The 72089-nt window shown below is 46.0% G+C and overlaps 1 protein-coding gene across 1 annotated transcript; it reads right to left on the bottom strand.

The window, feature by feature from the left end:
- Positions 1-40267: 40267 nt before the first annotated feature.
- Positions 40268-48961, bottom strand: LOC125536583 (protein DETOXIFICATION 12-like). The gene is made up of 7 exons (XM_048699823.1): positions 48404-48961; positions 46000-46544; positions 43005-43091; positions 42867-42923; positions 42542-42780; positions 41353-41558; positions 40268-40683 (listed from the first exon to the last, which is right to left on the bottom strand). Exons 1-7 carry the CDS (start codon positions 48677-48679, stop codon positions 40633-40635), a joined length of 1461 nt encoding a protein of 486 aa, XP_048555780.1. The 5' UTR covers positions 48680-48961; the 3' UTR covers positions 40268-40632.
- Positions 48962-72089: the final 23128 nt, after the last annotated feature.

Below are 72089 nucleotides of genomic sequence, written 5' to 3'. Positions count from 1 at the left end.
TATTGCTTTGCATGATCGTAAGATAGCTAGCATGATGTTTTCATGGCTTGTCCGTTTTTTGGTGTCATTGCTATGCTAGATCATTGCACATCCCGGTACACCGCCGGAGGCATTCATATAGAGTCATATCTTTATTCTAGATATTGAGTTGTAATATTGAGTTGTAAGTAAATAAAAGTGTGAAGATCATCATTATTAGAACATTGCCCCAGTGAGGAAAGGATGATGGAGACTATGATTCCCCCACAAGTCGGGATGAGACTCCGGACGAAAAAAAAAGAATGGAAAAAAAGAGAAAGGCCAAAAAAATAAGAAGGCCCCCCAAAAAATAAGAAAATAAAAAATGAGAGAAAAAGAGAGAAGGGGCAATGTTACTATCCTTTTACCACACTTGTGCTTCAGAGTAGCACCATGTTCTTCATATAGAGAGACTCTTGAGTTATCACTTTCATATACTAGTGGGAATTTTCATTATAGAACTTGGCTTGTATATTCCGATGATGGGCTTCCTCAAACGCCCAAGGTCTTCATGAGCAAGCAAGTTGGATGCACACCCACTTAGTTTTCAGTCTGAGCTTTCATACACTTATAGCTCTTAGTGCATCCGTTGCATGGCAATCCCTACTCACTCACATTGATATCTATTGATGGGTTACGGTGGGAGGTCGGGGGGCGAGCGATGTGCGTTTCTCTCGTACACGTACGTGCGTGTGTGTGAGGCATTGGCTCTAACTGAACCTGAGCGAGGCATTGGGCTCTAACTGAACCCGAGTGATTGCACTGCAGGCTACGCGTTACTGAACCCGAGCGATCGATCAATGGCTGTTAACTAAACCCGATCGAGCGATTCCTTCGCTACTGTTGCTAACTGAAGCCGATCGATGCTGCCTCTGGGATGAACAGTGAGCATTGCGGGGGGGTTGGATGAACAGTGAGCGGTGGCATTGCCTCTGGATGAACAGGACCCCGTGGTATGGAGGGCTGGATGAACAGTAGACGGTGGAGGGGTGCCCGTGGAGGACTGGTTGAACAGGACCCCGTGGTGTGGAGGGCTGGATGAACAGTAGACGGTGGAGGGGTGGTTGAACAGTAGCCGGTGGAGTAGCGCGCGGTGGAGGCTGGATGAACAGGAGCCCGTGGAGGCTGGAGGAGGTTGATGGTAGCCCGTGGAGGCTGGAGGAGGCCGACGGTGGAGATGAACAGTATCCCGTGGAGTCCCGTTTTGTGGTACGCCACACCCCTCCCGATTAACAGGACCCCCGTTTCGACCGTAGGAGGTCTGTTTCGTTCGTTTTGCGGTACGCCACACCCCCCCGATGAACAGGACCCCCGTTTCCACCGTAGGAGGTCCGTTTCGTCCGTTTTGCGGTACGCCACACCCGATCAACAGGACCCCCGTTTCGAACTTGGCCGGTCGAACACAAGGCCGTTTCCTCCGTTCTACGGTACGCTAGGCCTCGTTTCCATCGCCTGGTCCGTCCAAGCTCTCCCGATGAACACGACCACGCATTCCGTTCCGACCCAGCCGGTTGGCTCCCACGCGTTTCGTTGCCTCCCGATGAACACGACGCATTCCGTTGCCTCCCCATGAACACGACGACGACGCTGTTTCTCCGTTCCGACCTAGCAATGTCAACGATCCCTCGCCGTACGTATGCGCGAGTAGGCGTTCGAGACCCCGCCCGTATGTACACATACGTGGCCATATTTTCTTTCTTGCACCCCGGCCGCTGTACGTACGTGTACATGCTACGTGCGCGCCTCTACTATGACACGTGCATGCCTCTACATCCACCAGTATATATGTACGTAAACGTTCGCGACCAGAATGACAACGCTACGTATGCTTCAACCAGGTGGGTCCTGACTGTCAGGCACTTCCTTGCGTGCGAAGATGTAGCTGGTGGGTCCCAGCAGTCAGGGGGGCAAATCGTTTTTTCCCGGACGCACTTCCTTGTGTGCGAAGGTGTAGCTGGTGGGTCCCAGCAGTCAGGGGGAAACATTTTTTTCACGAAATACGGTGGCCCGTCTGGTGGGTCCCTGCTGTCAGGTGGAGGAATAATTATTTTGAGCGTAATAAGGAGGCACTTCCTTGCTGCGGCCGTGGACCCAGCTGTCAGCGTCTCCACGCACAGTACTCTTCCGATGGAAGTCGGTCGTTGACCACATTGACCACGCCGCGCCGAGAGCACCACGGCGGTTGACGACGGCGAGGCCTAGGAAGGGGACGACATGGAGGCAGGGAAGACTCGGCAGTTGTTTCCCACGCGGAGGGGAGTACGACTGTACGAGGGTTTACTGGTTCGTCTACCGTCGCCGGAGAATAACAATAGGTGTGGGTGAGTAGGAGGATGGCTAGGCCAGTGATGGGAGTACGGTGGGGCGGTGAGGCCTGCGTGGCAGCACAGCCAGCCGCGGGGAGGAGGGAGCAAGTAGTCCCGTCGGCGCTTGTTTGAGCGGCTGGAGCAGGAAGAGCAGAGACTGAAGAAGCACGACGGCCGTTGGATGGACATCCAATAGTCAGTGCTTGTGTGTCAACCTTTTTTTAGGAAAGCCTCAAATCTGTGGAAAACAGCGTAACAACCCATCTACCATTATTTTTAATAATTTATAGCCCATTTGCTAATTCTTAAGGTTTTTTGGAGCCCATATTCTTTTTGTTAGCATTACAGCCCATATAGTGGCCACGGTTAAAAAATTATAATTTTTTTTGCATATTTCGGTGCGGTCCGAACTGTTTTTAATCCCAAAATTTCGACTCACATTCAAACTGATTTTAAAAATAAATGTATATCAATATAAAATCCAACAAATTCTCCACGCATAAAAATTAATGTAATTTACAATCTTGAAATGAAAAAATATATATTTGAAACTAATTGCCGGTTTGATGTGTTTTTAAAATGTACAACCCATTTCTCATTATTGATGGGACATTTTCTCGGCTAGCCGAATGAAAGCTCTCCTCGTCTTGAAAGATTTGCAGCCCAACAGGCCTGACAAAGCGACTTACTTGGCAAATCACAAAAAAATTGGGTTGTGGCCGTGGACCCAGCTGTCAGGCTCTCCACGTACAGTACTCTTCTGATGGAAGTCGTTCCTTGACCAGGTTGACCACGCCGCACGGAGAGCACCATGACGGTGGATGATGGCGAGGCCTAGGAAGGGGACAACGCGGAGCCGGGGAAGATGTGGCAGTGGAAGCCCGCATGGAGAGGAGTACGAGGGTTCACTGGTTCGGCTGCGGTGTAACACTGCCGTCGCCGCAGGGCCTGGCCAGGGGTGGGAATAGTAGGGGGTAGTGAGGCCTCTGCGGCAGCACAGCCGGCCACGGGAGGCAGGAGCATGTGGCACGACCGGCGCTGCTTTGGGTGGCTGGAGCAAGAAGACCAGAGGTTGAAGAAGCACAACGGCCGTTGGATGGACATCGTACGGTCACTGGAGCTAGAATCGTTCATATTGACTAAGTTGACAAAGCCCTTCGTCCCCGTCAACTTAGTAGGCCCATAAGTCAGCCTCCCACCAAGGTGGGTCCCAGCTAGCCGGGGGAGTATTCATTTTTTTGTGCGTAATAAGGAGGCACTTCCGGTGGGTCCGAGCTGACAGCGGGGGGAACATTTTTTTCGCAAAATACGGTGGCCCGTCCGATGGGTCCCAGCAGTCAGGGGGAAACAATTTTTTTCGCAAAATACAGGTGGCCTGTCCAGTGGGTCCCCGCTGTCAGGTGGAGGAATAATTATTTTCCGCATAATAAGGAGGCACTTCCTTGCGGCTCTTGTGGACCCAGCTGTCAGCCTCTCCACATACAGTACTCTTCCGATGGAAGTCGGTCGTTGACCACATTGACCATGCCGCGCTGAGAGCACCACGGCGGTGGATGACGGCGAGGCCTAGGAAGGGGACGACGCGGAGCCGGGCAAGACACGGCACTGGATGCCCACACGGAGAGAAGTACGAGCATTCACTGGGGCTGCGGTGTGAGGCTGCCGTCACCGCAGAATAACAGGGGGTGTGGGTGAGCGGAGGGATGGCCTGGCCAGTGGTGGGAGTAGTATGGGGGCGGTGATGCCTCCGCGGTAGCACAGCCGGCCATGGGAGGTAGGAGCAGGCGGCACGACTGGCGCTGCTTTGGGCGGCTGGAGTAAGAAGACCAGAGGTTGAAGAAGCACTATGGCCGTTGGATGGACATCATACGGTCACTAGAGTATTGACTAAGTTGACAAAGCCCTCCGTCCCCGTCAACTTAGTAGGCCCACAAGTCAGCCCAACAATATGGTGGGTCCCAGCTAGCAGGGCGTATTCATTTTTTTGGGCGTAATAAGGAGGCACTTCCTTGCATGCGAAGATATAGCTGGTGGGTCCGACCTGTCAGGGGGGGAAACATTTTTTTCGCGAAATACAGAGGCCCTTCCTGTGGGTCCTAGCTGTCAGGTGGAGGAATCATTATTTTGCACATAATAAGGAGGCATTTCCTTGCGTGCGGCCGTGGATCCAGCTGTCAGCCTCTCCACATACAGTCCACTTCCGATGGATGTCATTCATTGACCACGTTGACCAGGCCGCCCCGAGAGCACCAGGGCGGTGGACGACGGCGAGGCCTAGGAAGGGAACAACACGGAGCTAGGGAATACTCGGCAGTTGTTTCCCACGCGGAGGAGTACGAGGGTTTACTTGTTCGTCTGCCGTCACTGGAGAATAACAGCATGTGTGGGTGAGTAGAGGTATGGCTAGGCCAGCGATGGGAGTACGGTGGGGCCGTGAGGCCTGCGCGGCAGCATAGCCGGCCGCGGGAGGAGGGAGCAGGCAGTCCCGCCGGCGCTTGTTTGAGCGGCTGGAGCATGAAGAGCAGAGATCGAAGAAGCACGACAGCCATTGGATGGACATCCAACAGTCACTACTCTCGTGTGTTGACTAAGTTGACAGTGTGTTGCGTGTGCGTCAACCTTTTTTTAGGAAAGCATACGCGTCAACCTGTAGTAGGCGCACAAGTCAGCCTCAAATCTGTGGAAAATAGCATACAACCCATCTGCCATTATTTCTAATAATGTACAACCCATTTGCTAATTCTTAAGATTTTTTTTGGAGCCCATCTTCTTTTTGTTAGCATTACACCCCATATTGTGGCCACGGTTAAAAAGTATACGAAATTTTGCATATTTCGGTGCAGTCAACTGTTTTTAATCTAGAAATATCGATTCACATTGAAACTATTTTGAAAAATAATTTATATAAATATAAAATCCAAATAATTGTCCATGCATAAAAATCAATGGAATTTAAGATCTTGTAATGAAAAAAATTGAAACTAATTCCCGGTTTGATGTGTTTTAAAAATGTACAGCCCATTTCTGGGCAAACCGAATGAAACTCTCCTCGTCTTGAAAGATTTGCAGCCCAGCAGGGCCGATAAAGCAAGTAGGCCATGTTTGGGTTTTTCTTTTAAAAAATAGAACTGGGCTAGCCATTTTCAGCAAGAAAAAACACAACTGGGCTCATGATGTGGTAAACATAAATAAAACCCTGGCTAGACGGGCCACAGCCCCCGCACAGCCCCGTTGTTACCCTGATCCGTCGCTAACACTAGTATAAATAACAACTGCTTGTTCCTCAAAAAAACTGCGCGACTTGCTGGGTCCCTGGTGTCAGCCGCTCGTAGTGTAATTCTCTCGTTTGTTGACTACGTTGACAATGGCGTGATCCCCAGATGTCCAACCATTAGGAGGAACCATATTTTTGGGCTTGTACTATAGAGGCACTTGCTTGCGTACTGACATGATGCTGGTGGGTCCCTACTGTCATCCTCTCCACGTAGTCATCTCCTTGTTCCTCTCGGTTGTTGACGACATTGACAACGCAAGAGGGCGGCGCACCGCGCACGGTGAGTGAACCAAGGCCGCAAGGCAGAGGACGACGGCGAGGCCTCGGACGGAACGAACAGGAGCCGTTGAAGATGCGCCGGTCCAGTCGCAGGCAGAGGGGAGTACGAGGGTTGACTGGTTCGGGCGCGGGTGCGTGTTGGGGCTGACGTCGCCGGAGAATAACATGACGTGTGGGGGAATAGAGGGAGGGACTGGCCAACGTTGGAGGGTACGTATGGTAGGTCGGCGGAGGCATAGCCAGCCATGGGAGGCGGGAGCAGGCGGAGCCGACGGGGTGGTTTGGTTTGGGCGGCTGGAGGAAGAAGAAGACAAGAGATAGAAGATACACGACAGATGTTGGATGTCAATCCAACGGCTGTTAGGCAAAATCGTTTGTTGACTGGCTAGTAAGTCGACACCACCTTGGATAGGCTATTTCCTCGTGGGACCCAAATGTAAGAATCCAAATCTATCACGGTCATGAAGCCTTTCCTATGAAAATTTACATCCCATTTGATGTGCTAGTTCGAAATAAGTTTGTGGGTGCTGGTGGGGGCTAATCACTTGGCTTCTGTAATGCACAGTGAGCTCAAGCAGCCGGCGAGAGTGATGTTATTTCCCTTGGTTGGGATTTGTGACAATATTTCACTCTAATTAAACGAATGGCAAGCCATTTGTCTTGTTTCAAAGAAAATATGACAGTCACAGCCGAGTTGAAAAGGGCAGGAACATCTAACTCTAACTTACAAACTGTACAAAAGCACGAAGGTTAATTGTTCATCGGGTTTACAAAAAAACCAGATTGAAAAGGGCAACAACATCTAACTCCAGCACTGTTTTCGGCAGTCACAGTCAAATGGATCGGTCAGGTCCATAGAATGAACATCCTGGGTCGTAAAATTTATAGGATTATGACCACAATATGTTGTAAATAGAAGCCCGGCACATTCAGAAGCTCTTTTGCCCACCTGAAACTCTTTTTTTGCTCTTCGACATACCCATCCGTCAAAACCATGCTGCTGATAAATTTAAGCCTGATGGACAATAGTAACCTCGCATTCAGCTGGAAGAATGTGACAAATCTTGTGTTTGCACGGTTGGCTACATATCGTTCTAGCGTTATTGTCTTCAATCGAATCTCATGAGAAGTGAGAAAATCCCAATGCTTACGAATCCACCGATTGGTTATAACTTTCTTACCCCGTCCTGTTGCCTAAATAGACATGAAGATTGAAAACAGTTAAGGTCTAAAGAAGAGTGTCGAAAGAGCAACAACTGAACGGTTAATTCTAGTACACTATATGCGGGCTTCCAATGTGCGTGAAATTATCACCTTTATATACAACTTCTCCAGACATGGAAAGCATTGCAGCAAGCCAATAATCTTGTTCAGATCAAAACTATTCATTTGGATATATAAGATCTTGACAGAAACCAGCACCATTGATAGGCCATCCATGGAGAAACTCTTCATTGAGCATAGAACATAATATTAGTACAACATGTGTACTCCAAGATGATATATAAATTATGCGTAGAAATTTAAAATGCAGCTTATGGTTACAAGTGTAGATGATAATATAAAGTACCTGAAGAACTGTGGAGCCAAACACCATATTGAAATGAGCACAGAGATCATGTATTACACCCAAGGTCTCCAGTTTAGGCGCAGAGAGGACGGTTATTTGCAATGGTGAATAACTAGAATCAAGGATCAACATTTGAAGTGAAGGGGCATCTTGGATGATGAGCTGCCTTCCATCAAAATAAATTCCAATTCTTACAAGGTTAGGCGACTTTATTTGGAGACAACCGATTCTAACTATGAAAACAAGCACCAAGCACTCCAGCGCAGGGCAACTGGAGTGGATGATGTTGTGTAATGAGGCCTCTGATATACGAACCCGCACAAGTGAAAGTTTTTTGAGAAATGGGAGTCGAAGGTTTAGTACCAGATTGTCTGGTAGGTAGCACAATGCAAAGGTGGCGGTGTGGAGAGAGGACAAAAACCGCGAGATGGACATCGGTGCTGAGAGCACAAGTTCATGGCGTTCGGTATGCGGTATGTGATTTCCAGGGGAATATTAGAACTCAAGCAGCTGTAGTTCTGTGAATTCAGGGGATTTCAGCCAGGCGTCCACCATGCAGGGCATGGTATGCTTGCTCAGGTAGCATGACGAGATGCAGAGGTTTTGAACGGAGCCCTGGTGGGAGGAGATGATGGCTCTGGGGATTTCACAATCATTGAAGAGAGATAGCTGACGACAGTCGAGATTAAGGGGCACGACGTGCCATATCAGGCGCCACCGAATTGAGAGGACTTGGGTGCGGCAGCAATCCTTGGTGGGGAGAAGCGAGATGATCTCCCCAAGGACGGCGTCCGGGAGATCATTGATGCGGTCCACCCGAGATTCTACGGGTTCCTGGGATCCAGTGGGGGCGGGATCGCCGCTTCTCCCCGCGCTGCCGGGTGCGGGATCTACAACAGGCGTCGCCGCTGGCGGGAGCCTCATCTTCTTGGCGCTGGGGTCAACCGACTCCATTTTCCTCGAGGGCGTCGCGTCGCGCTCACGGATTTGAGCAGAGTAACGAATGACGAGCCTAGTTGTAGTGCGAGCGAAGAAGAAGGGGAGCTGGGGGTTTTCTGTAGGAGTGAGGAAGAAGGGGAGCTGGGGTTTTCTGTAGGAGTGAGGTGAGGAATTTGGGGGTACGAGTGGAGCGAGCTGACGTGAGGTGGGTGGGAGCGAGGAGGAAGAAGACCACCCAGGTTTTGGGGGGGGGGCGGTGTGCTGGGTGTGGGTAGCGCCTCTCATTCAGTAAATATATGGGCTTTTGAATTGATTTTACTATTTACTAGTGTGGATGGGCTGTTTTGTCTTGGGCCCAGAGAAACAATTACTACTAGTATAGTGGAGACACTCTACAACTACCCAGAAAAACAATTACTACTAGTACAGTGGAGACACTCTACCGCTTCTGGCTCCTCCTAGGTCATTGAAACGTCTCCCTCTAATGAATGCCGTTATACTTTTGTTCACCGACATGCGGGCCATGCAGCGCGCGGGCCCAAATGCCACCCACCAAATTAGAAGGCAGTATGCAGGCGGAGAGTCACCCCGGTCGTAGCGCGGCAGTAACGAGCCGTCGTATCACAAAACCCCACCTCCCCGTAGTCTAAGTTTGACGGATGAAGCAACCATCATTTCACTCTTCGCTGAATCCCCTTCTCCCTCACCATCTTCAAGAAAGGCAACACTCGCATCTGCCACTGTTCTTCTCTTCGAACAAAGGGAAGGTGAGCGGATCCATGATGTTGGTATATTTTCGTTCAGAGAAAAAAAAGAACTTTTGCAAAGCAGTAACCGATCCTCACTCTCTTTTTTGTTTCATTGTCATTGCGATTGTGTTTTCCTTTCAGTGGTCTCCTAGTATTCGTCAGTTTCATGATGGACCAAGGAGAACCAGGCAAAGATCTGCCGATATTGGAGCAGACGCGGGAGGCTGATCCCCACGAGACAGAGAGCTCCAAGAAGATGGAGGCAACCACCGAGCCGACCCTAGATACGCTCACGGCCACTACTGAGATGGTCAACGCCCCGTTTGAGGTTACAGCCCCCGTGGAACTGCAGGAGCAGTTTTCCCCCTTCGAGGATGTGTCCCCCCTGCTAAGCTGCCCAAGGTGATTTCCTTCTTTGCCGATCTCGATTGTGGTTTTTCATCTAAGTATGTGGTGATTTTTTTAGAAAAGGAAGTATGTGGTGATTAATAATGCAAAATTTTATTAGCTTCGATGCCATCCTATACATAGTGGTTTAAATAACTTGTGTTTCTTATACTGAAAAGTAATTCAGAATTTGTTTCTGTTTCAATTAGAGCCCTGATGCAGACAAGGATTGTGTGGTTGTACATGTCACTCGCTATGAGGCGGACGGCCTGAATATACGCACTGGGAAAACAAAGTTCTTAGGCTGTTGGGTCCTGGAAGCCATTTGCGGTTATACCAATGAAGAGTTGTATTCCAGCCTCACCGTTGTCAGGCGTGTTGTCCAGGGTGTACTAAAGCACAAGAAGTTCAAAGCTACTCCTTCGTTTGTGAGGCATATTGTTCTTGTCAAGCTTACGCAGGAAGATGACGTGGCATGCCTCCACAAACAAGTTTATCAGTGGCAAGGCCACAAGGTTTTGTCTTCATGAAGGTTCACAGGATTGAGCTGCTGCGAGACGTCCTCGATGATGTTCATGGCAAGGTTCGTCTTGTGTCCAGCCCAAATTAGACCGAGGCATGAAATAGTTGCCCCAGCTAGTGTTTAATAGTAGTTTGGATTGTGTCTAATTATCCGAACCTTGCCTATTATCGACCCCTCTGGGGCTAGTACTCTGTTTGAATCCGTCTATGGGAACTGCTGCTACTTTGTGTGCCCGTGAATCATGTGAGAACCATCGTAATTGTTGCCAAAACAGATGCGTCCTCACTAGTTTTTTCATGAATATGGCATGGTAAGACATAAGTTGTCAAGGTTTATCATACGAGCAGTGTGTGTTTTGATGAAATAGAGCACTCGTTCGAGAACCGTGCGCCGACGTATACATAAGTACTTGTAAACATTGTTGGTGCTACCCCAGTTGTAAGTAGTTGTGCAAAACACGATACATTGGCTCAGCTCACTTCAACACTAGGCTATCGACCAGCTAACAATCAATAATCTGCTGTCTGACATATAAGCAACTATGTATCTTGTTACAGTGGTTCATGTAGTTAATTGAGGCCACAATGTAATAAATTCCAAACGTTCACATGCTAGTCCAGCGCTCATGTGGAACACTCACATTAAACCCGTCTTCATAAAAAACTTGAAAAGCATAAGTTAAGCAATTTTACACATCTCAATGATTCATAGAACATAACAAACATATACCAGTTCACAGCAAAAGACTAAGTTGTGAGAAGGTTTACAAATCAGGAAAAAACGAAGCAAGGCTTCTCTAAGCAAAGGGACTCCCGGCAGGCTTAAATTTCCTGGAGTTCACTCTGGTTTTTTCTTGTTGCCACCATCCAGGGTTAGGTTCTCTCATTCCAGAATAACCAATTATAATTGTGGTCCCAGCTGGAATGCTGAACTGAACCATGCAGTGTACTAACCAACTGAAATACTTGTGCATTCCACTAAATTTAAGCACCGCTATTTGCAGAAATAAGCAGACCACAATGCCTCTTGTCCACGCACCTGTCCAAAAAACCGCCGTGCAGCCATGCTAGCTAGTCCTCGGTCCATGGATGAACTGGTAGAAAGTGCATTCCGGACTAGGATGCAGTTGTTTTCGCTAGTCCCTGCACTGCAATCAGGAAGTAAAACATACGAATCAGCTTCTTTTAGATTGCGTTGGTAATTCTACCTTAGTTACTACCAATGTAGGGATACCTTGAAGACGGGAGGTTAGGGACGGCAATGAGGGATAGCCATCTCATTTTGCGCAGTTGTACTAAAACTGAGGTGTGTGCTTTTGATTGTGCGGATAGAAACGATACAGAGACAGACATCCCGAAACGATATGGAGACAAACATCCCTGTTTGCGTAAATACGAAATACGGTTATTTAAACAGTGACAGATATTACTACTTTCCCCCGTTTCCTCTTAGAACCAAGTCCTAGATTCATGCTACAACTTTCCCACTTTCTTCCTTGTTTGAACCAACGCTTTGAGTCGACTGTATGAACTAGCTTTACTTCTAATAATAGTAGAAGTCTAGGTGGCTTTGGAATAGCGGACGGAAGTAGAAAAGGATCCACATGAAGGGAGCTGGGCAGTAGAGCAAGGCAGGTTTCGAAGGAATATATACCCAAGGGTCGTCGGCATGTGGCAAAGACGGCGTCGGGAGGCCGCATCTTGGCCACAATACCGCAGGGAGGAAGAAGGGGTCGGAGGCCCTCCCGAGCCGGTGCTCTCTCGGAGAGAACAGCACGGCCGCCGATCGGGACGCGCGGGGAGCCGTTGGTCTCCTCCCTCGCCGCCGACGACAGCGTGAACGATGCACCTACACCCCTATCCCGGTCGAGGTTGTCCGGCCGGATTTGTGACCAGCCGTGAGCTGAGAGAGAGTGTGGCCACCTATGTGTTGCTTAGATCTGGAGAGCATGAGAGAGTGAACGAGAGGAACCCTAGTAAATCAAGCACTAAGGCTCCTGCTTTTATATATAGTGGAGTGATTTGGTTCTACCGGCTTCAAAAAAATGCGCTCCTACGTGTACCCGCGAGTGGGTGTGAGAGAACTATTGCGTGCGTGCACCGCTTCTCTTCGTGAGAGTACAATATACTATGTCCAAAGAACTTTCACCGCAAGAGTAATAGTATAAGTGTGTGACGTGTGAGCTAAAATAAAATGTGTGCGCCGCCTTGTGTTTTTTAGAAGTTCTAAGGGTAGGGTGTGAAGAGCACATATGTGCGTGACGTCTACCTGAAGATAGACGGTGGGTGCGACGTGCGAGTCTGCGAGAGGACTCGGGAGAGTCGTGACTCGTGAGGGCGCGTGTGCGTGAGAGAGAGAGGGCACGTATCAATGCAATGCATGTGTCCGTAAATCATTATCCGACAAGCGTTCGCCACAAGCCTTTTCCTGACGAACGTCGTAAGAACCGTTAGATCGGCATCCGACAGTGTCAGTTTTGCCATGTCATTTAACAGAACATCCACTCCTCCTACACACAAATCTTCCACATGAGTGTTAGCAACTGCCGTATGCTCCCTCTGTTCCGAAATGTAGTGCATATAGCTTTATTGAAAATTCGAACCTCGCAAACTTTTACCGAGTTTTCGTGTACCAAATTGCACATGTAGAATACCATGTATATATCATTTCATTCATCTTCGAGAGGTAACTATAAAGATGGGTGAGGAGTCTACAAAGAAAGACCATCGTATCACCTGCAGCAATTTCAAGCATCCTTTAGTGTCGAGGAATATCATAGGAACTCTATATGATATGATTTTTATAGGATTTTTTCCTTTAGAGCCAATTGGTTCATAGCAATAGATTCATATACTCCACATTTCAAAGGAAATAAACATGATATCATTTCTATAGCTTTAGAGCCACTTGGTTCATATGAATGGATTCCTATACTCCCTTAATTTCAAAGGAAAGTAAACATTAGCGTATAGTCAATAGAAAAGTTCCTATGATATGAACCAAATTACATCTCTTTTCTAATCCCTCCTCATAGGAGATACATGTCATCTCTAGATTCAATAGAAAAGTTCCTATGATGTGAACCAAATGACATCTCTTTTCTAATCCCTACTCATAGGAATTGAGATGCTCCATGTCATCTCTTTCCCTACAACTTCCATGTATACATCTTCTATTCCTAAATAGATAGTACAACCCACTAGTAGCTTTTTTCCAAAACATGCAACTATGGCACAAGAACTATATAGTGTGCCAATAACTTTGAAAGATGGTCGCTGGATGAAGCTAACCCGACAGTGCAGAGATAGGCAAATCCGAGCACTACTGGCCGTTGGATATCATCAACATTCCACCAGATCTGCCACATGTACAATTTAGAAGACTCCATGGTTGAACTTAAGCATAATGCACAAACCTCAAAACACAAGCACTTCTCCTTTGTTCTAGAATCTTCTGTATCATAATTGATTATTTTTTTCTAAATGAATTGCCATTATTTGTTTTTTACTTTATGATTTACAATGCACAACCCCATGAATCTTAACACTTTTATAAAACTAATTGATTTTGAATGAGATGAACTATAAGAACTAAACGAACATCTACATCATGCATATATGATTCAAAGCTTTACATGCTATAGTGTGTATTTATTCATAATTTGGTTTCGAAATCTCATGCGTTCAATACATGTGTACCTTACTAGTTTTGAGTAGAGTAGCAAATTTCACGCGGCCCCGAGTATATCAAAATGCAGGGCCCATGCATCATTGCCTTTCGGTCGAACCTACGTCCACAATTTTTTGTACGTACTATATCTCCACTGGTCCCCGAACCCAAAATGCGGCCTCGTTCCCGTAAAACCAAGCGGCCCACACATATTTAAGGCGTCGACTCAAACCCGTTTACTACGACATGGCCCCGCACGCCGTAGTACTCCTACAAACCCTACCGCCACACTCATCATCGGTTTTCTTCAAGAGGACGAGGGAGAAGTCGATTTGTAGTGGAGGCACTTTAAGAAAAGGATATGTAGTGGAGACCCCTACCCTAGGGTGCCCTAGGTAGTTGCCGCACGCATCATTGTTTTCTCTATTCTTTATGCTCTTGCGCCCTAAAGTGAAATGATGGTTGCTTCATCCGTCCAGCTTAATGCGGGAAAGGTGGGGCTTTGTGATTTGAACCCTCATCACTCATTTTCTACTACTGCGGCGCTACGACCGGGGTGCCTCCAATTCCAACTGCTTCCCCGAACTGTAATTTGGTGCATCGCACGTGGAACAAGACGGTGGATGAGCCACATGTCAGCCAAAGGGGTCTTGTTAAGTGTGTCGCCATTTCATGTGCGGACTGACCCTGCTTGAGTTGCTACGCCAATACGACAGGAGGAGCCTACCACTTGGTTTTGCTCCTTGGTGAATCCCGACTATATTGATCTAAAAAGATACGTGCTGAACTACCGTCTCCGTCTCGGTTTTTCTATTTTTAGGCGTCTCGGTTTATAGGGCCTGCACGTAGTTCTAGGTCATCCATTTGACTAACTAAATATGAGTTACTATGTCAGAAAAAGTATATCATTGGATTCTTAAGCAGATGTAGTTGTATTTAAAAGTCGAGGGCGGGGCTTTTCCTACGCGGCAGGCGGGGCAGTTCCGCCTAGTCGGTTCGACAAAGACGCGAGAAGACGAGGGAGTAAGCTGCTGCAAACGTAGGGCTGTGTGATTTGACAGCGAGTTACTACTGGACAGGTGGGGCCCCGTGATTTGATTTGCCATTATCATTTTAACTGTGGCGCTACGACCGGCGTGAGTCTCCCGATTCTTGACCACCTCCATACATGTGCCTCTCCCAATGCTCCACCATGTAGTAGAGGCTGGCTCTTGCATGAGAGCCCACTTCTCCACTTTTTCCTTGCCTCTCTTTCCTCCACATATGCAAAAATGCCATGTAAAGCGCACTATTGTACTTACTTTTACTTGCTCCTACAGGTGCTTAAGCTTGCCACATAGGCATACAGTCTGATGTGGCAAGTTAATCAAGAAGAGAGAGAGACTAGTTTGGTGACCCAAGGAAGAAACGATGCTAAGCGCGTGTACCTAGGTGAAAAGACAATTTTGAGTCTATAGCTAATTAAATGAAGCAAACTTAGCAACACCATTTCATTGGAAGAGGTCACTCCTTGGCAAATGCAATAAATACTACTACTCCATGTGTCCCATAATATAAGAACGTTTTTGGCACTACACTAGTGTCAAAAACGTTCTTATATTATGGGACGGAGGGAGTACGAAGAAAGAGATAGAGAGGAGTAAAAAAAACACTTATAGCCAACCTTATAGCCAACCTTGTTGTAGTATGAGTGACTAAGTGATGACTATGTATGACATGCCAACATCAGATAGCCTAACGCACCGTGTTAAATATCCAAGGGCGCAACTGCGCGAGCGAGGCGACGGTCGTGGTAGGCGCGACCATGATACGGGCTGCTGGCAGCCCTTGGATCTAGATCAAACGGTCGCATGCTAAGTTGCTGAAAATTTGCAGAATAACCCTCCAGGATAGAATATTCACCCATAGGTCTAGAATCACGCCATGCAACCGTTCGATCTCAGATCCAAGGGCTCTCGGATGCCCGTATCATGGGAGAATGGAAAGCCACTACCCTGCCGTTCGCACGCTGGCAGTTCGCTCCTACTCATCCCCGCACGTCCTTCAATACTACGGCGGTTCGCTCCTAGTCGTCCCGTCCATTCACATTACGACAGTTTCACTAATCCTAACCCTCCTCCCAAATCCATGGCGTCCCAAATCTCCACGATCGGCGGTCAGTACAAGGTTAGAACCATCACCGGCGATGAGTTCGACGTCATCTACACCTGTTCTTCCACGATGGTGAAAGGATGCCTTTCTCGCTTCAGACGCATGTTCGAAAACTCAGATGATGAGTTGGTCGCTGGGCTAGATGTTGAGTACACCACAGTCCTGGGACGAGAGAAGGATCTAAAGGACGAAGAGAGGAAGAAGCCCGCCATGATCCAGGTTTGTGTACATAATGTTTGCTTGGTCTACCACATATGCCATGCCGTTGAGTGCCAGGATTTTAAGAACTTCCTCAAGGACAAAATAGTGAAATTCATTACTATAGATTTTAAGAACGACAAAGAAGTGCTGGGTCGGATAGGCCTCGTTGTAGGCAACCCCTTCGACCTCCAGAAGAATCGGCTGGTGCCCTCTCGTCAGCCTTCAATGTTGACCCTGGCAAGAGCCATGGTTCATCCTTCGTACCGTAAACTGGAGAAACCTCATTACACGTTTCATCGTCATGCATGGCAGCAGAATGTACTAGATATAGACCACATCATCATGCATGGCGGCAACTGGCTCCGTCGGGCGAGGGGAGGGAGGTGGATCAGCGAGCTGCATAGCTCGTATCCGGCGGGCTACCCAGCCGGCTTGGATGCGGAATAACTACTCTTCGTAAGCCATTGTAAGAGTGGACAAAATGGTGGAGGAGACAGGGGAGCGGCGGAGGTGTGCGATTATTGGCCGGCGTTTGGCCTCGTTTAAATAGGAGATTAAATAGACGGGGGACGGGAGGAGCTCGGCCGGTGTTGCGTTTAACGCCGGCCCGGTCATGAACGGACGTGTGTCCAGAGTGGGTTTCTCGGCTTCCACACGGGCGGGTTTCATGGAGGCATTTGAATGCGGCACGGAGGCGTGTTCAGTTGGGCGTGCCGCGAGTGGCGCCCTCGACTCTGACCTAGGACACCGCGCTGTTCTTCCACTGACGTGTGGGCTCTTTGGGTGCATGGCCTGCATGTCCATGACCCAACGCAGGCAGCGCACAACAGAGGAACCTTCGTGGGCCAGGGCGGTCAAAAGCGGGCATTTCATAAACCGATGATTGTTCATTGAGTGTGACGTCATCTTTTTCATGTAGATAAGCCTACTATGTTGATAGCCCGTTCGATACGTTGTGATTCATAAAGACCACTGCAAACATCAATGTTCTGCTTATCACAGATAAGATTGATTAATACCTGTAACAATCCTTGTCCTTAACAAAGGGTGCATGCACATATAGGTTGAGCTGTGTCTTGCGTCGTGTGTTGTGTGCATGCAGGCATGCGAGTGTTGCGTGCGTGCAAGGGTACGTTTCAGTGTTGCATTCATGGGTGCGTACGTGCGTGTGTTCATGAGTGCATGTGTACGTGTCAGTGTTGCACGCCAGCATGCGTGCGTGTGTACGTGTCAGTGTTGCATGCCTACATGCATGTGTGTCTTGCGTGCATGCATGTGTACGAGTGTACGTGCGGGGTGAGGCTATAGGTCAGTCAACTGACTTTTTCATCTCTGGTAATTAGATTTTACAGCCGTTGGATATGAAATCAAGGGCCTCCAGTTTATCATCAAACTCCACCCCCCTGAGCCGCCAGCCACCACTGGCCGAACCGCCAGCCCCCGCGGCCGGCCCGCCCTCCCCGAAACCACTCCCCACCGCCGGTCCGCCGCTGCACCGGCCATCCCTCTACCCCCCCCCCCCCCCCCCCCCCCCCCGCCGAGATTTTTCTCCAGGGATCCCCACCCCACCGCCCAATGAACGCCCCCAACCGCCGGTGACTGCCAACCAGAGGTCTCACGACTTCGAATACCCACCGACCACTAATTTATTACCATTTCTGTCCTTCATATACGCGCTGACGGGTGGGCCTTATGGTAATGTGTGCTGCTGAATGTGGACCGTTTGACTAGTCAATTGATCGTGTTATCAACAAATTACATAGTTGTATGGTGAGCCAGTGACCGTATGATCACCCTAAAATGTACTCCTATTTTATTAACACAGTACAGACTCAAACTACCATTTCTTTCTTTCATATACGGGCTGACAGGCGGGCCCCACGGTTACGCGCCCCAATGGTGCAACACTAGTTGCGCCACGTGGAACGTTTGACTGGTCAATTGATTGTGTCATCAACAAAATACGGAGTTGTACGGGTGAGCCAGTGACCGTATAATCATGATATGTATTTTTTAACACGGTAAAGACGCATGGGCTCATATATACGTGCAAGCACTCACCGCTATAAGCGCACACACGCGAACCCTACCCCTATGAGCACCTTCGAGAGAGTGGGCCATCATATATGATCTTGAGATTTTACGAAGTCACCATAGGTGCCTCGTAGTTGAGTGGAACGTCTCCTCCCACTGAACGTACATCGTCGAAAAATACTGAAATTAACACAAGATAAATGCGAGCACCGGGACTTTAACCTTGGTGGGCTCGAGAAACCACTGTCCTCTAACCATCCAACCACATGTTGGTTAGCACGACAAAATGTATGTGGTGACCGTGATGAGCTTATTCTGAAGTCCAGTGACCATATCGTGCTTTCACTTCAAATACAATGACCGTAAGTGTCGTCAACAAAATACAGAGCACGCATCAAATGCAAAGTCCGTCAGTGTCATCAACAAAATATGGAGACGTATCGTGAGCTAGATACCGTTGTACTATTGTATATGCTTATTTTCTTAGTGGCCGATTGCGTGTGTGGTGTGGTGGGCATATCATTTCTAGTTGTGGTGGGTTAACATGAAGACTCATGGGTCGGTTCCATCCTGCGCCACATATAGGTTGAACCGAGACGTGTTATATGAAGACCCATGTGGAGGACTCGGCGTACAACACGAAGCTACCAGAGTCGCGGAGGACTCTATCCCCACTGGTGATAAGCCGACTATATATGATTTGTAACCCTAGGCCCTTAGTATGTTATACAAGCTTGGGGGCTAGTTCGTCGATATTATACACACACGCACAATGCCTGGTATTCACGTGTACTTTGTACACACCCCTATCATTAATATACAGTACCAGGAGTAGGCTCTTTCTTCAACTGCAAGGGTCCGATCCGAACTAGGGTAAAACTTTGCCTCGTATTACCATCCAGCCTAACAGCCAGGGATATCCTACCGAATGATATGATGAAATCATATCTGCCAACTACTAAGAGAGAGATGTGTCGGGGGGCAATGTGTGCGAGAGAGTCCTAAAGGTAATGTGCGTGCGGGAGACACGTAGGCACATATATGTGCGTATAGAGGGCTAGTAGAGACCGTGCATGTGTATATATGCATGTGAGAGAAATAGTGTTTTCCAACTGAGATTAGTGAAAAGAGTGGTACATAGTAGTCAGAAAGAGAGAGAGAGAGAGAAACAGAGAGAGCATGTGCGTGAGACACCCCGACACCCTGAGAGTGATTGTGAGCATGTGTGAAAGAGAAATGCCGATGCATATAAAGTGTGTGCACTCATGCGTTAGATAGAGAGATATATAACGCGTTTCTGAGAACGGGGCAAGGCATAGTGCATCTACGTGTAAAAGGCGGTTCTACGCATTAAATTAAAATATAAATGGCATTATTATTTTTGGATGAGATCATGAATTTTGCAAATTGCGTATGGACGAAAATCGGTCTATCAGACACCCATACTCTATTGAATTCTAGCATGTGCATGTGTTTATTTCATATTATCGATCCATAGAGTGAGAGCGGTTTGAAATACACGCAATGGATGCTTTTGCAATTCATATATAAACATTAATTAGTGCACTTCATGTTGTTAGTGTGAAGCACTTTATACATTTGTCACTTGCATGGATACATTCCAAATTGCTAGCTACGAAATAGAATACATGTCGAATTCAACATAAAGGGGGTTTCGAAGATTCGAATTCATAGGAAGTGCATTCATCTATTTGAACCCGAGATAATGACATTTGTAAATCAGATGTAAAAGGGGGCATCAATCTTTGTTGTGAGTTCGAACATGCTATGTATATTCATACGCATATCTAACTTTTTTTTGCAACCAAGGAGATTATATCTGGAACCATGCATGAACTGAGGTAAGTTGCATATTTTTTAATATATACTCGTGTACAATGTATATTCAAATGTACCCCTCCATTCCAAATAATCGTACCTTTAGGATTTTCAAGAGTAAAGATTTGTGAAGTTTGACAAATCCTGAAAGTTCAATTCAAGAGAACCGAAAACTTTAATGCTTCTGCTCCCAAATATTGAACGAAGTGCCAAATAGGCCTCTGGTCACCCGAAACCGCACGAGACTAATGTTTTGGTGGTAGGAAATTACTGTCCTGACTCTGGCCTGTGTAGCCTATCAGCCCGATGTCCAAAGGTCTAAACCGGGGTAGGTTTGTAACTTCACCAAGATGCCAGTCTCAACCGCCTCTGAGAAGCATTCATACGACGTGGGCGCCTACCCATGCGCTCGGCCGAAATCTATCCCGCCCACATTTGGGACACCTGACATGACTGTCCTACCCCCAACCCGCAATATGTCCGAAATTTTAGATGGGGGCAAAGTTTGTAAGTTTCCCCAAATATCAAACAAGCGCGTCTCAAACCAAAACATTGTTCCCCCTTAGTTCCCCGCCTCCCTCTGTTTCCCCATTCATACTCCGTGGGCGCGAAAACGCCCTCTCCACCAGCCGCGAAACCCCAGCCTCCTCCGTCCTCCACCCCATAGCGGCCAATCCACCGCCGCCCTCCTCCATCACGCTGGAGCCGCTACGCCGACGTCGTCGTCCAACGCAACCGCAACCGCAACGCCCTCAAGGACTTAGCATCTGAAGCCGAGGCAGAGCTACCTCCACGACGCCGACGCCGACGCCGACGTGCGCCGTACCAGAACCACTCCGACCACGCCGTCCCGCGCCTCACTGCTGCGGCTCCACTGTAGCAACCGTCCACCGCACCGGAGCTGTTCCCACTACGCCATCGTTCGCCGCCTCGAATCTACTTCCCCGTCACCGACAGACGGCCACCACACCACACTCAACAACTTGGCCATGGGTTCGTCCAAGGCTGCACCATCCTCCACAACTTCTGGTTTCCGGTGAACAACAAGAAGATCGTCGGAAAAACAGAAGGAGGACACAACACTGCTAGCAGAAAGAGGTACTCCTCTTCCCTTTTTCGTGCAAATCTTACGTCTCCACTCACACCGTATTCATCCACGAAAGAAACTAGTTGAGCGCTTCTTACTTCATCTTCTTTGTGATACTAAATGCACAAGGTTTCCTCCCTTTTACTATTTCACCTTTGCTAGAGGTCAGTAGCCCGCCTGGATTTCAATTCAGGGTCAGTCGAACCGCAATTAAAAGAAGCAGCACCCGCTTAGGCGCGTGGAGCACCTAGTCCGCCTGTTCCCCGGGGAAGTGGCGCATCAGTGTCTATCATAGGGGTGTGGGGCGCAGGAGCTGCTTGCGCCCGATCTGGAGGTCGGCGGGGCTTGAATGGATGGCCGGGGGGCGGTGCCAAGCACGGCGGTGCGGTGAGGTCGAGGGGAGGGCGCAGGCAGGGGAGGAATACTGGGCTGGTGGTCGCTGGCGTTTCGAGGAAGATCGTCAACACTGACTGGCTAGAGGTAGATGAAGGCGATCTGCCCATTCTTTGTACATCGGACAGTGCAGAAAAAATGGACTGACCTATTTGCTTTCAGTTGACTGTTATTTTCATAGAATCATGTAGTAATTTAGTGTGCCATGCATGTTGTAGAGCTATCATATGTCTCCCGTCATTTATTTCTCACCGACCTGCTATCTGCTACCTTTACACTGTACTAATTGTGCACACACTTCACCCATACTCACACTATTGTTTTTTTTATGCATGGGTATTTTAGACTCCGACGCAGTGTTGATGAATGCAGAAAAGAAAAGACAGAAGTTACTCCAATGTAATTCGAAGATAAGCACTAAGCGTTTCAGCGCTCTAATGGGTGAAGTGTCAGCAGTTGGAGACAGTAAACGTAGCTCTATAGTTGATGATCTCAATTGCCACACACAACCATCCTAGGTGCTTGCTTTAACTTCGCGCTGTCAAATGTGGTTGCATGTTGCATATGGTGTCTAGCTTGTATTGCTTCCAATTTGGTTAAATTGCATCTGCTTACTTTACACATTATACCTTTGATAATGACATGCCTTCCTGTTTTTGATATATACTACATATGTCTATTAACCATGTTCGTACATCAAACTAATGCTCTTTTGTATCCCTCGTCAATCACTTATGATGAGATAGTCACCCGAGTGGGTTACTGTGAGACACCCTACTCGTTTAAAGAGTGCAGTGTCATCCTCCCCACATGATTCTCGAGAAACAGCAAGGCTAAATGAAGATAGTCAACGTAGCTCTCTAGTTGATCACCACAATTCCCCCACACCACCATCGCAGGTGCTTGCTCTTACTTGGCAGTGTGATATGTGGTTGCATGTTGCATACGGTGTCTAGCTTGTAATGCTTCTAATTAGGGTAAATTGCATCTGCTTAGTTTGCACACTATACCTATGAATATGGCATGCCTTCCTATTTTTGGTACACACTACATCTATGTGTTAACCTTGTTAATACATGAAACTACCTCTCTTCTGTATCCTGCATCAATCACTTACGATGAGTCACCTTTATTCGTTGCATATTGCATAATATTTCTAGCCTATTGCCATGTATTGCTTCTAATTTGGTTAAATACATTTGTTAGGGAACCCTTTTAATTTGGCAGAGTGATATTGGTTTCATCTTTCATATGGTTTCTAGCTTGCATCGATTCTAACAAGTTCAAGCATCTTGTGCTTAGTTTACACTTTATACATCATACATGTCAATATGTCACGCCGTCCTGTTTTTCATACATATTCCATCCTCCTATCATGCGGCTGCCTTACATGAAAGTAGTGTTCGTCAGTATCATGCATCAATGAGTTCTGAAGAGCAAATTTTATTCCTTTTTCTTGTGGGTTTGACTTGACAAGGCAAAATCAAGAAAGAGGAAGGAAAAGAGTAAGGAAGGCGATAATGGTGGTCCTCTGCAGCAACGTAAACGGAGCATCTGTACCGATTCTCCTTGTACTGATAGTGCATTACAAGGTCTAAGTCTCCGCTCCCCTACTCCACCATCCAAGGTGCTTGCTCTAACTTGGCAGTGTGATATCTGGTTGCATGTTCATATGGTGTCTAGCTCGTATTGCTCCTAATTAGTGTAAACTGCATCTTCTTAGCTTACACATGATACATGTGAATATGACACGCTTTCCTGTTTTTGGTACATACTATATCTGTCTATCACACCATGTTCTTACATGAAACTACTCTTGTTGTGTATCCTGCATCAGTCACTTATGATGGGACAGCTTTAAGTTAGCAGTGTGATATTGGTTTGCGTCTTGAATATGATTTCTAGCATGTATTGCTTCTAGTTTGATGAACGCCACCTATGACGAGACAGTTTTAACTTGGGAGAGTGATATTGATTGCACCTTCCATATGGTGTCTTGCAGTGTTTCTAATTTGTTGAAGTGCCTTCTACTTAGTTACCACATCATAGGTGTGAATATGTCAAGCCGTCCATTTTTTCGTACATATTCCATCCTCGTATCATGACTTTGCCTTTCATCAGAGTAGTGTTCGTCAGTATCATGCATGAATGAGTTCTGAAGAGCGAATGATATTCCTTTTTCTTGTCGGTATGACCTCACAATGCAAAATCAATAAAGCTGAAGGAAATTGGCAAGGCATTGGATGATGGTGGTCCTTCCGAGCAACTGAAATGGAGGTTCTCTACAGATTCTACTCCGCCATCCTCCCAACAAGATTCGCAAGACAACGCAAGGCTAGATAGTCAACGTAGCTATGTAGATGATGAATGCATCTCCCCTACTCCACCATCACAGGTGCTTGCTCTAACTTGGCACTATTATATGTGGTTGCATGTTGCGTATGATGTCTAGCTTGTATTGCTTCTAACTTTGTTGAATTGCATCTACTTACTTTACACATAATGCCTGTGAATATGACATGTGTTCCTGTTTCTACATCAGACTACTATTCTTGCATATCCCGCATCAGTCACTTATGATAAGGCACCTTTAAGTCGCCACTGTGATATTGGTTGTGTCTTGCATATGATTTCTAGCATGTACTGCTTCTAATTTGTTGAAACGCCATACAGTTTGAACTTGGCAGAGTGATATTGGTTGCATCTTTCATATGGTGTCTAGCTTGCAGTGCTTCTAATTTGTTGAAATGCCTTCTGCTTAGTTACCACAACATAGGTGTGAATATGTCACATCATCCTGTTTTTTCATACATATTCCATCCTCGCATCATGTGTTTGCCTTTCATCCGAGTAGTGTTCATCATTATCATGCATGAATGAGTTCTGAAGAGCGAATTTTATTCCTTTTTCTTATCGGTTTGACTTCACAATGCAAAATCATTACAGCTGAAGGAAATTAGTCCGGCAGTGGATGATGGTGGTCCTTCGGAGCAACTCAAATAGGGGGTCTCTACAGATTCTACTCCGCCATCCTCCCAATAAGATTCGCAAGACAACACAAGGCTGGACAGTCAACGTAGCTGTGTAGATGATGAGCACATCTCCCCTACTCCACCATCACAGGTGCTTGCTCTAACTTGACACTATTATATGTGGTTGCATGTTGTGTATGATGTCTAGCTTGTATTGCTTCTAACTTGAATTGCATCTGCTTACTTTACACATAATGCCTGTGAATATGACACGTGTTCCTGTTTCTAGAACATACGTGTACATGATGAGCACATCTCCCCTACTCCACCATCACAGGTGCTTGCTCTTACTTGGAACTGTTATACGTGGTTGCGTTTTCCGTATGATGTCTAGTTTGTATTGCTTCTGATTATGTTGAATTGCATCTGCATAGCTTACAACTTATACCTACAACGATCACTTACCCATAAGACACATTTAACTTGGGACTGTGATGTAGGTTGCATCTTGCATTGTCTTCTAGCTTGTACTGCTTATAATTTCTTGAAATGACACTTACGACGAGACATTTTTTACCTGATAGAGTGATATTGGTTGCATGTTCATATGGTGCCTAGCTTTCATTTCTTCTAATTTTGTTGAAATGCCTTCCGCTTACTGTTTTTCATACATATTCCATCCTCCTATCGTACGTGTGAATATGAAACACTGTCTTTTTTTGTATATATTCCATCCTCCTATCCTGCACTTGCCTTACATCAAAGTAGTGTTCGCCTGTATCATGCATCAACCAGTTATGCAGAGCTAATTTTATTCATATTCTTGTGGTTTTGACTTCATAAGGCAATATCAGAAAATAGGAAGGAAAAGAATAAGTTAGGGGATGTTGGTGGTCCTCCGCACCGACGCAAACAGAGACTCTCTAGATTTGCCACTGCTACTGCTAATGAAGTTGAAGTCCCAAGTCTACATGATGAGTTCATCTCCCGTACTCCACCATCGCAGGTGCTTGCTCTAAGTTGACAGTGTGATAATTGGTTTCATGTTGCATATGTTGTCTAGCATGTATTTCTTCTATTTTGATTAAATTGCACCTGCTGAGTTTATACGTTATACATGTGCATATGACATGGCTTTCTGTGTCTAGAATACACTGCATCTATCTATCATACCATGTTCTTACATCAAAGTACTGCTGTTGTGTATCCCGCATCAGTCACTCATGATTGGACGCTTTTAACATGGCAGTTTGATAGTGGTTGCATCTTGCATTGATTTCTACGTTGTACTACTTCTAATTTTTCGAATTGCCACTTATGACAAGATACTTTTAACTTGGCAGAGTAATATTGGTTGCATCTTTCATATGGTGTCTACCTTGCATTACTTCTATTTTCTTCAAAATCCTTCTGCTTAGTTTGCACATCGTAGCTGTGAATATGTCATGTTGTCCTGTTTTTCTTACATATTCCATCCTCATACGGTTGTCTTACATCAAAGTATTGCTTGTCTGTATCAGGCACCAATGAGTTCTGAAGAGTGATTTTGTTCTTTCGTGTTGTGGGTACAACTTGACATGGCAAAGTAAAAAAAGAGCAAGGAAAATAATATAGTAGGGAGTGTTGTTACTCGTCGGGTGAAACGGAAAAGGTTCTGCTGTCGAGATTATGCTGGTACTTATAGTGCAGTAGAAGGTCCAAGTCCACCGGCTAAATCTACAAACACAGTATCACTTGCTCCACCAGCTGCAGCATCCGCTTCAACTGTACCAGCATATCAACCAGTTACTCATTCGTTTGCTCTGGAACTGGCTAGTTCCCAAGCTGCCTTCACACCTAACACTACTTCTGAAGCACTGCTGACACAACAGGACTTGGCAAGATCAGATGAACCTCATGAGCATCAACACCAAGACGGTACCTGACCGAGTCAAGTTGCAGTTGCATGCTCCTTTATATGTACTCTCACAGTTTGATGTACACTAACACTTTCCATATTCGTTGTTGAACTAGTACCACGGCACAAGCGGAAACAGACATCAGGGATAATGCTTGACAGATTAACAAAATCTAAAGGAGGAAGAATGGAGATCCATTTTGAGGCAGGTTTAAAAAGGCCACGTGATGCTACAGAGTCAGCCAAGTTAGTATCAGAGACAACTTTTGCCGTTAGGTGTCATGCACATATCCTCCCAACGTGGATCCAGTACAAGAATGAGAAAGACAATACCTAGTTTAACACCTTCCTTGACCATTTATCCGTAAGTAATGTTATTCATCACAATTAGTAATATTGTCTTGCTCTGTCCCATACTTTCTAGCTTCCTCCTAATAAGACACATTCTTTTTTCAACAGATGAGGTTCAAGTTGGATCCCAAAGATGATGAAACTAAACAAGCATGCACTCATGTTTTTCAGTCTGCTCTGCGATAGTATCGGTACCACCTTAGAAAATCTCACTTTGAAGGCAAGGCTAACAATGTAATCGCCCAAACATCTCCAGTGGAATATATTACAGATGAAGACTGGACAGCCCTCGTTAAACACTGGTCTGATCCAAAGTATCAGGTAGGCTATATATATTGTTGGAAATATGCCCTAGAGGCAATAATAAATTGGTTATTATTATATTTCCTTGTTCATGATAATCATTTATTATCCATGCTATAATTGTATTGATAGGAAACTCAGATACATGTGTGGATACATAAACAACACCATGTCCCTAGTAAGCCTCTAGTTGACTAGCTCGTTGATCAATAGATGGTTACGGTTTCCTGACCATGGACATTGGATGTCGTTGATAACGGGATCACATCATTAGGAGAATGATGTGATGGACAAGACCCAATCCTAAGCCTAGCACAAGATCGTGTAGTTCGTTTGCTAAAGCTTTTATAATGTCAAGTATCATTTCCTTAGACCATGAGATTGTGCAACTCCCGGATACCGTAGGAGTGCTTTGGGTGTGCCAAACGTCACAACGTAACTGGGTGGCTATAAAGGTACACTACAGGTATCTCCGAAAGTGTCTGTTGGGTTGGCACGAATCAAGACTGGGATTTGTCACTCCGTGTAAACGGAGAGGTATCTCTGGGCCCACTCGGTAGGACATCATCATAATGTGCACAATGTGACCAAGGAGTTGATCACAGGATGATGTGTTACGGAACGAGTAAAGAGACTTGCCGGTAACGAGATTGAACAAGGTATCGGATACCGACGATCGAATCTCGGGCAAGTACAATACTGCCGGACAAAGGGAATTGTATACAGGATTGATTAAGTCCTTGACATCGTGGTTCATCTGATGAGATCATCGTGGAGCATGTGGGAGCCAACATGGGTATCCAGATCCCGCTGTTGGTTATTGACCGAAGAGTTGTCTCGGTCATGTCTGCATGACTCACGAGCCCGTAGGGTCTACACACTTAAGGTTCGATGACGCTAGGGTTATTAGGAAGACTTGTATGTGATTACTGAATATTGTTCGGAGTCCTGGATGAGATCCCGGACGTCACGAGGAGTTCTGGAATGGTCCGGAGGTAAAGATTTATATATGGAAAGTTGTTGTTCGGGTTCTGGGAAAAGTTCGGTTTTTTCCGGTATTGTACCGGGAAGCTTATGGAAGGTTTCGGAGGATTTCGGAGGGGTCCGGAGGTCCGGAAAAAGTTCCACCACGTCCAATACAGCAGCATGGGCTGTAGGGGGGTGCCCTAACCTTAATGGGCCAACGGCACCAGCCCCCCCCCCAAGGCCCTGCGCATGGGAGAGGGGAAACCCTAAGGGGGAGGGCCTCCACTTGGCTTGGGAGGCACTCCTCCCCCCCTTGGCCGCCGCCCCCCAACCCTAGATGGGATTTAGGGGGCCGGCCCCCCCCTCCCCCCACCTATAAATAGTGGAAGGGTGGGAGGGCGGCCACACCCTTGAACCTGGCGCAGCCCTCCCTCCTCCTACCTTCTCCTCCTCCTCCATGGTGCTTGGCGAAGCCCTGCCAGAGAATCACAAGCACCTCCACCACCACGCCGTCGTGCTGTTGGACTTCTTCCTCAACCTCTCCCTCCTCCTTGCTGGATCAAGGCGTGGGAGATGTCTCCGTTCCGTATGTGTGTTGAACGCGGAGGTGCCGTCCGTTCGGCACTAGGATCACGACGAGTACGACTCCATCAACCCCGTTCACTTGAACGCTTCCACTTAGCGATCTACAAGGGTATGTAGATGCACTCTCCTTCCCCTCGTTGCTATATTACTCCATAGATTGATCTTGGTGATGCGTAGAAAATTTTGAATTTCTGCTACGATCCCCAACAGTGGCATCATGAGCTAAGTCTATGCGTAGTTTCTATGCACGAGTAGAACAAAAAGCAGTTGTGGGCGTGGATATTGTCAATTTGCTTGCCGTTACTAGTCTTATCTTGATTCGGCGGCATCGTGGGATGAAGCGGCCCGGACCGACCTTACACGTACGCTTACGTGAGACTGGTTCCACCGACTAACATGCACTAGTTGCATAAGGTGGCTAGCGGGTGTCTGTCTCTCCCACTTTAGTCGGATCGGATTCGATGAAAAGGGTCCTTATGAAGGGTAAATAGAAATTGGCATATCACGTTGTGGTTTTCGCGTAGGTAAGAAACGTTCTTGCTAGAAACCTATAGCAGCCACGTAAAAACTTGCAACAACAATTAGAGGACGTCTAACTTGTTTTTGCAGCATATGCCGTGTGATGTGATATGGCCAAAAGGATGTGATGAATGATATATGTGATGTATGAGATTGATCATGTTCTTGTAATAGGAATCACGACTTGCATGTCGATGAGTATGACAACCGGCAAGAGCCATAGGAGTTGTCTTAATTTATTTATGACCTGTGTGTCAACATAAACGTCATGTAATTACTTTACTTTATTGCTAAAGCGTTAGCCATAGTAGTAGAAGTAATAGATGACGAGACAACTTCAAGAAGACACGATGATGGAGATCATGATGATGGAGATCATGGTGTCATGCTGGTGACAACGATGATCATGGAGCCCCGAAGATGGAGATCAAAAGGAGCAAAATGATATTGGCCATATCATGTCACTATTTGATTGCATGTGATGTTTATCATGTTTTACATCTTATTTTCTTAGAACGACGGTAGCTTAAATAAGATGATCCCTCACTAAAATTTCAAGAAAAGTGTTCCCCCTAACTGTGCACCGTTGCGAAGGTTCGTTGTTTCGAAGCACCACATGATGATCGGGTGTGATAGATTCTAACGTTCGAATACAACGGGTGTAAGCCAGATTTACACACGCAATACACTTAGGTTGACTTGACGAGCCTAGCATGTACAGACATGGCCTCGGAACACGGAAGACCGAAAGGTCGAGCATGAGTCGTATAGATGATACGATCAACATGAAGATGTTCACCGATGTTGGCTAGTCCATCTCACGTGATGATCGGACACGACCTAGTTGACTCGGATCATGTTTCACTTAGATGACTAGAGGGATGTCTATCTGAGTGGGAGTTCATTAAATAATTTGATTAGATGAACTCAATTATCATGAACATAGTCTAAATTGTCTTTGCAAATATGTTGTAGATGAATAGCTCACGTTGTAGCTCCCTGTTTCAATATGTTCCTAGAGAAAGACCAAGTTGAAAGATATTGTAAGCAATGATGCGGACTAGGTCCGTAGTCCGAGGAGTGTCCTCACTGCTACACAGAAGGCTTACGTCTTTGATGCACCGCTCGATGTGCAAACCCCTACAACGTCGTCTGTGGATGTTGTGAACACCTGACAGACACATCCTAATGACTACTTGATAGTTTAGTGCACCATACTTTACGGCTTAGAATCGGGATTCCAATGACGTTTTGAACACCATAGAACATATGAGATGTTCCAAGAGCTGAAATTGGGATTTCAGGCTCATGCCCGTGTTGAGAGGTGTGAGACCTCTGACAAGTTCTTTTGCCAACAAGATGGAGGAGAATAGCTCAGCTAGTGAGCATGTGCTCAGAATGTCTGGGTGCTACAATCACTTAAATCAAGTGGGAGTTAAACTTCCAGATAAGATAGTGATTGATAGAGTTCTCTAGACACTATCACTAAGCTACTAGATCTTCGTGATGAACTATGACATGCAAGGGATGGAGTTGATCCCGGAGCTGTTCGCGGTGCGTAAGACCGCAAAAGGTAGAAATCAAGCAGGAGCATCAAGTGTTGATGGATTAACAAGACCACTGGTTTCAAGAAGGGCAAGGGCTAGAAGGGAAACTTCATGGATGGCAAACTAGTTGCCGCTCCAGTGAAGGAACCCAAGGTTGAACCCAAATCCGAGACTAAGTGCTTCTATTATAAGGGGAACGGTCACTGGTAGCGGAATTACCCCAAATGCATGGTAGATAAGAAGGCTGGCAACTTCAACAAAGTATATACGTGTTATTAATGTCTACCTCACTAGTACTCCTGGTAGCACCTGGGTATTGGATACTGGTTCAGTTGCTATTATTGGTGACTTGAAGCAAAAGCTACGGACTAAACGGAGACTGGCTAAGGGCGAGGTGACGATGTGTGTTGGAAGTGTTTCCAAAGTTGATGAGATCACCATCGCACGCTCTATCTGCCTTCGGGATTAGTATTGAACCTAGATAAATATTATCAGGTGTCTACGTTGAGCATGAATATGATTAGATCATGTTCATTGCAATACGGTCATTCATTTAAGTTAGAGAATAATGGTTATTCTGTTTACATGAATGATACCTTTCATGGTCATGCACCCTATGTGAATGGTTCATTGAATCTCGGTCGTGGTAATACACATGTTCACGCCAAAAGATGTAGAGTTAATAATGATAGTACCACTTTCTTGTGGCACTGCCGCTTAGGTCATATTGGCGCAAGATGCATGAAGAAACTCCATGTCGATGGATGTTTGGAGTCACTTGATTTTGAATCACTTGACACATGCGAGCCATGCCTCATGGGCAGGATGACCAAGACCCCATTTTCAGGTACAATGAAACGGGCAAGTGACTTGTTGGAAATCATGCATGCTGATGCATGTGATCCAATGAGAATTGAAGCGTGCGGTGGATATCGCTATTTTCTCATCTTCACTGACGATTTGAGTAGATATAGGTATATTTACTTAATGAAGCACAAGTCTGAAACGTTTGAAAAGTTCAAGCGATTTCAGAGTGAAGTTAAGGATCATCATAACAAGAAGATCAAATTCCTACGATCTGATCAATGAGAATTTCTGAGTTATGAGTTTGGCAAACACTTAAGACATTGTGGAATTGTTTCACAGTTGAAGCCACCTGGAACACCACAGGGTAATGGTGTGTCCGGACGTCGTAATCGAACCTTATGAAATATGGTGCGATCTATGATGTCTCTTACCAATCTAATGTTTTCATTTTGAGGTTATGCGTTAGAGACAGCTGCATTCACTTTAGATAGGACACCATCTAAGTCCGTTGAAACGACGTCGTGTGAACATTGGTTTGGCAAGAAACCAAAGTTGCCACTTCTTAATGTTTGGGGCTGCGATGCTTAAGGCTTCAGTCGGAGAAGCTCGAACCCAAAGCGGACAAACACATCTTCATAGGATACCCAAAGGTGACAGTTGGGTACACCTTCTATCTCAGATCCGAGGGCAAATTGTTTGTCGCTAAGAACGAGTCCTTTCTCGAGAATGAGTTTCTCTCGAAAGAATTGAGTGGGAGGAAGATAGAACTTGATGAGGTTGTCGAACCTTTACTTCAACCAGAGAGTGATGCAACACAGAAAGATGTTTTCTGTGGTGCCTACATCTGTTGAATAGGAAGTTAATGATAGTGATCATGAAGCTTCGGATCAAGTTTCTATCGAACCTCGTAGGTCGACAAGGATATGTACTACTCCTGAGTGGTACGGTAATCCTGTCTTAGATATCATGTTGTTAGACAACAATGAACCTACGAGCTATGGAGAAGCGATGGTGGGCTCGTATTCCGACAAATGGTTAGAAGCCATGAAATCTGAGATAGGATCCATATATCAGAACAAAGTATGGACTTTGGTGGACTTGCCCGATGATCGGCAAGCCATTGAGATAAATGGATCTTTTAAAAAGAAGACGGACGTGGGCGGTAATTTTACCGTGTATGAAGCTCGACTTGTGGGAAAGAGTCTTTTCACAAGTTCAAGGAGTTGACTACGATGAGAATTTCTCACCCGTAGCGATGCTTAAGTCCGTCGGAATCATGTTAGCATTAGCTATATTTTTCGATTATGAAATCTTACAGATGGATGTCAAAACAAGTTTTCTTACCAGTTTTCGTAAGAAAAGTTGTATGTGACAGAATAAAAGGTTTTGACGATCCTAAGGATGCTAAAAGGTATGCTGGCTCTAGCAATCCTTCTATGGACTAGAGCAAGCATCTCGGAATCGGAATATATGTTTTGATGGAGTGATCAAAGCTTTTAGGTTTATACAATGTTTGCTAGAAACTTGTATTTACAAGAAAGTGAGTGGGAGCACTATAACATTTCTGATAAGTATATGTGGATGACATATTGCTGATTCGAAATAATGTAGAATTTCTGGAAAGCATAAACGGTTGTTTGAAGAGTGTTTTTCAAAGGAAGACCTGGATAAAGCTGCTTACAAATTGGGCATCAAGATCTATAGAGATAGATCAAAACGCCTGATGATACTTTCAAAGAACGCACACCTTGACATGTTTTTGAAGGAGTTCAAAATAGACCAGTCAAAGAAGGGGTTCTTACCTGAGTTGTAAGGTGTGAAGTTGAGTAAGAATCAAAGCTTGACCACGGCATAAGAAAGAGGAAGGACGAAGGTCGTCCCCTATGCTCTTGTCATAGGCTCTATACGGTATGCCATGCTGAGTACCGCACCTGATGTGTGCCTTGCCACATGTCTGGCAAGAGGGTACAAAGGTGATCTAGGAGTAGATCACCAGATAGCGGTCAAAATTATCCTTAGAGGAATAAGGAAATGTTTCTCGGTTATGGAGGTGATAAAGAGTTCGACATAAAGAGTTACATCGATGCAAGCTTAACACCTATCCGGATAGCTCTGAGTAGAGATACCGGATACGTATAATGGAGCAATAATTTGGAATAGCTCCAAGTGGAACATGGTAGCAGCATCTACAATATAAAGTTTTGCTTAATACATAGGGATCTGAATATGGCAAGACCCGTTGACTACAACCTCTCTCACAACCATAACATGATCAAACCCAAAACTCTTTGAGTGTTTATCACATAGTGATGTGAACTAGATCATTGAGTCTAGTAGACTCTTGGATGTTGGTCACATAGCGATGTGACCTGTGAGTGTTGATCACATGGCGATGTGAACTAGATTATTGACTCTAGTGCAAGTGGGAGATTGTTGGAAATATGCCCTAGAGGCAATAATAAATTGGTTATTATTATATTTCCTTGTTCATGATAATCGTTTATTATCCATGCTATAATTGTATTGATAGGAAACTCAGATACATGTGTGGATACATAAACAACACCATGTCCCTAGTAAGCCTCTAGTTGACTAGCTCGTTGATCAATAGATGGTTACGGTTTCCTGACCATGGACATTGGATGTCGTTGATAACGGGATCACATCATTAGGAGAATGATGTGATGGACAAGACCCAATCCTAAGCCTAGCACAAGATCGTGTAGTTCGTTTGCTAAAGCTTTTCTAATGTCAAGTATCATTTCCTTAGACCATGAGGTTGTGCAACTCCCGGATACCGTAGGAGTGCTTTGGGTGTGCCAAACGTCACAACGTAACTGGGTGGCTATAAAGGTACACTACAGGTATCTCCAAAAGTGTCTGTTGGGTTGGCACGAATCAAGACTGGGATTTGTCACTCCGTGTAAACGGAGAGGTATCTCTGGGCCCACTCGGTAGGACATCATCATAATGTGCACAATGTGACCAAGGAGTTGATCACGGGATGATGTGTTACGGAATGAGTAAAGAGACTTGCCGGTAACGAGATTGAACAAGGTATCGGATACCGACGATCGAATCTCGGGCAAGTACAATACCGCTGGACAAAGGGAATTGTATACGGGATTGATTGAGTCCTTGACATCGTGGTTCATCCGATGAGATCATCGTGGAGCATGTGGGAGCCAACATGGGTATCCAAATCCCGCTGTTGGTTATTGACCGGAGAGTTGTCTCGGTCATGTCTGCATGACTCACGAGCCCATAGGGTCTACACACTCAAGGTTCGATGACGCTAGGGTTATTAGGAAGACTTGTATGTGATTACCGAATGTTGTTCGGAGTCCCGGATGAGATCCCGGACGTCACGAGGAGTTCCGGAATGGTCCGGAGATAAAGATTTATATATGGAAAGTTGTTGTTCGGGTTCCGGGAAAAGTTCGGTTTTTTCCGGTATTGTACCGGGAAGCTTCTGGAAGGTTCCAGAGGATTCCGGAGGGGTCCGGAGGTCCAGAAAAAGTTCCACCACATCCAATACAGCAGCATGGGCTGTAGGGGGGCGCCCTAACCTTAATGGGCCAAGGGCACCAGCCCCCCCAAGGCCCATGCGCATGGGAGAGGGGAAACCCTAAGGGGGAGGGCCTCCACTTGGCTTGGGAGGCACTCCTCCCCCCCCCCCTTGGCCGCCGCCCCCAACCCTGGATGGGATCTAGGGGGCCGCCCCCCCTCTCCTCCCACCTATAAATAGTAGAGGGGTGGGAGGGCGGCCACACCCTTGAACCTGGCGCAGCCCTCCCTCCTCCTACCTTCTCCTCCTCCTCCATGGTGCTTGGCGAAGCCCTGCCGGAGAATCACAAGCTCCTCCACCACCACACTGTCGTGCTGTTGGACTTCTTCCTCAACCTCTCCCTCCTCCTTGCTGGATCAAGGCATGGGAGACGTCTCCGTTCCGTACGTGTGTTGAACGCGGAGGTGCCGTCCGTTCGGCACTAGGATCATCGGTGATTTGGATCACGACGAGTACGACTCCATCAACCCCGTTCACTTGAACGCTTCTGCTTAGCGATCTACAAGGGTATGTAGATGCACTCTCCTTACCCTCGTTGCTAGATTACTCCATAGATTGATCTTGGTGATGCGTAGAAAATTTTGAATTTCTGCTACGATCCCCAACATATATTTGATCAGACCACATATTGAACTTGTATTTATGTATGTGCCTTGCAAGTGTATCTTCTTCTAGGCTAACTATTTGAAGAACAAAACCAACCGTTCTAAAGTGAAATTCCAACAAACAATAGGATCTCATAGCTATATTGCACACTGCGAGGCTCTTGTATTGCTTTGTTCCCGCCAGAGTTTGCCTTGCAGCTATGGTGGGTGTTGGCTCCGATTTAGTGGTGATGAGGCCCATATGGTTGTTCCCAGCGGTGGCTGCCCTCGGGCCTGGTGATGTGGTGGCCTAGTGTGACCTCGCAGCGGACCTTTTGCTGGTGCTGCTCCCCCGCGTCTTCCAATGTCTATGGTTTTGCCGAGAGGTCCTGTCTTTTTCTCGAATACACACGAGTGTGTGTATCATTCTTTATAGAAAAATGGGAGGAAGACTCCCAAAAGATCCACTTGGTTTACAATATGTACATGCGGGGATACATTCCCGACTCCACTCTACACATAGACGGATTACTCCTGACCGACCCACATGCTACCTAACTCCTTGAACCCTCTAGTGTCGTCTTTAAACAGTTCGGCTTTGGCCCAGACCTTTCCTTCCTCTCGGAGTCGTTCCATGACCCTCGTAAGCGATGGGGTAGCCCCATTAAAAACGATGTCATTTCGGTGTTTCCAAATCATCCACATGGCAAGGAGGCATTTAACCCTTGTCGACCTCCGGTGTGTTAGATCTTGGTCCTGTCTCATGCACCATGCCCTAAGGATTTCACCCTACAGTGGCTCGAGCTCTTGACGTCCAGTCATCTCACCCATCACATGGCAGACTTGCCTTGCGAAAACGCAATCGATTAGCAGGTGTTGTATTGACTCCTCGTGCTGGTCACATAGGAGACATGCTCCTGGTGCGGTATCCCTCACCTGGCCAATCTATCCGAAGTTCAGCATCTGTCCTGGATCACCAACCACATGAAGAAGCGACATTGCAAGGGCGCTTTTGACTTCCAGGTGAATGAAGACGTTGGCGGCACCTCAAGGCCCATGAATTTGGCCGTGTAGGAGGACCGGGCCGAGAAGCGTCCATCATGCTCCCAGGCCCAGAGAGTTTTGTCCTCCACCCCTTCCAATAGTTGCGTGGCCTCGATCCTCGGCCACAGTCCGAGGAACTGACCTAGTGCCCTGGCCGATAGGTCTAGACCAATGTCACCTGCCCATGTACCATTTGTGAGTGCATCTGAAATCCGCCTTGTGTCTCGGATGTGTCTCGGTATGCGGTTGTAGATGTCCGGAGCCAGCTCTCATATCCGGTAGCCGTCAATCCACCGGTATTGCAAGAATGGCGTGCTCTGGCCATTGGCCACTGATGTTCTTGCCGCAGCATGGTATAGGGCCTGAGATTCGGCCGGTACCTCAATGTGGAACTCCGCCCAGGCCGTTCCTTGTGTGTCTTTTGTAGCCAAAGCCACCTTACTTGTAGTGCCTCGTTCAACCATCTCAGATTTGGTATTCCTAATCCACCGGCCCACTTTGGCCTGCATACGCTTTCCCATGCCATTGCGCAATTTCCTCGTGTTGCTTCTTTCTTGCCACACCAAAGGAATCCTCGGCAATCTTAATAAGCGTTGTGATGGTTTTTGCCGGAAGATTCATAGCAAGCATGGAGTGTATTGGTATTGCGCAGAGTACTGACAAGATGAGCGTGAGGTGTCCACTCTTCGGTAGCATTGCCGCCTTCCAATGCAGCAGGCAGTCCGCAAGTTTGTCCACCAGTACTTGTAACTGAGCCGTTGATTGCTTTCTTAAAGTGAGCGGCAGCCCCAGATAGGTGCACGGGAATGAGGCGCTCGTGCACCCTAGCAACGAACAGACTAGTGCAATCTCATCTTGGGAGCAACAGGTAGATAGTGCAGCGCTCTTGTTCATGTTGACAGCTAGCCCAGAAGCATGTCCAAAATGGCCCAAAATGGCCCCACAAGTGCGGGCCTCAAGCTCGGTTGGCTTGAAGAATACCATGACGTCATCAACGAACGAGGATACACGTTGTTGCAATCCCAATATAGTCAGTGGAGTGAGTAGTCCTTGTTCCATATCGTACTGGAAATGGCAGCGTAGGGGCTCCATGCAAAGGATAAATTGCATAGGTGAAAGTGGAGCACCTTGCCGAAGCCCCTGGCAGGGAAGGATCGGCCTGCCAGGCGAGTCGTTTATCATTATTCTCATCGACGAAGTGGCCAGGAGGCCACATACCCATGCTCTCCACCGATCTCCGAACCCAACCCTTTCCAAAACTGCTAGCACAAATGGTCATTTCACCGCGTCGAACGCCTTGGTAATAACAAGCGTGAGCATGACCGTTGGGTGTCGGAGTGCGTGGAGCTGCCTCGCCATGCACTGCACAAACATAAAGTTGTCGAGATATCCTTTTCGACGCTCGTTAGCGTCAAACAGAGAAGCCTTCACGCAGGGTTCACTTAAGAATTTGCCCAAACGGGTCAGCCCATTCTCAGAGGAGTGAGCAAAATAAAAACTATCACGAAAGATGCCATCGTACGATGAAGTCGAATCGAACCATGGAACTAACGCTGAATGACAGTTGTGCCAGCCGATGCAACTAGGGACTAGGTTTGTCTTAAATTACAACGCCACGCTTGAAGTAATATGTGCACGGGCAGATCATCTGTTTTTGAATCTTCCCTAAAAGAATTGAACAATGTGTTCTTGCACAAATTTCAAAACTTAAATAAACTTCTAAAACGTATTTTTTAAACCTGAAAAATTATTTAAAACATGAGTAAAATTATGAAATTCCAAACATTTATTGTTTTTTATGTTTGATACAGAATTAAATATATATTAAATTTTTTGGCAATATATGCTGAAAAATTTGTCACCGCACATTAAACAATTTTGATATACACTAAACAATATTTAAACACACTGGATATTTTTGTGATATACGATGAACACTTTTAAATATATATTGAGCATTTTGAGTAATATACGGTGAACAATTTTAACTACATATTGAACAATTTTGTGATATACGCTAAACAAAAGTTAAATACACATTAAACATTTTTTGTGATATATGATGAACAATTTTTGAATTCTGAACAAATTTTCAAAAATTGAACTAAATTTGAAAACTTTGAACACTTTTTGAAATCATGGAAAAAATTGGAATTTTATAAAAATGAAAACAAAGGATAAAAGTAAAACAAAAAATGATAAATAAAATGAAAGGAAAAAAAGAAATAGAAACAAAAACAGAAAAAAGAAAACAGGGCAAACCAGAAAACCGACAAAAAACTAGGGAAAAAACCGGTTGAGGGAACCTTCTAGAAGGTTCCCAAAACCGGTTTGCCTGAAACTGCTCTAAAGCTTGAAGTGGGCCGACCTGTTTTGTGGTGCTCGCTCGAGCGCTTCAGCGGAAGCACGGCACCTGGACACTCGCGAGTGTTAAATAGGGATTGCCGGTTCTGTCGACGTTCTCTACCAATGTGGTTTCGGCCCCGAGGACACATTATCTAAGTTCCTTCCGGCTCTCCAGTGTCCTAGCAGCTATGGCCCCGGCGGCTTTGATCGGCGTCGCCTTCCAGTTCCTTGCTCGTTGGCATTGCCAGCTCCTACCACTTCCCCGCGGTGGTTCTCTCTGCCCCACTAACTCCCCGACCATGTCCACCTCCATGCCTCACCTTGAGCCTGATCCATTGTTCATGGTCCGGCGGCTCTTGGTGCCATCCTCCGGCGACAAGTGCAGCCCCACACCCCTACCTGTGGTGGCGGTTCTGACCGGCGGCCTGACTTCTGCATCTCCGATTTCCAACCTGACGGCTATGGAATTGCTTGGACTCAGGCCAGGGCGAAATCCCTGCTTGCCTTGCCGATGCTGGCAGCGGCGACACTCGCGGGGGTCGTTTTCCTTCTGAAGGTGCTGCCATGGCCTTCATCCACGCCCTTGTTCGAGCACAGGGGAAACCCTTGGTCTGGTTCTTCGGATCGGATGGCAAAGGAGTCACAACGTCGATTCTTGAAGGACCCATCTTGTTCGCTTGTGATTTCCCCGTGGTTGGCTCTGGTGATGTTGGCTGTCGTGGCGATTTTGGCCTACCCCTCTACTTCGGGGCTTGTTTGGTATAGTTGTATTGTACCCTTTGTTTGGGTCGAGCATCCACTTGCTCTCTGATCATGGCACCATGTACACGTCATCTTATGCTCATGTATTATGTTGTACTCTCCCTTGTACTTATTCTATTTCCTTCTATCAATGAAATTATATGCAAACTTTGTGTATTCGTGAAAAAAGAAACAATGGTATCATATGGTTCTATGGCCCGCTCTACGCATGCTCTCAAACCACCGGTGGAAGTTGTAACGCCACGGAAGTGGAACCTTCCTCCCAGGGGATGGGCAAAGCTGAATAATCAAGCAGGTGCAAGCATGGTTCTTAGATATGATTTAGTGGCCATCATATTTTCTTCGTGTCGCCAACTTTTCTCGACTTCAGAAGCTAAGTTAGGTGCATGCATGGAAGCTGTCTCTCTTGCTTTGCAACGGTGTGAAATGACGGTGATCATCAAAGTAGATGCCCCCGAGGTAGTGAATTTGATCCAGAATAGTGACAATGAGAGGTCTATCTACGCTTCTTTACTGCTTGAGATCAAGACACTAATGTCTTCTCGTCAGACTTGTATTACTCAAGTAAACCATAGTCAGAACACGGTTAGACACTCATTAACAAATTATGCTTGTATTGAGGGTATAACTGTTGTTAGACCGCGTCCTGCAAAGACAGTTGATCTTTGTGACAAAGAATGTAAGCCCGGCAGTGATTGACTAATACAAAGCTTGCCCGCAAAAAAAATTCCAATACAAGGGAAGATAGGCACCACGCAAAACAACCTATCAAGAAAGAAAAAACAGTAAAACACCACCAGTCCACCATGAAACCACACCATGCTAAACTGAGCCAATTGTGTGAAAATTTTCTTTGCGCGTGACAAGAACATCGATGATGCTTTTCTCAAAGTAATTAAAGGTAACTAGAATTCTCTGATTATTTAGCTCTTCAAAATTTTGACATGGCACCTCTTCAAGTCTTATTGTGTTGGAAGCCTGTCTTCAAATACTCTCTCCTTAGCCTTGTCAGCCTGCAAATAGACACAATATAACTTATATATACATCATAGTTCACAGGTATGACTTCAAAGCAATATAGGAAACAAGCATCTAGGCCAATCTGATCCAATTCTTATGAAGTATTACTGGTTTCTTTCGCATAACATCAGTCACACCGATATACAACCTCCATTTTTTTCTTAACCGTCCAATTGTTGATAAATTAGTCTTGGTCAGTTCATTAATCACGCATCCATCAAAGCGGGGCGATGGCCCGTGAAAACAAAATAACATGCACCTGCGGCCTAGCAAAACTGTGAATTTAAACCAGGTATAGGTCGCTTCAGAGTTTAGACTGAATTTTGTTTCAATCACCTTCCCCCTTCTCCATCTTGGGACAACACCGGCAGAGGGGCAGAGGTCCATTGATGGATGATTGGGCAGTGACAAGAGTAAAAAAAAGTGTCCCGGAGAAAATCAAACACGTTGACGTATCAATGAACTTGGAATCACGTTTGATTTCCAACAGCATGCCACATATTTATTTTATTTATTTTTTATCCCAGGGTCCTGTTGTTTAGGGTTTAGATAGAGGAAACCTCAGTTATAGCAATGAAAGATTCACGGAAAGGAGAAGCATTGGCGACATCAACGAAGTGTTATGGATAAGAAACAGACTTTAAAATGGAGAAAGAACTTACCATCTTGTCCCATTTTGTAGTGGCAGTTATCACAGATAGGAGAGTGACCTGTGTGGCTCCACCAGCTATCATGCCAATCCAAAATCCCATTCCTCTTAGTTGCATTGTAAAACCAAAAAAGAGTGCAACGGGGATCCCAACAAGATAGAATGCACCCAGGTTGACGTACGCGCCTAAATGCTGCCATCCACAGCCCCGAGAAACACCTGTCACAATAAAAGCATTAAACAGGACATCACATAACTATAAACAGGGCATCACATCACAAAATCAATACAGTTCAAGATTCTGCATAATAGCAAAAATCATACTGTTTTGACTCCGCACAACTTAAATGATGGATCTCTTTACATATATTGCCTCATATGAGATTATAGACTACATATTCCATATTCTGTTAAGTCATACATCCTCAAATCACATTCTGTTATTTATATATATCTACCCATGATGAACTTTCGAACACACCCAAGAATTTAATTTCCATTAACCTTATTGCATTAATGATGACCAACAACGGCACTGCCCTTGCAATGAATATGAGTACATAACAAGTACACAATTTCCATAGAGCCCTTCATCTAGTGCCGACAATTTATTCACCACTGATCTTCGACATATGGGGTGTAAAGATAATAGAGATGAGGCTTGGAGTGCGAGGGGATCATGTCGAAGCCTATAGAGACAATAGTTATCCATGTTCGGCCACGAGATGGGTAATAGCCCAATGTCAAGCTTATATTTATGGTGTATTGATATGGAGAGCAAAATACAAGAGCTAGATTCGATCTATGAGCTAGATCTTAAGCTTGGTGAAGATGCTTCTGTCTAGGACTTTGCAATCTGAATCGGCTTAAATCTTTGGCGTTGGCTTCTTGGTCTTTATATAGGGGGCATCATCTTGATTGGCAACTCTTGTATCTCCGACATGATATGATCTGGTGGCGCTGACTAGGTAAAATCTTCTAGATAAATTAAGATCCTGGACTTACTACATCACCATTGATTATCCCTCCGAGTACCTACCGTATATCTACATGCAGGCTCCCGAACCCTAGGCACTTATAGGTTGATTCAGTCATCATCATACGTTGATACGGCATACATTCTGGTAGTTTAGCACTACTTATCGACATCTAGTTTAATTTATGATGCTACTGACAGTATGTAATGCGAAAGACATGGATACCTGAAAGGACTCCTTGGAAGCTGTCTGTAATGACTGAAATGGAAAGTACGGGTACCATTCTGGTGACATAATCTACAACCTCCTCCTCGTTGCTGAATGCAATTCCAATGAAGTGGCGCAGGGCTAGAAGAGTTGTGCTCACCAGGACTGCTGAACAAACTACAATCGACAAAGCAACACCTACCACCAAGCGAGCACCTTCTGGGTTGCCAGCACCTAGTTCATTTGAGACACGCACACTGGGACATGGATATGACATATGTTAGCTTGTTAAATTCGATAGAAACAAGTATAACTGACGATAGAAATAAATGTGCTAGCCGACCTTGCAGCTGTTCCAATACCGTAAGGAAGATTGTACAACAGCACCACTGTAGATATGCTGTTCAAAAGGACATCAATTTGGTAAACGTCATAGCACATGATGCAAGAATATCTTATTTAAAGTTCTACTGATGCATACCATATAGAAAGCACAGAAGTTTCAAGTGCTGGATTTGGTAAGATCCCAGAAAGCAGAACAAGCAGCTCGTAAGACCACCATTCAAGGCTGTGGTCAAGGAAAGTGAGATTAATATCTGGAGGGGAGAGGATACCAAACTGGAAGCTTAACTGAGGTAAGATTATGCAAGAAAATTGAGGTTCAGGAATTTCTTAACTAGACGTAATATATGTATAGAGCTTATCTACTTCGCTGTAAGAGGGAAGGAAGCATATTTCCAGTGGTATTGCGAGTGAATAATCTGTACTATGTTAATACCAAGTGGCCAAGATAACTCTTTCCTTCATCTGGCAAGTACTACCTCTGTTTCTAAATATACTACCTCCTTTCCAGTTTATAAGGCTTGCGCGTATCCCTAGATCTATAATTTGACCAACATAAGATGAGTTGTATAGTCTAAAAATTATATCATTACAAAGTAGACGATTTGAAGTTTCTAATGATATATATTTTATAATATATAAAATATATAACTTCGCACACAGTAGATTTTTTGTTAAACTTAATATGAATTTAAACAAGAGAGAAACATCATTCTTTATAGTACATTAGTACTCTTAATTTTCATTACAAGTACTCGGCCTAGTTCTAAACTTCTCATGACAAGGGATGGAGACTATTTTTGTTAAAACTTGTCAAGTTTTTACATTTTACAACAATAAAGCCTTTCAGTCCCAAACAGTTGGGATAGGCTCAAGTTTTTACATTTTAAATACTATAAATTCATCTTTTGCATGAGAGACAGATGTACAAAACAACTGTATATATGTTTTTTTTTGTAATAGTTGTTATCGAATCATGTTGCCAATTTGTTCACTAGTGTCTAAAGATAATTCCTCACTGGATTACAAATCCTACTTGGACGGGGTCATGCCCCATGAAAGTGCACATATTTTTGAAATTTTGAAAATACCATTTGAAAAGCACAAGACACACTGTATAAAATTCTCAAAATAACAGATAGTGTCACTAGGGAAGAGTGAATATTCTATCTTGCAAGGTTTGAACTTCAAATACAACTCTGCGAAATACAGCAAAGACAAAAATCACTGCAAACAATACCAAAACTTAGTTTTACTGATTCGCAGTCGTTTGTCATTTTTGTATGTTGCAAAGGACATTGGAAGCGAAGTTGAAATTTGCATGGAAGTACAACACACACACTTTAACTACAACAACTTAAAAACTTCCTCATGTGCTTTTGAACAGCGTTATCATATTTGCAGAAAGATGCCCATTTTCACAGGATATGTTTGTGTAGTCAGATAAGTGGGCAGCAAATACTAATTACTCATATTCCTTTTCCAGTTTTATTAGAACTAGTTAAATTAAATATTTATAAATAGAAGAAGTACAGTCAACAGGCTCATCCAGAGCATGGTGGCCCAACAACAACGAATAAAAAGCCCATTGTCATAGAATATGTGCTTCAATGCTTGTAGTCAGACAAGTAGACTGCAAAAGTTGGCTACGATCCTTTCTGACTTGAATTAGGACTAGGCGACTTAGTCTATATAAACCAAAAAAGTTTAGCCCACAGGCTCATCCAGAGAATGGCAGCTAAATCTCATTGAACAGAAGGTACAGACAATTAGGGTCACGTGTATGGGTTAAAGCCTAGCGTTTCATAATAATCATTAGATTTTTAATGTGGAAACCCGCATTACGAATAGTCATGAGGTCACAAATTGAGAACCCTTTCATAATACTGTGCGAGTGCAAATGTTTCATGAAAACAAATACTCACTGTTGAGAAAATTCGAACGACAATGAATCATTTGTTGTTATGCAATATTTCACAATACTATCTAAAAAATGGTCGCAGCTTTCATCAAATTGTAACATGCAGGTATATAAGAGCTCTTAAAACACAAAATCGACATTTTTCTTCAAAAAATACATAATTTGGAGATTTGGTATTGCATATTATGGTTCCTCTATTTGTAATACACATTCTTCTAGTTTTCTTACTTCTCCTTTTCGTACATACCGTCTTACAGTTTTGTAGTGGGGTTACCTCCGCAGTGCACATTCATCGGATAAAAATCTAGTGAACATCCCTTTACATACTAGTAGTTCATTTCTTCCTTTCTTTATTTCTTCATTCTCTATACTACATTTTTATTTAAGTTTTTTCTACTGTCATTTTGTAGTTTTTTCTTGCTTAGAACAAATAAGAGAAATTCAGTATACTCCTCCGAAAGTATTGCAGCCTAGCTTTGCTACAAATGCAAATTATGCTCAAACAACCAGCTACTTGTTCAGATACATTGCCTGGTGCACTACATCGAGCGGCAACTAATATATGGGGAGCTATCCCGCTAGCAGGAAGCTATTTCCCAATGGTGAAAACAGACTTCAATTTTGACATTCCATTTGAGAGCAGTAACTTAGTGAATTTTGAAATCGGTTTTTAAAAGGCCGATACATCATGAATTTTTGAAGATACTTCCTCCGTCCCATAATATAAGACGTGTCTGCAAACTGTTTTAGCTTGCAAAAACATCTTATATTCTGAGACAGAGGGAGTAGCTTTTTCTAACCAATAAACCTAGTACGGGGGAGTGTTATGCCATTAAAAAACAAAAATAGTAGGTGCGAAAAAACATAAGTAGAAAGACATCCAACTTTACCCAATAATACAAATAAAATACCCAGATTTATCACATAGAGATAACACTAGTATTATCAATTATCACTTCATTATAATTATAATCTTAATAATTTGGCTAACAATGCCAAAAGGTGTGTACTGGAGACCATTTCAATGTCCACAGGGACAAGTAAAACAGAATGAAGAGTACGTTAGCATACATGAGTATTGCTGTATTGGATAATATTTGGGTGGACAAAGTATGGGAAACACTCATCAAACTAACAAGGCATCATATTAACGTTCATGCTAGAGTCTAAAGCGACATCAATATGGAAACATGTTCAGATGACATTTACTTACCAAATCATAAGAGCCGATGGTACAGCCAAACGCATGAAACTGCCAATTCCTTTAAAAGCTTCCCACGTGAGTGGAGCACGTGTTTTCTCACAAGAAGGTGAGAACTTGATGTAAAGACCAAGAACAATCACTTCAACCCAATCGCAGATGCTGACGGATAAAGCAGCTCCAGCATTACCCATACCAACTTTATAAACCAGGAACCAACACAGAGGAATAAATACAGCGAGTGTGATCATGGAGCTAAGAACCATAGGGAAAATGAGGCTCTGACACTGCAGAAACTTTGAAAAGCATTGAGCAACACTGAAGGCAAATAAACCAGGGATAAGCCATAATGCATATTTCCCAGCCTCATTTGCAATTTCTGGTTGCTGACCTATGAGAGGAAGTACTTCCGGAATGAAAACCCATACAATGGCGATGGGCACACTCACAATAAGAAGTACAATGATGGACCTGTAGGTATATAAGGATAACTTATGATACTGTTCTGCTCCATAGGCCTGCCCACAAATAGTTTCCAATGCGCATGCCAGTCCTATCTAAAAGGAAACTGCATCAGTAATGAATTGACGAATCATACACATACTGTTCAGGAATAAACGGAAGAGGAACTAGGATGAACTGAAGAGATATGCTGAAAGAATGGTAGGAATAACAATGATGCTTGTGCAAGGCGGGCAACAATTGCTGATTACAAGAATATGAAAGTTTTAATACAAGATATCAGGGTTTACATGGTTTAAACTAACACCTACGCCAAGATTATCCTAACTTAATTAAGATCTATATTTATAAGTGCAGGAAGACTGGGATAGTCAACAGGATAGAGATTTGGGTCCAAGTACCACTGCATATAGTGTGAACATCATGTTTACTAGTTAGATCTGATCATTGTATTGCAACAATCCTAGTTGCGGAACCGCCTCGTAACAGGAAATTGGTGGAACCACATCGTGTCATGGCCTGCAGCTCTCACTGCGCCGTTTCCCCCGCAAAAACGGTCACGCTGGAGATGTCCCATTTCCATGACCAAGAATCAGGTGTTCCAGGGGGGTGGTATTCACATCCTGGATCAGCTCGAATATTTGCACTGCTTGAGTGTACATAACATAGAGATGGGGGCTTAATGTCTCTAATCCATCTTTGCATCAGCTAGACCTTCAGTGACATGTATGAATATATGTTTGAGGCCAATATATATACTGTCATGGTACATAAAACCTCTAGTTACATTAATGAAATCACTACGCATAAGATAAAGCATTGGACCAAGTGAGCTGAAAGTATCAATATAGTATGAATTTATAATTTTTCACAAACTACCATTTGTCTCTCGTATCCTGTGAGCAACTAAACTAGGACAATACTACAACTAACCTATACTGTTTGAGGCCTCCTATGAGATGATGTAACTGGCTGTGTTTAAAACTAGTTAGGGAACTCTTGGGATATACTCTTGTGCAGCTATCTGTTTGTATTCTACTTGCTTCTGTTTGGCCATCTTCTGATGAAGTTACACTTAAGCTCTCGTGATCTACAGTACATATGTTGGAGACTGGGTTTTCAATTAAGGGAAAGTACCAACTTATAACCAGACTAAAAATATGACAATCGAACTGGCAAATCTCTCTCACCCGATTGAATCAAGATGACTCAGATCAACCTCAAAAGAGGCGCCCTGAATATCCCAACTTGCACTTAACAGCCTTTGACTTTATAGTGATATCGGTAACCCACATTGATCTACGCCATCAAAATTCTGATACAAGTTTGTGCGCTTATAAGCTTATTATCCTCTTATGACGGTAGTTTTACCAGATATTCTTGCTGAAAACTGAAGTCCAACCAAAGCGAATAGGACACATGGAAGTAATCTAAACTCCAGTGTGGCTTTACCCTATGATAAGCAACACAAACAAATAAATCGTGTTTAGAAAGAGTATCACTTGAATTTGAAAGGTGAACCTGAAGCCTCCTTATTCGTAAGACTGGTACATGAGCCTTAGTAAGTTAGTAGTAGTGATATAATCGTCATATTGAAGAGACAAAACAGAGCACTGATGGTTGCGCCACATATTACAACCAACGACGCAAGTCCGAAATTGAAGCCCAAAGCACAAGCAAACAAAAGGTGGATTTTCAAAATTAGCATACAAATTCACGGGCCTTTTCATGTCACTGGTACGCATGTTTGACTTGCGGTCATCAACCACCCCGGCGTAAGCATTCGTACAAGCATCTCGTGGGTACTGAGTGTATACCAAGATAAGAAAAGTCATCTCCCATTCGCCCGTGGCGACTCACGACTAGCACGCACAATCTCATGATGCAAAAAATGTAAACAAAAAATGTGGAAGGAATGGCAAACGGAAAGGGGGGTTGGTGGGAGCGAGCTCACGAGGACGCTGAAGCCGGAGACGTTGGTGAGGGAGTTAGCGATGGCGGCACCAGCGAGCGCGACCTCGCCGAGGTGCCCCACCATGACGGTGGAGATGAGCTGCATCAACAGCTGCAGCAGCGCCACCGCGATCATCGGCGCAGCCAGCGCGGCCAGCCGGCCGGACTCCTCCGCCGCTTCCCTCCACCACGGCCGCTTGCCTCCCGCCTCATCGGGCACCTCCTTGTGCTCGCTCCCCCTGCTGAGCAGCAGCGGCGCCTCGGAGGAAGAGTCCATGGATGCCCGCCCCCGGACCACGCGAAGGGAGGTGGGTGTGGAAATGGAATGGGAAGAGGACCGGGGTTCGAGGACTCATCTCCTACAAGAATATCTCCTCTTATAAAGAGCGCAAGACATGGTTGGCTTCTACTAATTCCCATGTGTTCTCGTTCTTTTGAAATGAATTGAGAAGCCGCCGTGGGTCAGGGTCAGGGCAGGTAGGATTGGGAGGCGGATGCTCCATTACGCCATTTGTCTTTCAAGTCAAAACCCTAACTGGTGGCGACTCGGGACATGGATAACGGGGCGGCGACCCTGGAAGGTGGTCCGTATGGTGGCTAGGCTTCTTGGTTGTTTAGACGATGAGGGCCGGGTGTAGCGGTGGGTGGTTCAAGTGCATTTCTGTCCTTCGCGGTAGTATTGCCCAGATCCGAATCTGGTGGCTGGTTCTCGTCGTGACTGGTTTGGGTGCCTCGTGGTGACACGGGTGAGCTATCGAACGAAAGCGTCGCGGTTTTGCGCCGACGGCGACGATATCTACATGTGTCATTATCTTTTTGAAGACGTCGTCGTGTTTCTCTTTTCCGTGGCGAGTCTCCTGGTGAAAACCTTTGTCCTTTTAGGTTCGGCAACGGCGGTGCTTGCATTCTTCTATTCAGTTTGTCATACAGTCTACAAGGTGTAAGCTTGGAGATGGCACCACTATATCATTCTAGTATGATCTTTGGACAGAGAATGGCCGGCTATCCCACTCCTTTTCAACCCTTTTCACCTTTGCCAGCTGCAAGTCTTGCACAGTCGCCTCACAGTACGTCTCTGGACACTGGATGATGCAACTTCACCCTAATCTATCTTACACAGCGCTGCGGGAGCTCGAGAGACTAACTCGGTTACTAAGTTGCATCTCACCAACAACTGCTAGAGCAGACATCAGAAGGCCGCTAGCGTTTAATAGCAAGATTTCTACGGCATTTTTTACAAGATGCTTGCGTTCAGGGGCAGGGACTGCCCGTTGGCCCGTTACATTTGGGACCGAATCATACACAAACGACACCGCGTCTTCCTATGGCTGGCCCTCAAGGACAGGCACAACACCCGGGATAACATGCTAAGGAAGCACTAGACAAGGCTTGTAAAGCACAACGGATGTGATTTATGCCCAGCAGCCGAAACTATGCATCATATAATGCTTAGATGCAAACTTGCACAAACTGTTTGGGCCAAGGCCGGCCTCCTGGATTTGGCAATCTCATGTGAGTCTGCAGCAAATTTCTTGGCCTCTGACATAGCAAAGGAGGCACATGGCGCGCTCTGGCATGTCTTCTTTGCAGCTGCTGCTGTTGCGCTTTGGCATGCTCGGAATGAGCAAGTTTTTCACAACAAGTGTTGGACAACTAGAAGGATTCTTACTGAGGTGGCCGACCTGATCAAGCTATGGACACTACGAGCACCCGAGGGAAATGTCAGGGAACGTCTATCTTCTTGGGCTGATGTAATTGTGCGAGGATAGCTCAAAAGTTTTCCCTGCATCCTGGCTTTACTTCTTTCCTTCCTTCCTTCCCTTTCCTTGTTTTATTTCCCGGGCTTGGCGTTGGCCTGCTGCACGCTCTGTGCGGCGCTCACAACGCCTTCATGTAAAAAGACTTTGGTCACCCAGTCTACGGCCTGTTTTGAATGTATAAGGTAGAACATGATCTACCTTTTCTTTAAAAAAAGGCGTTGTCGTGAAGGCTAGGTGTCCCTGGTTGTGTCGTGGCATTGTATTATGGTCGTCCTGTGATTAGTTTTTTGGCAACGTAGTCGTGTGTGGTTATGTTGGTCAATTATTTAGGGATCTGTTGTATTAGAGGGTTGCCTCACCACATTGTATTGTTTTGCCGTGTAATTTGATGATGTTGCTTTATTTATAAAGCGGGGGCGAAAACCTATTTTAAGAGTTTTGAGCACCAAAGACGTCTCCAACGTTGTTGTTCTCTTTTTGAAGGCACCATCTTGGGAGATAGCTGGTGGCTATCGTTGGTTGGCGTTGGCGGCGATGGAGGTGGTACGGTCTGGCATCTACCGTGTTGACGATGGTGGGTCTTGGCTGCGTGGCGGTCTTGGCGATGGATGTGTGTTGATGGACACGCGAGGATGATGGTGATGTCTGACGTCATGAGGGTATTGACGACAGTTCGTTCTGGCAAGGTCAATGGATCTCTTCTAAAATTGGGATGACAGAAGATGTCTGCGGCAGATTCTAGAGCATGCGCATGCGGCGCATGATGAGGGTCTATTATACCGGTTGATGATCTCGGTTCATCGTGGACGGTTTGATGAAGCTATTGGATTAGATGATGTTCGTGAGGGCACATCGTTAAGCTAGTAGGTGCAGTGACATAGATTATTATTGGGACTTTGAAATAATTCATGTGTTTGTTTGTCATATTTTATTAAATAATAATTTGATAAAGACGACTGCGTACATCGTTTAATGCACTCGTCGTTTTTTTTTTGAAAAGGGAAAGGAAATGGCTCGCGTGGAGGCGAGCGAGAACCCTGGATGCGGATGGTACCACCCGCGGCAGGACTAGTCGTACTACTAGCTGCTTCGATCCGGTCAGAACCCGTATTTAATGCGTTTAATTAAGAAACGTGTTTAGTGGAACGGGAAGCTACTAGTAGTCGTCGAGGCGTGCACGCGCTACCGTATGAACTGAAACACCACTCCACTAGCACAAAAGTATCCATCAATTTAACAGATGTAGAGACCATCGTTCCACTACCTTTGACGGCATCATGTAGCGTTGACAGCTTGACATAGACCTATACCAGCCACTTCAGGAATCAAACCGTCCATAGTTCTGACTGTAAAAAGTGGATCGCCTTACAATTGGATCTGCTGACCATTGGATGTTTCTGCGTAGGTGTGTGCGTGTTTTTCAAGGTTTGTAGCTTCTTTTGGGTAATCTTTCCAGCTAATTCGTGCTTGTCGCCGGCAGCAAAGATGGCCTTTTCCACACTACTAGGGTGGGAGTGGCAACATGGTGGTGTGTGCTGGTTTTGTTATGATGGCCTTTGTATGCAGATGCATTTTTTTCATTTTAAAAGAATTTTGGTCATTTTCTTTTTCTTTTTACTAGCAAAACGCCCATGTACAAATTATATTACTCCCTCCGTTATAATGTAGTGCATATAGATTTTCTGAAAAATCAAACTTTACAAACTTTGATCAAGTTTATAGATAAAACTATTTATATCTATGATACGAAATATATATAATATAGAAATACATCTTTATGTATATGATAATATGTATTTGGTATTCTAGATGTGTGTGTTTTTCTCTATAAATTTGATCAAACTTTATAATGTTTGATTCTCAAACAAATTATACGACTGAAAAGTGGGAGGCTTGTGCACCACAAGGTTTGCAATTTCGTCCTAGTTTCCAGTTTTGGAAGGGGGGGGGTGCATTGTTTACTTCATAACCAATCATGGTGATCTACTACTTCACACCGCCTTATTGCTTGTTGTGCCTTGCCACAGCGCCGCCCCGTCTTCCTTTCCTCCCCTTGGCGCATCTCCAAAGGAGACTTTGAAAGCTCCGGTATATATCCGGATTGTTTTTCCAGACCACTTTTGTTAACTTTGGTCATCCAATGAAGACCGTTGTGGACTGGACGTCCATTTTTTTTCGCAAACCGCAAGTAAAAGCACCCCAAGTCCTATAACTTGTCCAAAATCTGATGATTTTAGTCAAGAACTTGCAAAACGACACCCCACCGTCCTCAAACTTGCACTAGATGTGATGATTTGGTCCTAGGCCAATGACAACGACAAGTGGTGCCCAGGTGGCCGGAACTGGTCATCGCGACACTTTTGCAGATCCCCTCCTGCCGTTTTCGCTAATTAACCCGCAGTACACACCACCTGAGTTAAATTTGTCTCAATTTCTCTTTGCATCCGTTCGTTCCCCCGCGACCACCTTCTGTCATTTCGGGGACGACAGGAGCGGCGACCGCCGATGATGCCAGCCACCACGTCGTCGTCGCCGGAGTTCACCGGGGGTATGGAGGCGCCTCCCTCCGCTCATCTCGTCCGCCCGTTGGGCGTCTTCCCCCCCGACTATTGTTAGTCTTCTGCCTCCATCTACTCTGCTTTATTCTCCGTCTGCCTTCTTTCTCCGTTGTTCACAACACTGGTAAGCGGTCTGATTCGAGGTTGATACAAGGCCTTCTAGTGCTAGTGCTTGCCTATTGTTCTTGCAGGGCAGTAAAGCTAGGGTTTCAGGCAATGATTTTAGGCTAGGGTTTTGGGCGATAAAGTACTTGTTTTGGCTGATAAAGTAGGGGTTTAAGCCTAGGGTTCTTCGATGAATGTAGTGGCTAATGCCTGTGTGTACTTAAATGAAGCTCTTTTGTGCTCTTGAAGATGACTGTGTCAGAAGCAATTTAGTGATAAATTCTGAACTTTGTAGTTCAGTTATGCTCAATATCGTTTGCAGTGTAGTTTCAGTCATGCATTTAGCTCAATGCTGCAATTCAGTTATGCTTATGGTCATGCACAAGAATTGTTGCAACTTTTGTAATGATAAAATTTTAGTTTCTGCAGTTAGTTAATTGAATTTTGGCGGTGCACATTTTTGCAGTTTTTGTATGGCTGGACATTTGTAGTTCAGTTATGCTCATGATGCGTTCAGTTATTTAATTTCATTAAATTCTTAGTTGGAGTTGTGTTGCTGCTTGTTTAGTGTTTACAATGTACACTTTTTGGATGCAGTACGTGATTCAGCAAATGGACAAGAGGTGGATACTCCTTTTTTACACTAAACTTGAGCATGGTGGAATTTTCTGTGGACCGCGTACCAAAAACCGTCGCCGAATATGGACCATCTTGTCTGATCTCCGAGCATCGAGCGACCTCCCATGCATGCTCATGTGGGATTTTAATGAAGCTATGTGGCAGTGTGAGCATATGTCAGCCACCCCACGCCCCCGCTGGCCAAATTGCAGCATTTCGTTAAGTTGTACAAGATTGTGAGCTCCATGATCTTAGGTTTGCCGAAGCTCCGTTCACTTATGATAATAGGAGGAGTGGAAGAGCAAACGTGAAAGTGAGGTAGGACCGTGCTCTAGCTGATGATCGATGGAGGGACATTTTCTCAGACACTAATGTGGTCCATTTGGTTTCTCCATGTTCGGACCGCCTACCACTACTTGTCCACCTGCAGAGAGAGGAAACACTACCTTCGAGGCAACGACCGAGGCAGTATGAAGTTTTTTGGGGGCATGTAGGTGAGCTGCATGTATTGATCCAGCAAGCATGGGATGCCACACAAACTACAGGTAATTTAGCAGCAAACACAGCAGGACTGAACCAAGTGATGGATAAATTGCAAGGATGGAGTAGACGGAAATTTGGTAATGTCCTGAGAGACCTTGAATGCACGCGTAAAAACTGGATCACCTAGTGCAGACCAGTGGAGATCCACCAGAGATAAGAAGGTTGTCAGATAATATGTAATGAACCGCTATATAAAGAAGAACTCCTATGGCTGCAATGATCTCGTATTAGCTGGCTCAAAGAGGGTGATTGAAACATGAAGTTTTTCCACAGTAGATTTGTTTGGCGAGCCAGGAAGAACAAGATTAAAAAACTGAAAGATGATGATGGTGCATGGCAAACTACACCCTCGATCATGGAATTAACGGCCACTTCCTTTTTTAAGGACTTGTTCACCATAGATCCTTCTTTGAATGCTGATGAGATAATTGTCTTGATAATGAATGACTCACTTTATAGGGATTTTACTGAATAATAAATAGGCGACACTCTATTTCAAACAGGTCCTCTGAAGCCCCCTAGTCCAGATGGATTCCCATCAAGGTTTTATCAAAGAAACTTGGCGATTTTGAAGGACACGATTATTGCGGCAGTCCGACTGTTCTTTGCCATAGGGCACATGCACTACAAAAAAAGACACATCCGTGACATTTTGGGCCGAACGAATTTTTTTCCTGTCATACATATGACACTTCTATGATGATAATTGTGACAAAACCCGGTATCATCATAGATGTGGTGGGCTCCTACTTCTATGACAAAAAATCATGACAGAAAATGGGCTTTTTGTCCTGGGCGGGCCGGAGACACAGCTGCATGACATTCTTTGGGCCGCCCATGACGGAAAAAACCGTGGTAGAAGCGAGGGAGAGGAAAATTTTAGGGAGTTCCCGGTTATGGTGGGAGGTCGGGGGCCGAGCGATGCGCGTTTCTCTCGTACATGTACGCGCGTGTGTGCGAGGCGTTGGCTCTAACTGAACCCGAGCGAGGCGTTGGGCTCTAACTGAACCCGAGCGATTGCACTGCAGGCTACACGTTACTGAACCCGAGCTATCGATCGATGGCTGTTAACTGAACCCGATCGAGCGATTCCTTCGCTACTGCTGCTAACTGAAGCCGATCGATTGGATGAACAATGAGCGTTGGGGGGGTGGATGAACAGTGAGCGGTGGCGTTGCCTCTGGATGAACAGGACCCCGTGGTGTGGAGGGCTGGATGAACAGTAGACGGTGGAGGGGTGCCCGTGGAGGGGTGGTTGAACAGGACCCCGTGGTGTGGAGGGCTGGATGAACAGTAGACGGTGGAGGGGTGCCCGTGGAGGGATGGTTGAACAGCATCCGGTGGAGTAGCGCGCGGTGGAGGCTGGATGAACAGGAGCCCGTGGAGGCTGGAGGAGGTCAATGGTGGAGATGAACAATATCCCCTGGAGTTCTGTTTTGCAGTACGCCACACCCCTCCCGATGAACAGGGCCCCCGTTTCGACCGTAGGAGGTCCGTTTCATTCGTTTTGTGGTACGCCACACCCCTCCCGATCAACAGGACCCCCGTTTCGACCGTAGGAGGTCCGTTTCATTTGTTTTGCGGTACGCCACACCCCTCCCGATCAACAGGACCCCCGTTTCGACCGTAGGAGGTCCGTTTCCTCCGTTTTGCGGTACGCCACACCCCTCCCGATCAACAAGACCCCGTTCCGAACATAGGAGGTCCTTTTCCTCCGTTTTGCGGTACGCCAGGCCTTGTTTCCATCGCTTGTTCCGTCCAAGCCCTCCCGATGAACACGACCACGCATTCCGTTCCGACCCAGCCGGTTGGCTCCCACGCATTCCGTTGCCTCCTGATGAACATGATGCATTCCGTTGCCTCCCCATGAACATGACGCATTGCGTTGCCTCCCCATGAACACGACGCATTCCGTTGCCTCCCCATGAACACGACGACGATGATGTTTCTCCATCCGACCCAGCCATGTACACGAGCCCTGGCCGTTGATACGTCTCCAACGTATCTATAATTTTTGATTGCTCCATGCTATATTATCTACTGTTTTGGACTATATTGGGCTTTATTTTCCGCTTTTATATTATTTTTGGGACTAACCTATTAACCGGAGGCCCAGCCCAAAATTGTTGTTTTTTTTGCCTATTTTAGTGTTTCAGATAAACAGAATATCAAACGGAGTCCAAAAGGAATAAAATCTTCGGAAACGTGATTTTCTCGCCAAACGTGATACAGGAGACTTGGACCCCACTGCAAGGGATCAAAGAGGTGGTCACGAGGGTGGGGGCGCCCCCCCCCCTATAGGGCGCCCCCCTATAGGGCGCGCCCCTGCCTCGTGGGCCCCTCGGTGCTCCACCGACGTACTCCTTCCTCCTATATATACACATGTACCCCCAAACGATCAGAACAGGAGCCAAAACCCTAATTCCACCGCCACAACTTTCTGTATCCACGAGATCCCATCTTGGGGCCTGTTCCGGAGCTCCGCCGGAAGAGGACCGTCATCATGGAGGGCTTCTACATCATCCTAGCCCCTCTGATGAAGTGTGAGTAGTTTACCTCAGACCTTCGAGTCCATAGTTAGTAGCTAGATGGCTTCTTCTCTCTCTTTGAATCTCAATACAAAGTTCTCCCCCTCTCTCGTGGAGATCTATTCGATGTAATCTTCTTTTTTGCGGTGTGTTTGTTGAGACCGATGAATTGTGGGTTTATGATCAAGTCTATCTATGAATAATATTTGAATCTTCTCTGAATTCTTTTATGCATGATTGGTTATCTTTGCAAGTCTCTTCGAATTATCCGTTTGGTTTGGCCAACCAGATTGGTAGTTCTTGCCATGGGAGAAGTGCTTAGCTTTGGGTTCGATCTTGTGGTGTCCTTACCCAGTGAGAGAAGGGGCAGCAAGGCACGTATTGTATCGTTGCCATCGAGGATAACAAGATGGGGTTTATTTCATATTGCATGACTTTATCTCTCTACATCATGTCATCTTGCTTAAGGCGTTAATCTGTTTTTAACTTAATACTCTAGATGCATGCTGGATAGTGGTCGATGAGTGGAGTAATAGTAGTATATGCAGAATCGTTTCGATCTACTTGTCACGGACGTGATGCCTATATACATGATCATGCCTAGATATTCTCATAATTATGCACAATTCTATCAATTGCTCAACAGTAATTTGTTCACCCACCGTAGAATACTTATGCTCTTGAGAGAAGCCACTAGTGAAACCTATGGCCCCCGGGTCTATTCTCATCATATCAATCTCCATCACTTTTATATTGTTTTGCTATTTACTTTGCCTTTACCTTTTACTTTGCATCTTTATATCAAAAATACCAAAAATATTCTATCTATCAGATCTCACTCTCGTAAGTGACCGTGAAGGGCTTGACAACCCCTAATCGCGTTGGTTGCGAGTAGCTATCGCTTTGTGCAGGTACGAGGGACTTGAGCGTGGGCTCCTACTGGATTGATACCTTGGTTCTCAAAAACTGAGGGAAATACTTACGCTACTCTGCTGCATCATCGCTTCCTCTTCGGGGAAAACCAACACAAGCTCAAGACGGACTTCCTTGCGTGCGAAGATGTAGCTGGTGGGTCCCAGCAGTCAGGGGGGCGAATCGTTTTTTTTGCCCGGACGCACTTCCTTGCGTGCGAAGATGTAGTTGGTGGGTCCCAGCAGTCAGGGGGAAACATTTTTTCACGAAATACGGTGGCCCATCCGGTGGGTCCCCGCTGTCAGGTGGAGGAATCATTATTTTGCGCGTAATAAGGAGGCACTTCCTTGCTGCGGCCATGGACCCAGCTGTCAGCCTCTCCACGTACAGTCCACGTCCGATGGAAGTCGTTCCTTGACCACGTTGACCACGCCGCGCCGAGAGCACCACATCAGTGGACGACGGCAAGGACTAGGAAGGGGACGAATCGGAGCCGGGAAAGACGCAGCAGTGGATGCCCACGCGAAGAGGAGTACGAGGATTCACTGGTTCGACTGCGGTGTGGGGCTGCTGTCGCCGCAGAATAACAGGGGGTGTGGGTGAGTAGAGGGATGGCCTGGCCAGCGGTGGGAGTAGTAGGGGGCGGTGAGGCCTCCGCGGCATCACAGCCGGCCACGGGAGGCAGGAGCACGCGGCACGACCGACACTGGTTTGGGCGGCTGGAGCAAGAAGACCAGAGGTTGAAGAAGCACTACGGTCGTTGGATGAACATCGTACGGTAGCAGGAGCTAGAATCATTCATATTGACTAAGTTGGCAAAGCCCTCCGTCCCCATCAACTTGGTAGGCCCACAAGTCAGCCTCCCACTATGCTGGGTTCCAGCTGGCAGGGGGAATATTCATTTTTTTTGTGTAATAAGGAGGCACTTCCTTGCATGCGAAGATAGCTGATGGGTCCGACATGTCAGCGGGGGGCACGTTATTTTCGCGAAATACAGAGGCCCTTCCGATGGGTCCTAGATGTCAGGTGGAGAAATCATTATTTTGCAAGTAATAAGGAGGCATTTCCTTGTGTGCGGCTGTGGACCCAGCTGTCAGCCTCTCCACGCACAGTCTACTTCCGATGGTGTCATTTGTTGACCACGTTGACCATGCCGCACCGAGCGCATCCAAGGTGGTGGACGACGGCGAGGCCCCGGACAGCAGCGAGCCGGAGATGGGAAGACGCGGGAGTAGAGTCGCAGACGGAGAGGTGTACGAGGGTTAACTGGTTCTAGTGCGGTGTGGTTCGGTAGTCGGTGGAGAAGAACAGGAGGTGTGGAGGGGTGGAGGTAAGTCCTGGCCAACGGTGGTGTAGTGCTTCATAGCGAAGCGTGCTAAGCAGAGCTGCTAGCAGCAGGAGGCAGGAGGTGGTCCTGGCGGCGCTGGAGGAAGAAGACGAGAGATTGAAAATGGATGCCGGTCGTTGGATGTAAATCCAACGGCTAACATGTCAGAATCATTTGTTGACTAAATTGACAACGACTTGCGTTGGCTTCGACCTATTGGCCCACATTTCAGCCTCCAAAAATGTGGCACGTATTCAACCCATTTTTTCAGAATTTACAGTCTTTTTTTTGCGCAGTAGAATTTATAGTTAATTTGATCTTTTTTTAAATTACAGCCATTAGCTGGCCTGGGTGAACAAATAATGCAGCGTTCATGCGGCCCATTTTATTTATTTCCTAAAAAATTATAGGTCATTTGCACTTTCTCAAAATACACGATTTTGCTGGGTTGATTCTAATTATAATGTTGGGTTGGGCCAACAATGTTATCAAAAAATAAAAAGGGGCTAAGCATTTTGTTATAAATATATTTAAATAATAAGTGATATTATTACATTCGTCCTTAAATCTTACCAAGCTTTTGTACACAATCATTAGGATTTTCTTGCCAAAACAATCCAGGATTTTATTTGTTAAGAAATTATTTTTATAAGTTAATAAGATGTGGGATATTGTTTTCTTGCATATGTAAGTATCTGTTAAATATATGATGACAATAAAAATAATATATAATAACATATAAAATAATTTAAATATATATAATATAGTTAGAAGGGAAACATAAGTTGGACCTGGCGTTCCTATTCTTATATAGAAAAATAGAACAAACCTCTGCGTTTTCTTCAAAAAAATACATAAATTGGGCTGCCAAAAATAAAACCATGGATGGGAGGTCCATAGGCCGGTGCGCATGTTAAAAATGAAAGCCTAGACGGGGCAGCCCAAAACCACGTCCAACACTTGCCAAAACTTCGTCCTTCGTTTTCTCTGTGTTTCGCACACTCGACATTGTGTGGGCATTTTGACTGTGCATCATATGAAGATGTGCTATGCATGAATGTTGATCAGCGTGATGTTAACTGGCTGGTAGTTCCATTTTCGACCATGAATAAAACTTTCAACATGATGTTAACCCTGTTTGAAAAGGCCGTGTTAATATAAATGCTCTATCTCTGAAAGTTGCAGTTTTTTATCTGAAACTGATCTTGCAGTTTCTTATCTGAAACTGAAACTTGCAGTTTCTTCTCTAAGAATCACATTGTCTGCACTTTTATACTCCTATGAAACCACATTTTTAAGTGCTAAAAATAGATCAGAATTCATAAAATACTTCATATGCTCAATACTGCAAATCTGAAATTCAAAAGACATTCATATCTGAAAGTACTCTCAAAATACACAACACAAAACACAATTCACAACCTACAAATACTGACAACCCTAAGCTCCTCCTGACAATTCACAACCTGCCCGACTATTGGGCTGGGGGGGCAGCCCCCTCCTATTCCTCGGCGGCAGACAGCCGCCCCGTGAGACGATGTGAACGGCGAGGGAGACGATGGCGGGGAAGCGTCGTCAGGCCAACTGCTTTTCTCCTCTTGCAGTTGGGTTCCATCGACGAAAACTCCACCGGCTCGCTCTGGCAGGACACCCTCACAAACGGCACCCTGTAGATGCTCGATCCTTCAATCTCTGGTGGATGCTCCATCTGGGATCGATACTCCCACCACCGCTCCCTCACGATCGGATTCGGTGAATCTATTTGCTCCATGGCCCAGAGGAGCAGCTCTATGTACTCCGGCGCGACTCCCTTCGGGAGTATCGCCGTCTTTTCGCTTTGTTGCAGATATTTGGCCATGGATGTCGCCGTCGCCGCTAGTTGGTCCTTGTTGTCAAACCAAGACTGTATCTCCAACATCCTAGCTAGCTTCACAGGGTCACCGTCTGCGATCCTCACGTATCGGTTGTACTCCATCGATCTACTTCTCCACAGCACCTTCACTCGCCGGCGGTGGTTTTTGAATGGAAGAGGAGAGGAGCAGCGCTGGTTTTGGATTAGAACGGGAGAGGAGCGACGCTGGTTTTAGACTGGAACAGGAGAGGAGGGGCGGTGGTTTTGAAATGGAAGAGGAGAGGAGGGCGCTGCATTTAGATTGGAACATGAGAGGAGCGGCGGTGGTTTAAGAGGAGAAGAGCGGAAGAGCGGCGCTGGTCTTGGAAGTATTTTTTTGTTGTTTTGCGTATTTTGGGTCAAAGTTTGACCACGTACTGTATTTGACAAGCAAAATGTGAATGCATGTCACCAAAAATTGTATCGTTTGGTTCGTATCTGAATGTACCTTCAAATTATATTATTTTTGCAACGTATAACATATATTTTATGTGCGAAAATCATGGTCAATTATGACCCAGAATAAAAGGGAGACTAGTTAATGTGGGGTCGCTTTCTTAATTGAAGGGTAAATTGATTTTGATTTTGATCTAGTCACAGCGCGCTGGCCCTCTCGTCCAATCCTAAATCGCTGCCGCACGCTCCTTTCCCTCTTCTCCATTGCAAAACCACCTCTTATCCTCTCCATCATCTCCATTCCAAAACCACCGTCTCGCCTCTCCCTCTTATGATCTTCTCCATTGCAAAACCACCTCCTCTCCTCTCCATCATCTTCATTCCAAAACCACTATCTCGCCTCTCCCTCTTTTGATCTTCTCCATTGCAAAACCACCTCCTCTCCTCTCCATCATCTTCATTCCAAAACCACCGTATCGCCTCTCCCTCTTCTCTATTGCAAGACCACCGTCTCTCCTCCCATCTTCCAAAGCTAGCACCAGACCACTCAGAAGGACATCTATGGAGAGGATGTAGCAGCGAATCAGGCAGATCACCGACAGTGACCAGGCAAAGTTAGCCAGGTTGAAGGAGATCCTTAGTTGGTTTGACAATGAGTGGGAGATTTCGAGGACGGTGCGGGCCATGTGGCAATGTATGCGAAAGAGCGAGACGGCGGCGATGAGGGCGGCGATGTACATGTACTCCTCGGCAGCAGTCACGCCGCAGTCCTCCGAGTTCATCGAGTATCTCCTCTGGGTGATGGAGCAGACAGATTTGCCCGAGGCAACAGTCAGGCGCAGGTGGTGGGCTGTAACGCCCCGAGACTGATGTGCCAGGTATCCTCCAGTTTTTCGCTGTTGTTGCCTTGTCATTTGCTTGTGTGTTGCATCTTGCCATGTCATCATCCGCATTGCATCTGCATGTTTTCAAAACTTGCATTCGTTCCGGTCTCCTCGTTCCATCCGTTGTCCGTTCTGAGCCCATACACACTTGCACGCGCCCGCGGCATGTCCGAAATAATATTTTATAAGTGGCTAGAAAATGTTCTCGGAATGGGTTGAAAGTTGGCGTGTGGTCTTATTTTAGTGTAGATAGACCGCCTGTCAAGTTTCATCGCATTCGGAGTTCGTTTGATAGCCCAACAGTTAAACTATAGTGGCATTATAGCCGGACACACGTCGGACGTTTTCGGTCTCCAGAAACAGTCGCCAGGCCTCCCTCTCTTCTCTTCTCTCAGCTCAAGACTGTCTACACAGCCCGCTACCTACCGCCAGGTCCAACCTAACCTCTCTCGTCAGCCCGCGGCCCTCCTCGCGCGCGTCCGAAAATTGTCCCGGACCCGACCCGAGCAGTCGTCACCGTCGTGTCCGGATCATCCCCAAACATCTACAAAACGTCTCCGTTTTCTTATTTGGGCTCCCTAGCCTATTTTTCCCGACCGTCCGATTACGATCGAAGAGACGGATTAGCCCCTACCCAAAAACCCACTTACTATATATATACGGACCCAACCCTAGAAACTAGGGACTTGTCCCTGCCGCCGCCGCCGCACTTATCTCCCAAATCCCCATCGGGATCCACCCCGATCCACCTGCCCAACCAGCGCCGTCTCCTTCCCTTCCTCGTTTTCGCCACTGAACCAACCAGCCTCTGCTTTCCCTCGATCCACCCAAGCCCATCGATCCTCTCCCTCCTCGCTCTCCTCGTCGACCCGGGGAGACGAGCTCCTCCCGAGTGCCCGAATCAGCTCGCAGATGAGTCGCCGCCTTCCTTTTCTCCCCCTGTTTCTTCTTGTTGCCCCTGCCTCTCCCTGTGGCCTGACCTCTTGCCGCTGACAGGAACTACCATGGCCGTCCCGACTCCCTGCTGCCTCGAGCGCCCCCGCCGGACCTCGCCGGACCACCAAGCGGCAACCTCCCGAGGTTCCCCGTGCCCGGTGCCTTCCCTTTCTTCCCCTCCTTCCTCTGGCTCTCTCATCTCTCTCCCGTGTTTCACCCTCTCTCTCTCCCTGTCTCGTTGTAATAGAGACCCCGCAGGTTCCCTTCGCCATGGACGACCTCCTCGTCGCCCGTCCATCGCCTGAGGCTCCACCGACCGCGCCCTTCGACGGAGTCCACATCGTCCGGCTCGTCCAACCTCCCGCAGGCCTCCCCGTCACTTGCCAGAGCCCCAGCGTCGCCATGTCAACCTCGCCCCTGCCTTATTGCCTTGCCTCTGCTTCGAGCGACAGGAACACCGACGCCCCGAACCAGCACCATGGAGACGCCACCATCGCCTCCTCCACCGGATCTCCTTCGCTCTGCCACCTAGCCGCCAGATCCACCCGTTCCGGCCGGTTCCTGCCCGGCGCTGCGCCGAACCCATGCCTCCTCCGCTGCCGTTCTTCTTCAGCAAGGTGCAGCAGCACTGCATCGAGCGCTTGACCACCACACGCGTGGGTCACCAGCTGGGCTCCAGATCAGAACCAACGCGCTTCCTCCCCACCGACTTGGGCCTGGCCCATGGGTGAGGCCACACCCCCAGCGCCCACCTTTTTTTCCCTGCTGTTGGGCTAGTCCATTTCGGCCCGATACGTTTTTTTTCTGTTCCAGCGATTTTAGCTATTATCCAGTGTAAAACAGTTTTACAGAAAAACCCTTGTTGATCATGCATTTAATAATTCCACAACCATGCACCGGATTAAATTAATTTATATATGAAACTTGTTTAAAATTATGTGTAGATTAATAATATGCCATTTTCATCTATGTTTAAAATGTTTAAAATGTTGTTTGTTTAAACTTGCTTAAATAACTTGCTAAAATGATTTAATTCATAACTAAATAACCGTAGCTCCGTTTTAATTAAACTTTATATGTAAATGGGGTAGAAAAATGCCTAGTTTAACATGGTGGCTTCACTTTGCATGCTTAACAAATCTAAAATTATGTTTAGGGCAGAACAGTACCAAACCTAATATATGCATATGAGGAGTTTCCGGAATTGTTGTTCGTTGTTTCCGGCCTCATTTAAACTTGACTAGATAGGTAGTTTTCATTTGCTTCACCCTCTTGCCATGCTAACAACATTTAATCTTGTTGGGTACATAAACGAGATCAAACTAAATAACGTGTTGTGGTGTTTTGTCAATATGAAACTCGTTGCATATTGAGCTCCACTTAATTTGTAGTGTTGTTTGTTGCACTTTGCCATGCCATGACATGTATCATTAAACCGGACATGCATCATACTTGTTGTGCATCATGCCATGATCGTGTGATAGTTGTTTACTATGTTGTGTGCTTCTTTCCGGTGTTGATTCTTCGGGTGGTTCCGATAACGTCGCGTTTGTGAGGACCCGTTCAACTACGTCCGTTTGTCTTCTTCATGGACTCGTTCTTCTTCCTTGCGGGATTTCAGGCAAGATGACCATACCCTCGAAATCACTTCTATCTTTGCTTGCTAGTTGCTCGCTCTTTTGCTATGCCTATGCTGCGATACCTACCACTTGCTTATCATGCCTCCCATATTGTTGAACCAAGCCTCTAACCCACCTTGTCCTAGCAAACCGTTGTTTGGCTATGTTACCGCTTTGCTCAGCCCCTCTTATAGCATTGTTAGTTGCAGGTGAAGATTGGAGTTTGTTCCATGTTGGAACATGGTTATTTTGTTGGGATAGCACAATACCTCTTATTTAATTAATGCATCTATATACTTGGTAAAGGGTGGAAGGCTCGGCCTTATGCCTGGTGTTTTGTTCCACTCTTGCCACCCTAGTTTCCGTCATATCGGTGTTATGTTCCCGGATTTTGCGTTCCTTACGCGGTTGGGTTATAATGGGAACCCCTTGACAGTTCGCCTTGAATAAAACTCCTCCAGCAAGGCCCAACCTTGGTTTTACCATTTGCACTAACAACCTATAACCTTCCCTTGGGTTTTCGCGAGCCCGAGGGTCATCTTTATTTTAACCCCCCCGGGCCAGTGCTCCTCTGAGTGTTGGTCCGAAACGGGCAGCCTGCGGGGCCACCTTGGGGCAACTCGAGGGTTGGTTTTACTCGTAGCTTGACCTATCCGGTGTGCCCTGAGAACGAGATATGTGCAGCTCCTATCGGGATTTGTCGGCGCATCGGGCGGCTTTGCTGGTCTTGTTTTACCATTGTCGAAATGTCTTATAACCGGGATTCCGAGCCTGATCGGGGCTTCCCGCTAGAAGGAATATCCTTCGTTGACCATGAGAGCTTGTGATGGGCTAAGTTGGGACACCCATGCAGGGATTGAACTTTCGAAAGCCGTGCCCGCGGTTATGGGCAGATGGGAATTTGTTAACGTCCGGTTGTAGAAAACCCGAAGTTGACCTTAATTAAAACACATCAACCATGTGTGTAACCATGATGGTCTCTTCTCGGCGGAGTCCGGGAAGTGAACACGGTGTTGGAGTTATGCTTGATGTAGGTTGTTCTAGGATCACTTCTTGATCATACTTTTATCGACCGTACTTTGCCTTCTCTTCTCGCCCTCATTTGCGTATGTTAGCCACCATATATGCTAGTCGCTTGCTGCAGCTCCACATCATACCTTTACCTTACCCATAAGCTTAAATAGTCTTGATCGCAAGGGTGTGAGATTGCTGAGTCCCTGTGGCTCACAGTTTACTTCCAAAACCAGCTTGCAGGTGCTGTTGAACCGTGCAGGTGACGCAACCAAGCTCAAGGAGGAGCCCGATGAAGATCTTGTCCTTTGTGTTGTTTCGTTCTAGTTGATCAGTAGTGGAGCCCAGTTGGGGTCGATCGGGGACCTTGTCGCATTTGGGGTTCTTCTTTTATTTTGGTTCCGTAGTCGAACCTTGTTTGTATTTGGATGTTGTAATGCTTTATTCATGTAATTGTGTGAAGTGGCGATTGTAAGCCAACTATGTATCTCTTTCCCTTATGTATTACATGGGTTGTGTGATGATTACCTCACTTGCGACATTGCTTTCAATGCGGTTATGCCTCTAAGTCGTGCTTCGACACGTGGGAGATATAGCCGCATTGAGGGCGTTACATGGGCGTACAGGTCGAAGGTCGAGCACCCAGAGGATAACGAATCAATCGAGTACGGTGTGCCATTCGTGAGTGTGCAGAGCCAGCCGGAGCCACAGGAGTATTCGTTCTCCCACCGCAAGAGGAGGCCGGATGGTGCGACGTCGCTTCCCTGCCGTTCTCCACGGTTCCCTCGACGCTCGCCTCGTTTCAACGGCGGCGGTAGGGTTTAAGGTAAGCTTCGCACTAACCTAATCTTCCACCTGCTCATGCTTACAATCAGTGTGACAGCTAATGAAAATCATGCTTACAATCAGTCTCTGAGTACTATGCCAATCACCCTAAAATAGCTCTGGACCTTTGGGTCAAAGTTGTGACACAGTGTACAAATAAAGAAAAATAGATTGGTGCTTCTTTCAGAAAAGAGTACTCCCTAGAAAACTGCCAATATAAGCTACTAGTATTTGGTTAGATGATTTGCTGTCGAGAAAGATCCATCCACAGAGAGCGCCACACATCCCACTGGTGGTGGTGGATGCCAATGCGTGCATGCAGCATGGTTGGTGTCGGTAATTTTTTACTTGGCACACCTCGCACTCTGCATATATGCTGGTTCCATATGTACATTTGTGCAGTTCCACCAAAATGCAGCTGAATAACCCTATTTGCACAGATAATGAAAAAGCGTGATTACATTATAGTGGCACTAGTTGATGAAACAAACAAAATAAATAGAAGAAAATATTGCGATAGTATCATAGTATGCCATGCTGCGAGGGCGAGATGGGCCCTGCGACGCCTCATACGGTACGCCTCATACTGGACATCGTCCCAAGTCTCCCAGATACACCTTCTGCCAGTGATGAACATCAGTGTACATCGGTAGTACAAGGAGGCGCCTTGAGACATTCAAATCTCTATTTTTGTACATATCAACTAAAATTAAGCACCCCAGTTTGCAGAAACGCTTAAACATTAACAATGGGACTAGTTGATGAAACATACATTAACAAAGAGAAGCACTTTCTTTATCTACATTGGAAATGAAATGATAGAGATGACACTCGCTCTATTTTAACAGTATTATTACTTCATTTTATCAGTGACACTAGGGTCGAGCAGGTGGCAAACGAGGTGTACCGTGCGTCGCAAGGATGGAGGCCGGGGGTGCTTAGATTGGGATGCTGAAGCTGGCTCTTTCAGTCACCAACATGGATGATTCAATTCATGGGACCTTTTGGTGCAGTTCACCTAAAATGAAGCAATGTCCCATGAGCTAGCAGCTTCTTCTTCAAATTTTTTTAAGAAAAGGGCTCCAGCCCTGGTTCCATTTCCATCAGAAAACGAAACCCACAGAGCTTCTTCTTCATTAGTTGCAATAAAATTGAGAAACATCAAGGTTGGTTGTGAAGCTTCTGGAATGCTCAACTATAATTCGGATATCATTTGTGCAGTTCAACTAAGATCGAGCATGAAATGTATATCTCTGTTTGCACAAAAAGGTGGAAAGGAGGGTGACTAACAAGTGATGAAACATGCATCAAATGAAAAGAAGCATGTTCCTTATCTGAATGGCAATCCTACAAGGACAGTAGCAATTTCTAAAGCACTGGCATTGCTAGATATTAGTGTGGGCATTAGGATTAACTATGACAACCGTTAAATATGACATTACTTTGAGCACGGGAGAGTAGGCGAACCAGGACAGTTGCATTTCTAACAAAAAGAACCAACTTATCTTAATGGGAAATTTTAGCAGGACATGTAAAGAAGTGCCATTGATTCATATTATTGGAGGCATTGCATTGAAAACAACATTGGTTTAACGTGTCCTTACTTTTAACAGTGCGACTGCTACATTTTACCAGTGGCATTACATAAGAGTGGCTCGGGGCAACAAACATCAGAACATGATATCTGGGTTGGTCCCATTTTTGTTCGGTATAGCCACCTTATACTGTGTGAGGCTAGCAAATCTAGTGCTGGACTTACTCTGTTGACTTGTCCCCCAGTCCCCACTTTCTTTCCTTTTTCAACCAATAGATCGGGTTTATATTGAGTTTGTATTGCGTTTCCCTTTATTTCCCTATTAGACCTAGAGACCAGTTGGATAGCCAGTCTCTGCTACTTTTCGCCCCCATTATTTCCTCTTTCGACCAAGTCCTAGATTCAGGTAACAAATCCTCCCCTACCCCCACCCCCTTCCTTCCTTGTTTGAACCAAGTAGTACTAGATTCGAGTGCATGAACTAGTTTTACCTCTTAAACATAAAAAAATTAGGTGGTTTTCATACAGCCGATCGATCCTATCTATGAGGGGGCCTGAGAAATAGTAAAAGATACAAATGCAGCGACGTCAGGAGCTCGGGAAGTAGAGCAAGGCCGGTTTCGAAGGAAGTTATACCTGATGGTCGCCGGGATGTCGCTAGGTGGGCGGCGGGAGGCCGGATCTGCCCACACTACGATAGCAAGGAAGAAGGGGTCGGAGGCCCTCCCTCACCAGCGGTGCTTGGGAGAGAACGGCAAGGCAGGCTGATCGGGACGCGCTCAGAAGTGGGTAAGAGCCGTCGCCGAGGACGACCGCATGAACGTTGCACCTTCTCACCTTCCCCGACGGAGAGGATCCGGCTGGATCTGTGACCAGCGGTGAGCAGAGAGAGAGAGAGAGAGAGTGTGGCCACCGCTGTCATGTTTACATCTGGAGAGGCCGAGACAGTGTGAAGAGAGCAACACTAGCAAGCAAGCGCGGAGGCTCCTGCCTATATAGTGGAGTAGTACTAGTTTTCTTTTGTCTACTGGAGCCGGCTTAACCTCGTCAATGACTATCGAGAAGTCTTCATGCACGTGGCCCGGAGGCGCAGTTGTCGTCATTTTGATCTGAAGCACTGGATTATAACATATAACACGAAAAAATGCCACATGACAAGAAATCATAACCTCACTGCCCAAAGGAGACAACATGAATCCCGACGGACAAACTAGACGAGGAACAAAGCTCAAATTAAAGATAAACTCATAGAAAAGGGGTCCGTCGATAGATGTCCTAATTAACATAGCCGGCTTGACCTAAATGGCAGCCGAGTAGTCACTGTTCGTGCATGTGCCCCCAATGACTAGCCCAACTCAGTTGTCGCTGTTTAACCCTCGCAGTGATCCGAAGCACATGACACCTAATTTTGCGAGATGACAAGAAACCTTTTTTTAGATTTCTCACCACAACTACAGCCATGTACAACACAGCCTGCACGATATGTAGACGCTAGCCAATCCAGGCGTGTCTGCTGGAGTCTGGTCACATGCATGGATGAACTGATCTTCTGTGTCTTGCAGGGATCGTCCAGGCACCAACGTAGTACAACACTTCTCTAGTACTATCACTCGTCTCCCTCTTCTATTAAGTCACCCGACTTGCGGGGCCGGGGAGTGTGCCTATGGTCGGTTCTCAATTGTCGTCCCACATGTGTGTGCAAACGCAATATGACGCGTGTTCCATTCGGAGAGCAGCATGCCAGACCGACCGACCGTCTGGGGTGCGACACGAACACGAGGGGCGTGCTGTGTACTCCGTACATGTGTACCGCTGTTTTCTAGACGCTTTGCTCCATGGCACGGGCACAATCCATGGATACAAAATTAGTATACTGTATACTATTTAAAAGTCGAGGGCGGGGCTTTTCCTGCACGGTAGGCGGTGGGGCAGTTCCGCCTAGTCGGTTCAACAGAGATGCGAGAAGACGAGGGGGTAGGTTTTTGCAAACGTAGGGCTGTGTGATTTGACAGTGAGTTACTGGTGGATAGGTGGGGCCCCGTGATTTGACTTGCCATTATCATTTTAACTGCGGCGCTACGACCGGCGTGAGTCTCCCGATTCCTGACCACCTCCATACAGGTGCCTCTCCCAATGCTCCACCATGTAGTAGAGGCTGGCTCTTGCATGAGAGCCCACTTCTCCACTTTTTCCTTGCCTCTCTTTCCTCCAGATATGCAAAAATGCCATGTAAAGCGCACTATTGTACTTACTTTTACTTGCTCCTACAGGTGCTTAAGCTTGCCACATAGGCATAAAGTCTGATGTGGCAAGTTAATCAAGAAGAGAGAGACTAGTTTGGTGACCCAAAGAAGAAACGGTGCTAAGCGCGTGTACCTAGGTGAAAAGACAATTTTGAGTCTATAGCTAATTAAATGAAGCAAACTTAGCAACACCATTTCATTGGAAGATCACTCCTTGGCAAATGCAATAAATACTAGTACTCCCTGTGTCCCATAATATAAGAACGTTTTTGGCACTACACTAGTGTCAAAAACATTCTTATATTATGGGACGGAGGGAGTACGAAGAAAGAGATAGAGAGGAGTAAAAAAATAAACTTATATCCAACCTTATAACCAACCTTGTTGTAGTATGAGTGACTAAGTGATGACTATGTATGACATGCCAACATCAGATAGCCTAACACACCATGTTAAATCTCCAAGGGCGCGACCGCACGAGCGACGCGATGGTCGTGGTAGGCGCGACCATGATACGGGCTGCTGGCAGCCCTTGGATCTGAGATCAAACGGTCGCATGCTAAGTTGCTGAAAATTTGCAGAATAACCCTCCAGGATAGGATATTCACCCATAGGTCTAGAATCACGCCATGCAACCGTTCGATCTCAGATCCAAGGGCTCTCGGAAGCCCGTATCATGGGAGAATGGAAAGCCACTACCCTGCCGTTCGCACGCTGGCAGTTCGCTCCTACTCGTCCCCGCACTTCCTTCGATACTACGGCGGTTCGCTCCTAGTCGTCCCGTCCATTCACATTACGACAGTTCCACTAATCCTAACCCTCATCCCAAATCCGTGGCATCCCAAATCTCCACGATCGGCGGTGAGTACAAGGTTAGAACCATCACCGGCGATGAGTTCGATGTCATCTACAGCCGTTCTTCCGCGACGGTGAAAGGATGCCTTTCTAGCTTCAGACGCATGTTCGAAGACTCAGATGATGAGTGGGTCGCTGGGCTAGATGTTGAGTACACCACAATCCTGGGATGAGAGAAGGATCTAAAGGACGAAGAGAGGAATAAGCCCGCCGTGATCCAGGTTTGCGTGCATGACTTATGCTTGGTCTACCACATATGCCATGCCGACGTTGAGTGCCAGGATTTTAAGGACTTCCTCGAGAGCAACCTAGTCAAATTCGTTACTGTAGACTTTGGTAACGACAAAGAAGTCCTACGTCGGATAGGCCTCGTTGTAGGCAACACCTTCGACCTCTAGAAGAATCGGCTGGTGTCCTCTCGTCAGCCTTCAATGCTGACCCTGTCAGGAGCCATGGTTCATCCTTCGTACGGTAAACTGGAGAAACCTCCATACACGTTTCATCGTCATGCATGGCAGCGGAATGTACTAGATATAGACCACATCCACTATGCTGCAATGGATGGCTACCTTTGCTTCAATATCTACAAGGGTTGGATGAAGAGCAACAGCCAAGTGTGCGGTTCAAGCAAAGAAGTATCGGCCAAGAGGAAGAGGGACAAGGACGTGGACTAGGACTCCGAGTAAGGTGGCAGTGTCGTTGCTCATGGTGGTTCTAATGCAGTGTCTACTAGAATAGTTGCAAAGTTTAATTTCAGGTGTGCTTAATTTAATTTGAGGGGTGTGTTGTGCTGAGCCCCCAGCAGAACTATGTTATGTTTCTTCTCGTTACTTTAACTCTTTAGTACGTACATACTAGTATTTCTTGCATTTCATCTTTTAGTTGGTATAGTACCACCACTCGTTTCTTCACATTATATATGGCCAACATCATATAGCCAGCAATTTAGTTGTCAAAGAATTTCAGGGTGCTTTGTTTTGTCAAAGAATTCCAGGATGCTTAGATCCAAGGGACTTATTTTAGTCTGACTAAAAATAGTCTCTTTAAGAGGCTAAAGTTCCAAGCACCCCTGAATAAAGAGGGGTTAAAACTAGTCTTGAGAGTAAAAAAATTTAGTCAGGGGTACCCCTACTAAAATGTGG

The sequence above is a fragment of the Triticum urartu genome, chromosome 2 (genome assembly GCF_003073215.2).
Source record: "Triticum urartu cultivar G1812 chromosome 2, Tu2.1, whole genome shotgun sequence".
NCBI lineage: Eukaryota > Viridiplantae > Streptophyta > Magnoliopsida > Poales > Poaceae > Triticum > Triticum urartu.
The sequence above is the reverse complement of the archived record's forward strand: the minus strand, read 5'-3'. Positions and strand labels throughout refer to the sequence as shown.

What these genes read in the sequence shown, in the direction of transcription:
- LOC125536583 (XM_048699823.1), bottom strand. Translation starts at nt 48,679, where the DNA reads ATGGACTCTTCCTCCGAGGCGCCGCTGCTGCTCAGCAGGGGGAGCGAG. An exon ending in TCTCCGGCTTCAGCGTCCTC is followed by an intron (nt 46,545 to 48,403) that starts GTGAGCTCGCTC and finishes GTTTCCTTTTAG; the next exon opens with ATAGGACTGGCATGCGCATT. An exon ending in GGTATTGGAACAGCTGCAAG is followed by an intron (nt 42,781 to 42,866) that starts GTCGGCTAGCAC and finishes TCCATGTCCCAG; the next exon opens with TGTGCGTGTCTCAAATGAAC.